The 72,089-nt window shown below is 35.2% G+C and overlaps 6 protein-coding genes across 7 annotated transcripts in view; 5 read left to right on the forward strand and 1 right to left on the reverse strand.

Moving 5' to 3' along the window:
* Positions 1-3,617: 3,617 nt before the first annotated feature.
* Positions 3,618-7,310, forward strand: LOC130806891 (uncharacterized). The gene is made up of 6 exons (XM_057672117.1): positions 3,618-4,605; positions 5,441-5,603; positions 5,876-6,052; positions 6,136-6,219; positions 6,480-6,558; positions 6,640-7,310. The coding sequence occupies exons 1-6, from the start codon at positions 4,238-4,240 to the stop codon at positions 7,080-7,082; spliced, it is 1,314 nt and encodes a 437-aa protein (XP_057528100.1). The 5' UTR covers positions 3,618-4,237; the 3' UTR covers positions 7,083-7,310.
* An 8,489-nt stretch (positions 7,311-15,799) lies between these two features.
* Positions 15,800-17,791, forward strand: LOC130805448 (uncharacterized). The gene is made up of 4 exons (XM_057670221.1): positions 15,800-16,466; positions 16,587-16,792; positions 16,894-17,114; positions 17,608-17,791. The coding sequence occupies exons 1-4, from the start codon at positions 15,800-15,802 to the stop codon at positions 17,789-17,791; spliced, it is 1,278 nt and encodes a 425-aa protein (XP_057526204.1).
* Positions 17,792-21,119: 3,328 nt separating this feature from the next.
* On the forward strand, positions 21,120-23,957 carry LOC130805449 (uncharacterized). The gene is made up of 6 exons (XM_057670222.1): positions 21,120-22,059; positions 22,142-22,325; positions 22,779-22,871; positions 23,103-23,206; positions 23,284-23,668; positions 23,870-23,957. Exons 1-6 carry the CDS (start codon positions 21,384-21,386, stop codon positions 23,955-23,957), a joined length of 1,530 nt encoding a protein of 509 aa, XP_057526205.1. The 5' UTR covers positions 21,120-21,383.
* Positions 23,958-24,058: 101 nt separating this feature from the next.
* On the reverse strand, positions 24,059-25,106 carry LOC130805450 (protein MAIN-LIKE 1-like). Its single transcript, XM_057670223.1, has 4 exons — positions 24,798-25,106; positions 24,485-24,710; positions 24,273-24,340; positions 24,059-24,214 (listed from the first exon to the last, which is right to left on the reverse strand). Exons 1-4 carry the CDS (start codon positions 25,104-25,106, stop codon positions 24,059-24,061), a joined length of 759 nt encoding a protein of 252 aa, XP_057526206.1.
* Positions 25,107-29,802: 4,696 nt separating this feature from the next.
* LOC130805451 (uncharacterized) lies at positions 29,803-31,515 on the forward strand. The gene is made up of 4 exons (XM_057670225.1): positions 29,803-30,141; positions 30,229-30,561; positions 30,670-31,017; positions 31,288-31,515. Exons 1-4 carry the CDS (start codon positions 29,803-29,805, stop codon positions 31,513-31,515), a joined length of 1,248 nt encoding a protein of 415 aa, XP_057526208.1.
* A 30,154-nt stretch (positions 31,516-61,669) lies between these two features.
* LOC130805129 (U3 small nucleolar RNA-associated protein 21 homolog) overlaps positions 61,670-72,089 on the forward strand; it is a 19,982-nt gene continuing 9,562 nt past the window's right edge. The window contains exons 1-9 of one of the 2 annotated variants that reach the window (XM_057669786.1): positions 61,670-61,861; positions 62,157-62,188; positions 62,371-62,508; positions 62,598-62,625; positions 63,105-63,205; positions 65,047-65,250; positions 65,443-65,686; positions 67,699-67,874; positions 70,211-70,293. In XM_057669786.1, the coding sequence (XP_057525769.1) occupies positions 62,383-62,508; positions 62,598-62,625; positions 63,105-63,205; positions 65,047-65,250; positions 65,443-65,686; positions 67,699-67,874; positions 70,211-70,293 (962 nt within the window). In that variant the 5' untranslated portion in view covers positions 61,670-61,861; positions 62,157-62,188; positions 62,371-62,382. The remainder of the gene's footprint in view (positions 61,862-62,156; positions 62,189-62,370; positions 62,509-62,597; positions 62,626-63,104; positions 63,206-65,046; positions 65,251-65,442; positions 65,687-67,698; positions 67,875-70,210; positions 70,294-72,089) is intronic. The other variant, XM_057669785.1, reaches the window with a different exon arrangement.

Here is a 72,089-nt window from a genome sequence, read left to right on the forward strand (position 1 = left end):
GCTCAAACGAGCATAAACAGACAGTAGTTGACTAGTTTCTCATCTTTTCTTCCAACGCATACGGTGGTTCAGTCTACGACGTTTTCATCCATTGCTTCAAGCCAACACAACAACACCTTATGTCGCTCTACTCCCTCTTTTACACCAAATTCTCTTCTTTTCACTTCATGACTTCCCTCAAAATTTTGAATAAATCAACTTTAGGGCTGAATGTAAATGTTTAGGGGCAAAAAAAATTAAAGCAAGAAAATAAAGTTGATAAATGAGAAATTAATGGATTGTAGAGGTAGAAGAATGGTTGCAAAGTAATGAAAAATAAAGGAAGATCTCAATTTTATGGGGTAAATATTTATCCTAGGGGAGGGTGAAGAATGTATTACCTTCATAATAGAGGACATTATCTTCTTTTTTCTTCATTATTTTTATTTCATGCTTATTTTACCTTCTTCACAACTATCTCAACTACTTCAAATGTATCTCTATTTATTTTTAATTCATTAGTTATAACTTTATTTTCCCCCTTAAATATTTATACTCAATCCAAACAGGCTCTTAAAGTGACTAATTACTTTTTTCATGAGTGTTTTGGAACGTGTTATGACGTCTGTTCAAATAAAACTCGGTAAAAAAGTCGTTACTGTTAAAGATTACTAAATTCATCAAAAGTTAGTTATCCGATTAGATAAAGTTTTTTATCACCTTTGCTTAATGAGTCTATTACATTTTATATATTTTAGTTTACTTGTTTTAGTTGCGAGTAAATTGGAAAATGACTAATAAAAGTCAAGTAGATAAAAAAAATGTAAAAATGAGATGAAGAAAGAAAATATGAGCTCATATTTTATAGATATTTGCCTGACAAATTGAAGGTTAAATATAGCGAATTGAGTAAAAAAATTGTTACTCCTCTGTCTACTCAATTTACCCCATTTTTCATTTTAGTCAGTCCTATTAAATTTGTCTTATTTTTATTTATTTTTTTGATCCTAATACTTCTACTTTCTATTTTATCTTTCTTATTTATAAATACTTGACCACTTTAACTTAGTATACCTATTTTTTTTGTCTCAAATTCTATGTATTAAAACAATCATAATTAGATTGTTGAATCCTTTCTCACTTCAATATTTACCTTTGTCCTTGCACTATACACAAGTTATTTTTGAATCACAGGGTAAACTAAGAAAATGAGAACGTCAAGTTAGATTTAATCTCAACTTCTTGCCTACAAATGATAATACTTGCTCCAACTAAAACAACCTTATACTCACACATCAGATGTTATCGTGTCACAGTCAATATAAATATTTTATTGTTTTGTCCACCATTTTTTATTTGAGTGTACTTTCATATGGAGGTTTGTAAAAAATGCTCCCTGTGTCATTTCCTATGTGTTTCATTACAATTTGACACACATACTAATATATTTATTCACACTATAATATCTCTTGTTTAGTATAGTTAAAATTATAAAAAAATTGATATTAATTATCTTTGAATGCAGACAAATTAAAATTATGCTTATTGCTTAACTATGTTTTTATTAATACATTGAGAGTAAATATAAGTTAGAGTGAAATATAAGTTAAGAGTGTTTGATAGATATTGTCAAAAAAAAAATATAGGACACATAGACTGGGCTAGACATGTGCAATGGGTCAGATAAGGAACGACCAAGCCGGGCTAAAATTAAAAATGGTTTTAAATGGGTCAGCCACTCTTGGTCCAACCTGTCTATGTTTTTGTGCTTCTAAATTTGCATTGAGATAAGTATGTTAGATTGAGTAAAATGTTTTATAACTTAATTACTTGTTTTTGTCAATTATAAATAGGCTATTAACAATTATAAATATATAGTAATGTATCATAATTTAGAAAATTAAATAATAATACAGCATGTCTTGCAATTGACCGCCTTACCATGAGAACAATAGCTCAATCGACCCAATTGTAATTTTTTACAATACGCTATCGGTAACACAAAAACTTAGGTGAGATCGTCTCACTTGTGAGACGCGTCTTATTGAGCCGGCTCAATTATATATTTTTTTTACCAATTTACAAATTAAAATGTTAATTTCAAGAGTTAAAAAGACCAATTTAAAGACTTAAAAGATCAATTTCAAGGATTTGAAATTGACATTTTAAGTCATGGAATTTGACAGTTTTAAGATTTAAAAGGTCAATTTCAATACTTAAAAAGCCAATTTTAAGACTTCAAAGACCAATTACAAGCATTAAATTTTCATTTTAACTTTGAAATATGATGACTCAAACATTAAAGTAGATATTAAAAACTTTGAAATTGATCTTTTAAGTCTTAAAATTGGAGTTTTAAGTCTTGTAATTGTCGTTTTAAATCTTAAAATTAGTATGTCATAATATTTTAAAAAAATTCTTGGGCCTGGACCAGTTGCACGGCTAAGGCCGTCTCATAGAAGACTAACTGTATCAGTTATTGATAATTTAAGGTTATTATTGATACCTTTACGGTCAATATTGTTTTCTTTTAAAAGCTATAAGTGATCTTTGAATTGATCACTTTATATGAAATTGATTACTTTAAGGTCTTAATTGACCACTTAAACATCGAAATTGTAGAATTTGAAAAAATTGATCAATTTAAGGTTATAAAACTTCTAAGTAAAAATTGATCACTTTAACGCCATAATTATCTCTTCTAGGTCAAAATTAAAAATTTTTATTTCCATTTTAGGTTTACTTTAAATTGAATTGAGCATTTTATTGTCAGAACTGATACTTTTATGATCAAAATTTAATCAGTTGTGATTTTTTGCGATAATAACAAGGCATATATGGAAGTCATTTATAGGAGTTACTCTTGTCAGAGACCGTTTATTGATGAGTCGACAACAAAATAAAGAGTTTATATGCTAATAATTGTATTAGTTGAGCTATTTAGCTCATATGTGTTGAACGTCTCATAGGGAAACAGTCTCACACAACAATTTGTGCGTTCATAGTGTGTTTTATTTTTCACAAATTCTTGTGAGAGACAAAGAGACCATCTCTAATTGGATTGGTCTAACCATTATATATTTTTTAAAATATTGTAAGTAGGCAATAATAATAATGTAAGTAGTCATTTAAGATATTGAAAGTAGGTATCAAAGATACGTAATTAAGCATTAAGGATAATGTAAGTATGCATTAAGAATACGGTAAATAGGTATTAATCTCTAATGGGTTGGGCTTGAGAAATCAAAAAGACGGTCTCTCAAGACTAGCTGTTTATTTTTGCAAGTAATAACCCGTTTAAAACACAATCCATGTACAACTACTGTTGAGAGACGTAAATCAAGTCTAACCCATTAAAGATTAATGCCTATTTACCATATTATTAATGCCTACTTATGTTATTTTTAATGCTTACTTACCGTATTCTTAATGTCTACTTTCAATATCTTAAATGTCTACTTACATAATTCTTAATGCCTACTTATAATATTTTAAAATATATAATACGTCGATCTATTTAAAGATGATCTATCAATAAGACCGTCTCTTACGAAAATTTGATCCATGCAAGACTCCATCGGTTTAAAATCGGGGTTACTATTTACCCGACCGTCCAAAAGTTCAATTTTCAAACAAACGTGAATAATACCAACCAAAAAAGTCTCCCCCACACAGCCTCTGGTCTCATCCTCAACCGCGGATTTCTGTATTGTTCCACACACTTTATATATATCTTCAACACTTCACCATTTCCATATATACTAACTCAAGCTTGTAAGCAGCACATCTTTCATTGGTATTTTTTTTGGCTTTTCAAATAATTTATTTATTCTTGTTTGGTGGATCCTTTATTCTTCACTTAAATTACACCATTAAATTTAATCATTAAACGCTTCAACCTTCCAATTCCATTTTGTCAGATTCTTTTTTGTGTATGGTTGTACTAAGAATTTATAAGAATATAAAGTTAATTCTATACCAAACAAGATTTCTTCTGGTTCTTCTTTAGGTCTTCTACTGTGTCATACTTATCTCCATTTTTTTCTCTCTCCTTACCACAATTCGTTAAATTTTTGAGCTTGGGGGAAATTTTTTATTGATTTTTAGTTCTGGGTTTTGGATTATTTGATTAAACAATCCAACCCCATGAATAAATTCCCCAATTTTATAATTTTGAGGGGAAATTGGGTGATAAAGTTGTGATCTTTGTTGAAAATAATTTCTGAATTTTGCTTAATTTATTGGGAATTGGGTTGAAATGGGATTAATTGAAGCAATTTGGGGAATATTTGATCTGCCCACATCAATTAGAAGTGGATTAATGGTGGATATTATGTTTTTTATTGCTCCAATTTGGACTGCTTTTCTGGTCGGTCTTATAATTGGATGGGTATGGAGACCAAGGTGGTGGGAAAGTTTGGACAAAAACAAGTTTGAATCTTTAATGTCCAAATTTGTGGAATTTTTATCTCCTTCTTCTCCGTCAAAAGTGCTTCCTTCTATTCAAAGCTTCACTCCTTTTACCATGAAATTCTCAAATTCTAAAGGAGAATCAATTGGTGAGGATATTAGTTCAAATAATGAGATATTGGCTTTGAAACCCACTTTTGTTGACTCCAATTTCAGGTAATTTGAATTGAATTGTAATCAAGTTAGTTCAAATATTTCTAGTTTTGCTTAATACTAATTTGTGAGTTGTAGAATTGTGTGTTATTGACGAGGGTAGCTCTTGAATTAAATTTTTATTGCTGTTGTAGACTTGTAGTTGCTTAAACAAGAAGTTTATTTGTGCTTTCTATTTGTAGTGTTTGTAGGGATCAACTCAATTAGAAGTTTAAGCTAATGGCTAAAATCATATGTATGTTATATACTCTCACACAGCTCACACGAAATTCATAAATTCTTACATGAGACCGGTCTTACCGTGAGACATGCCTCATAGGTTAATAGGTTAAATAGCCCAGTAATAGATGTTTCTAACTTATATGGGCTTCTTGTTTTGAGATCGTCTCACGGTGAGACGGTCTCACTGGCTGCACGAAATTTTTCAATCTAGTAGGGTGGATGTAACATTGGCTCTTTAACCATAATCTTCATTGCTCCAATTATAATGAGGAGTGAATAAATATCAGACCTTTTATTATGTTGACTTCTAATATCATGTTAAGGAACCAACTCAGCTTTAGCTAATGGTTGAAGCTTAGTGTAATGTTATATACTTTGATAGTGGTCTTGGTTATCTTAGTGGAAAATAGTGGGGTTTTTGGTTATTATTAGTTTGTTGAAATTGTTTTAAGTTTTGTATAAAATTGTAAGTTCTTGGTTGTATAATTTGAGGACTTAATGGGAGGTTTCTCTTGAGATGATTGTTTGTTTACCATGTGTCCATGTTAAGTTGTTCAATTCATCTTTTGTGTTGTTGGGTATGAATATTAAAGATGGAGTTTTGGTTCTTGTTTAGGTCATCACAGATAAAAGGCAAGGAAAATCCTGCTGTGGATAATGATGATATGGTGCATCTTTTTAAGCTTGTTGAGGAGAAAGATGGAGGTCCTTCGTGGATACAAATGATGGATCGCTCCACCCCAACCATGAACTATCGAGCTTGGCGGAGAGACCCCGAGGTAAAGAGTACCCCCCAAACTCGAAATTTCTTGCTTTTTTACTTGATGTAGTTGATGAGTGTCACATGATTCATTAATCTCCTCACGAATAGCGAATCGAAAAAGGCAAATTATGGTCGATTTTGGGCTATTCTTGGGCAAACTTGAGCAAATCACGAATTCAAAAACGAATTAACTAGCGAATTATGTTACAGTGAGTTAACCGAGGGTTTCAGCTGTTGATTACTTGATTTGTATTAAGACATTGTAAATTAACGCTTTTTTTTTTCTAGACCGGTCCACCTCAGTATCGTAGTAGTACAATTTTTGAAGATGCAACACCCGAGATGGTAAGAGACTTCTTTTGGGATGATAAATTTCGACCATCGTTTGACCCCATGCTCATAAATTCTAAAACACTTGAAGAGTCTCGTACTACTGGAACCATGGTAGTGCAATGGGTTCGCAAGGTAAAAAACTTCCTTGTAAAGCATTGTGGAGGATCAACTCCATCTAATGGCATGTAACTGACTTTTGCTGGTTGTCTATGCAGTTTCCGTTCTTCTGCAGTGACCGAGAGTACATAATTGGCCGTAGGATATGGGAGTGTGAAAGAACATTTTACTGCGTGACAAAGGTATAGACTATAAAGCTTGACATCCCAATATGTGATATTGTGATGTAAAAGATCGTATTCCGATTGACCCTTGATTGGTTAACTAGCACATAAGTTTACAAGTCTTTTAAACCCTAAGATCATAATTCTATGAGCGACATAAAATAAAGCGGAATTTATTATATCGAAAAGTACCACCTTTTTTTTGGATCTTCACATGATCATTATTTGAAGCTCTATGTGAACGCCGCCATAATTTCGTGTTTCTTTTTTCTCATCAGGGAATACCTAATTCCGTGCCTCGAAAGGACAAGCCGAGACGCGTGGATCTGTATTATTCAAGTTGGTGTATTCGCCCAGGTAGGTTTCGTATTTTGTACTTCCTACTTGTCTATCTTGTGAAAAATAAGGGTTCTGAGATCGTTGTTATTGTTAAACCAGCGGAATCTAGGAGAACGGGTGAGATGACAGCAGTTGAAGTGCTCCTTTTTCATCACGAAGACATGGGTATTCCATGGGAAATAGCTAAACTTGGTGTACGACAAGGGATGTGGGGAGCCGTCAAAAAAATCGACCCTGGTCTACGAATTTACCAGAAAGCAAGAGCTGGCGATGCACCCCTCTCACCCCAAGCCGAAATGGCCCATATCACCACGAAAGTAGACTCACAATATTTGACAGCTTTGTTGAACGGGGATGATCAGTCTGTGACCGAAGTTTCAACGCCCCAAGAGAAGCAGCAAGGAGGGATGAACGTCTCAAAGCTCCTCATATTTGGCGGGGCAGCTGCCCTTGCTTGTAGTCTCGACAAAGGGCTTCTAACAAAAGCCGTTATCTTTGGAGTTGCACGAAGACTTGGAAGAATGGGCGGTAAATTTAACTAATTTGAGGCGCCCTAATTGAGGTAGATTCGACATTCCTGTATCATGTAGTCGTAAATAACCTTTGTGTCACCTACGCAGGAAGGCGATCCCAGTCACCCGTCCATCCCTTCTCCCCCCCTTAAATAATAAATTCAGAAACAAAGAAGTTTTGCATGTGTAACCAGTAGCTTGAAGCTACAAACATTGTACTTGATGAAAGTAAAATATCAAATTGTATATTTTCAGAAATTTGCTATCTTTTTCTTCTTCATACTGTGATTTTGCATAGCCAATCTTTTTCTAATTCTATCTCCATACCGTCATGGCGTTATATCTCCTTGCGTACTTTATTAGAATATGGTGGGTAGAACATTCATCGGTGTACTAAACCAGCTAGGCTATCATTTTTCTGTGTTATATGTTACTAAATTTAATATTAATAAGTTTTGAATAAATTAACCCCAGTCATAATCTAGCTAGATGTATTTAAGTCTAGGCTGCAATTTTATATTTTCTTTTGTGTATTAGTTTATGAATTTTTCAGTCTGTTATGTCTATATGGTCATTTTTTGAATAAATTCTTGTATGAGACGGTCTCACCGTAAGACATGTCTTATTCTTGGGTTAAATAGCTCAATAATAGAAACTTTTAGCTTATAAACTTCTTATTTTAGATCGTCTCACCGTGAGACGGTCTCATATAAGACGGGGTCTCATATAAGACGGGCTAGGGTTTTATAAGCAATATCACACTTTTTGGTTGATTCCTTTGATTTTAAGCACTGTGGTTTTGTCTCATGAGAAAACAAATACTCGCTCACTTTCTATTTAATTTTCCATAAGGAACATTTTGACATTCTATACCGAATGTTTATGGAAATTAAGTATATATTATTTTATTAAATAATAAAATTAAGAGTGAAAAAGTAGGATCATAAACATTAATAAATATATATAATGTAAAGTTAATGAAAAGTAATGGGATTGCAAATATTTAAAAATATTAAAATAAAATTAATAGAAAACATATTATCCTTATAAGTATTACCAAAAATTGATAGTAATATTTTCTCACAAATATTTTACAATTAGTTGTAAGTATTTTAAGTAAAAGTATTATACAAATGTTAAAATATAGTTAGTGAAAAGTATATAGAGATTATAAGTGTTAAAAAATATTAAAATCGGGATTATTAATGTTAATTATGTCAGAAAAATAAGGTAAAAAAAAAGAAAAATTTTTTTAGAAAAACAACAGATAAAATATTTAAAATAAAAAAAGTAGAAACATCAAATAGTAGTACCAAACAAACAAACTAGAATTGACTATCGGAGTATAGTGTGAGACGGAGACTGATTAGTTAAGGTATGAATTCAGTATTTGAAAGCTAGAATTGAATTGTTGGGAGTTGGGGAAATGATATTGTCAGAAAATCTGAATGAATGGTTGTCGACATGCTATGCTGATGTAAGTGCATAGGGAGTAGATTCTTTCAATTTGTTGAAGATAGGAGGATCTGTGTTTCTCTGAATTAGGTTCACTCTTTTTTCACTTCAAATTTCCTCTTGATTTAAATTATTTTACGGTCTTAAAATTTAGCATTTTTATGAATTATAGTCTCAATATTTATTTTTTACGAATTACAGTCACCAAAGTATTAAAGTTTACAAGTTCAGGCCAAAAACACAAAATTTCAACTACTTCACCTAAAATTCCGACCACCAAAATGGTCGGAATTCTGTATTTTGGCCTGAACATGTATACTTTGATAGCTGTAATTCACAAAAAATAAAATATTGAGGCTGTGATTCGCAAAAATACTAAACTTTAAGACTGTAATTTGCAAATTATTTTTCTTTAAATTATCTCATTTCTAGTCAATTATAACAAACTTGAATCCAATTAAGATATACTCTCACTACCAATACATGTATATAAATGTAATCATATAATAATTTGAAAGGAAAGGCACTCTCACTCACCAAAAATCACAATATAAAGTTGAATAAGTGTTTATGATGTGTCTTAATTGTAGGGACTAAGTATACAAGTATATGATTAATAACAATAATCAACAATCAAATAAAGAGACAAGAATTTAAGGTGGTTTATCAATCTTGGGCTACACTTACCGTTCTATCCTAAGATAATATTATTGTGTTTTAACACTATGTTTAATTTTGATAGCAAATTAGGAGAGAAAAGAAAGGAAGGGGAGGGCAAAGAAAAGAAGGGAAAGGAAAGGGAAGGAAAGAGAGGGAAAAGACTCCCTTATTTGTTTAAGAAGGAAGGGAAGGGAAAGGAAAGAAAGATTATTTTCCTTTTAAATCTTTTCTCTTATGAAGAGATTTTAATGTTAACAAAATTAAAGGATTTAATCCCTCCAAACATCTTCCTTTCAAACCCCTCTCCCTCCCTTTTTGCTGTCTAGACAAGGGGATTTTCATCCCTTTAAATCCTTTCCTTTCTTTTCCCTCTGTTTCCTTCAAACCAAACAAGGCCTAAAGGAGGAATACAAACTTAAAGAAATCACCACTAAAAGTTATGTGTAGGATGAGAGGAGCTAATTAGGGAGAATACTTAAGCAATATGGAGTTCTATAAATGAGACTTAGACATACTTTTTAACCTAGGGTATGTACGAGTATTTATAGAGGAAGTAGGGGAAATAATGGAAAGCAACACCACTAAACAGAAAAACGAGGTAGCAATGATCAAAGAGTGTAGCAGGTGGCCTGTTCGAACGAGCATGTGCTGGGCTAGCACTTTTGTTTTGATTTCTTGTCTCTTCCACACGTCTTATGGTCCCTCAATACTTTTACACCTTGTCCTCCCTCTGAATGGGATACACTACAAGGCCAAGCCTGACACTCCAAGCATACACACAACCTATATGAATACATTATACGAAGTACAATGTGAATGTGACTTTTCCTCAACCAATCTCAATCTAGTACTTGGTGCTCTTCTTGCTTACACTAACATACTTGATTAATGCTCTTAATTATGTCCTAATTACTCAAATCGCCAATAATCTTAACATAATATTTATATTTTCAATAATTAAAGAGAATAATTAATGCCTATACAATATATAATATTATTTTTTTAAAATTAAAAAATGACTTATCAATTTAATATCTAATTGTTTCACTTATATAACGCACTTGAAAAACAAATACAAAACATATAATAATATTTTATAAAAAATATTTTTATAAAAAGTTTAGACAATAAAGATAAACTTTATCTTTAAATTTGAGTGCTTCATGTAGGAATTAATTATAAGAATTTAGGTTTGAGGATTAAGCTTGAATCATTCAATTTTCTTATTGTCAAAGTAGAGAAAAAACACTGCCATAAATACAAAGAAAGAAGCTAAAATTATAGAAACAAAATAACATAATGTCTTAATTTTCTAAAAAACCAAATTCATAATATTCTGGAATAAAATCAAAAATAAAATCAAAATATTTTGTTTCCTTATTTCCTATACTTCTCCTTAAGTTTAGTCTCGGGATGACCGAAACCAAACTTGCCTTCAAAGTTTCTTGTAGCCTAGAACGAGAAAGCTAACTCCCCCTGAGAACCAATCCAGGATTATCTAAGTAGTACTAACCGCCACTTTTAGTACCATGACAAATGATCTTCTGGGTGTAGGCATCCTGCACAACACAACCATGGGCGGTTATGAGAACAGTACAGTTAAGTTCCTTTCTAAGCTGGCTAATGAATAATAATTTGTATGGAAAATTTGGAATCACAAGGCCATCGTTTAATTTAAGACACGATGAAATGGCAATGGGGCCTTCACGATCCACACAGACAATATCATCATTAGCAATTTTAATATGAGTATGGGTGGTGGGGTCAATAGATAAAATATCACAAGAATCAAAGGTTATAGTATGGGTTGCCCCGCAATCAAAAATCCAAGAGTTTAAATAATTGTGATTAGATTTAATTATTTTGGGGCGTGACTTTAAATGGGTTGTAACATTTGTCTTTTTAGAGACACAAATTCTCATGAAAGACGGTCTCTCAAAGAGACCATCTTTCATGGGCCAGCCCATATCATATAATTTTAAAAAAATAAAGGTTGGGTTTTCATTAAAAATTAAAATTGTGAGTTTTAAAAAATTACCTCATTATTTGTGCATTAATTATGTCAATCATCTTATTCATTCATTAACCTCTTCCCCTTTATTCTTCCTATTCCATCTTCAAGCTTTCTCTTCTCATATTTTCTCAAAATTCAGACCAACCATTACGTGTTGAATTAAAAAGTTTGATTAATTTTTTCATATTTTCATATTCTCTGTTCTTCTTCGTTCACAGGTAAATAATAAGTTTGATCCATTTATTTGTTGATTCATTTTTTTCGTTTTTTAAAGGTATTTTTGACATATTTATCATTGTTCTTGTAATTATTTTTTTCGTTTAGAGACCGACCTATTTTCTCTTTGATGTAAGTTGACATTAAGTTGATGTAAGTTGGCAATTAATCTAACGTAAATTTGGGATTATGTTTATTGTAAGTTAACATTATATATGTTATAGGTTGACATTATAACTGTTATAAGTTGGCATCAGTCTGATGTAAGTTGATATTAATTCTTATATGAGTGGGTTTTAAGTTTGATGTTTTTAGGTCTAATATAAATTAACATTGAGTCTGATGTTAGTTGACATTAAGTTGATGTAAGTTGCCATTTGGTCTAATGTAAGTTGGCTTTATATCTATTGTAAGTTGGTATTGGGTTTGATATAAGTTAGTATTCAATATGATGTAAATTGGATGTAATCTGATATAAATAGTTATTAGGTCTGAATTTATTAATAGATTTGGGTTAGTACTCTCATCTCCCACAACATAGACCCATGTACAAAACTTATTAATAGCATTCATGAATTTATTTTTCTGTTTTTATTGCCCCTATTAATTACCCCCAATCCCCAAAGAAAGTAAAAGCCCAGCGGGCAGCACCTGCAGCAGCGAGTAGAGCCAGTGAATGTCGAAGCCTTTCCCAAAGACCCAAACCCTCTATCGGCTATGTGAGACTATGACCGGCAACCGGCGTCCACCGCAGCACCACTCCACTTTCCGGCTACCGCGCTGCACATCACTATCTTTTGTTGGACCATTTATGATTTCACTTGTTTAAGGTTATTTTTTTCTTTTTACTTTACAATTTTTTGTCATTTAATCTTAATGTTGAAATTAATCAAATTAATTTGAAGTAATCCATTTCTAATGTTGGAATGATGATGAAATTTTTCATATTAATTTTTTATTTGCAATTACATAATTAGGATTGTTAATTTTAGGGTTTTTTAAATTGGGTAAGTTACTTAATTTATTGGCATAAATTGGATTTTTGAATTTAAATTTGATGTTGAAATTAGAATTATCAATAGACAATAATGATTAATAATATATATGGTAATGAATCATTACTAATGTAAATTATGTAATGATTCATGGTTGTTGTGTATTGTAGAGTTGCAAATGGATAGATATTTCAAAAAACTTGCTTTCGAATCACATTTTCTTTCTAATTCAAGGTCCAAAAATTCACTAGTGATTGTAATTTTTTCATTATTGACTTCACTTCTTTTTTTGGATCCACCACTGATCAAACTTAATGCCAATTTACATCATACCTAATACCAATTTACATCAGACTTATTGCGTGCTTACATCAAACTTAACGCCAACTTACATCATACTTAATGCCAACTTACAGAGAATGATGTATTTTTAGTTGACAAAGAATGTTTAAGTTGGTTTTGAGTCCGACGTAAGTTGCCATAAAGTTTGAATGAAGTTGACATTTAGTCAGCTGTAGTTAGTATGAAGTCTGATATAAGTAGATATTAATTCTGATGTAATTTGACATTAAGTCTAACTTAAGGTTGCACTAACCATAATATAAGTTGAGATTAATTATGCTTTTAGTTGGTATTAATTATTCAATTTAATGTGTTATCAAATATTCATAAAAAAGTCTTTAAAAAGTCAATATGAATAATATATTATATAAATTGACATATAATATGATGTATGTTGGGATTATATATAACATAAGTTGACATTAAAAATAATGTAAGTTGGCTTAAAAATCAGTTATCAAATAGTTATAAAGAAGTTTTTTTTATAGACGTGATTGAGGGTAAATTCAAGATGAAATTATATTCGAATCTTAATATTTACTTTTCATTGATAATATGAAAGTTTTTTTTTATTGAGATTAGAGCATAATAATTACCTAGGTAGTTTCCAAAAAGAGTGGTTAATGATGTTCATTGAAATATGTGGAAGGTGTTTTTTGAAACTCACAAACTGTTGTTGGGATTTTAATTTTTTTTTGTTTTTAAATTAGACTGACAACATATATGGGCTAGGCTTGAGGACCGTCTCTCAAGAGACTAGCTATTTTAGAGAATAACGATGAAAAAAAATTTGGGAAAGTGGGGTAATTGAGCTCCTAGGTCATCTGGATTGGAGCACATGGGTGGGGATTGGTAATTTCAGATTGTTAGAGCATCAATGATGATGATCTCTTTTTGGGTCATATGTCCAAACAAGGGAAAAAATAATAAAAATGGTGATCTTTTATTAGGTGGATTGGGGAATAGATCACCAAAGAAGGTCTTCACGTGACCCGTTCAAGTGAACGGTCACTCATTTTTTTTCAAAAACATTGCCATGTGTCGCGTTCGTATTGGTCCATGAAAACCAGCAGCTCCCCCCTGCATTCCCTGGCACGCGTGTCATCTACCAAACCCACATGGTTGCTTTTGATTAATTGCCAAAAAATAGTCGTTAATGTAATTAACGGCTATTTTCGGATTTAATTAATTTTTTTTAAAAAAAAAATTATACCAACGGTCATATTTTTTCGAGATCTGTAAAATGAGACTCATATTGATATTTTTTGACATAATTTTATATTTACATATTTTCTTCTTATTTTCCTACTTTTTTTTTGTTAAAAAATACCAAAATAATCATTTTAATAATCCCAAAAAAAATATGGATTCAAATAACCCAAATTATGGAAGAAATCCAAGTAAAAAAAAAAATCAAGAAAAAAATCTTCTAACAATCAAAGTGCTCAAATTCATTATCAAAATCCTCCATTCAATCCTCCATTTTCTCAAAATACTCCAAATTCTTCTTACTATATTCTCAAAATATCCCAAATTCATCTTATTATGTTCCTCAAAATACCCAAAATTCTCAAACTATGCTTCACCACCATCATCAATCTCACAATGTCAGCTCTAATATTGATAACTATTCAACTCCGATAAGGGGTGAAAGTTTAGACGAAAATGAGATGGAGTATGATGATGATGATGATGATGAAAATGAAGGAAATGATTAAGATGATCAATATGGTGAAGATGGAGGAAATTTTGTTCATCATGTTGATGCTAGTCTCTAGACCCAACCATCATTTCAAGATCTACTTTTACAATTTGGTTCACCACCGAGCTTCACTCAATTGGTTCAACCATCTCAACAACATCCTAATGATGAAGCCCCTATACCTTCAAAGAAAAGTTGGGATTTGATTGAAGATATTGCTCTCATATGTTCAGTCATGAACACAAGTACAGATCCAATTGTGAGCACCAACCCAAAGATAAGAGTGAGGTGGCAAAAAGTTAAGGAAGCTTATGAAGTAGCGAGGATGGAATGACCCCATTTGATCCCACGAAGAACCGCCGACATGCTTAAATTTTGTTGGGGTAGAGTTGCTCCAGCATGTTTGAAGTGGTCTGGAAGTTATGACGAGGCTCTTAGGAGGAAGAAAAGTGGCACGAGAGACGAAGATGTGCTTAAAGAAGCGCATTTAATCCATCAAAGAAAACACGGTAACTTTAACTTGATTGAGCAATGGAAAATTTTAGGAAAATATAACAAGTGGAAGCAAGTGGTAAAAAGTAATCAAGAAAAACGATTGGATCAACAACCAACCGATGGTGTTAGTAGTGAAAGTAGTGGGAAAAGATCAAGGACGGAAGAAGATTCTGAAACACCAACAAGTGAAACTCAAGGAGGATCATCCACTCGCCCCGAGGGTGTGAAGAAGGGAAAGGCTCGCATGACTGAAAATGGTTGCAGATCAATCAATTCAAGCTTTGAGTGCATTTGGAGTGATTCTTCGACTTAATTCAGAAATTATGAAGGAGAAGACAGAACTTCAAAAACAAAAAGAAGCCCGAAAACAATAACAGCTTCAATTGGAAGAATATCGAATGAATTAGGAGATCTATCAATAAGCAAAAAAGGAAACTCTTCAGCCATGGGAAGCTGATATGATGGTTCAACTTGGACAATACTTTTAGAATTACAATCTTCAGTAGATGGTTTAGTTATGTAATGTCTTAATTATGTATTGTTTTTAATGATGGTTTAATTATGTAATGATTTAAAAAGAAGTTTTAACTATGTAAGGTTTTCATGCATTAGTCTTCTCATTTTCATCACCTTTTGGTATGCATTAGTCTTTTCCTTTCCATTACCTTTTGGCATGCATTAGTCTTCTCATTTTCATAACCTTTTGGCATGCATTAGTCTTCTCATTTCCATCACCTTTTGGCATGCATTAGTCTTTTTCTTTCCATCACCTTTTGGCATGCATGAGTCTTCTCATTTTCATCACCTTTTGGCATGCATAATATTATATATATGCACATCCACATTCAATTGGATGTACAACTTCAAAATGAGTTTTTCTAAGTTTAATTTTGCCTCATCCACTTCAAGTTCTTCATCTTCTGATGAACAGAATGAACTAATAAATAATATGGTTGATGATGCCTTTCAATACGCTATTCCTCCTATTGTTTCAACACTACAACCAAGGGTGAGAACCAAAAAAAAATATCGAATTCAAAGAGACCATTCAAAATGTCATTCCCAACTATTTAATGACTATTTTGCTGAAAATCCTACAAATTCTTCTCGATTGTTTCGACGTAAGTTTAGGATGACGAAACATGTATTTTTACAGATAATGGAAGCTGTCTCCAACAACGATCCATGGTTCACTACCAACATTGATGCAACTGGTAGAAAAGGTCTAAGTGCTTTACAAAAGTGTACTGCAGCTCTTCGTATGCTAGCATACGTGGTGGCTGCTGATCAGGTTGATGAGTACCTCCGAATTAGCGAAAGCACAGCACGAAAAGTACTCACTCATTTCACAAAGGGAATAATCAACCAATTTGGGCAACATTATTTGAGAAAACCAACACCACAAGATTTGACGAGATTATTGGCCTTTAGTGAAGAACGAGGATTCCCTGGCATGATTGGTAGTGTTGATTGCATGCATTGGGAGTGGAAGAATTGCCCAGCAGCATGGAGAGGGCAATATCAAGGCCGAGCTGGTATTGCAACATTAATTCTTGAAGTTGTCGCTGATCATCACTTATGGATATAGCATGCCTTTTTTGGGATGTCAGGTTCATATAATGATCTCAACGTGCTAAATTAATCACCTCTTTTAGTTGATTTGTTTGAAGGATGGGCACCACCTGTCAATTTCACGGTGAATGGAAATCAATACGGCATGGCTTACTATCTCACTAATGGCATTTATCCTAAATGGGCTACTTTTATTCAGTCTATTACTGATCCACAAACAGCAAAAGCAAGGTTATTTGCCCAACATCAAGAAGCAGCAAGAAAGGATGTGGAGCAAGCATTTGGGATTGCAAGCTCGATTTGCAATAATTAGAAAGCCCTCACTTACTTTGGATGAAGGACGAATCTCTTATATAATTACTTCTTGTATAATTATGCATAATATGATAGTGGAAAGATGAAAGAGATACATATACACACTATGTTGATGGTAGAGAGTTCATGGGAGATCGCCCAAAAGGTCCATCGGAAGGTACAAGTGGATTAAATGATGACTTTGAGTATTACACAGATAGAATTGCTGATATCAACCGTTACTTGGCAAATAAGGATGATGTTGAAGATCGACAAACACATTTATCTTTAAAAGCTGACTTGGTTGAAAATATCTGGCAAAAGTTTGGAGGGAACCGCAATTAATGTATCATTTAAAATTTTAGTTTTTTAATTTGTGTGTTTATTTTATGTATGCGCATTGTAATCTTTATTTGAAATTAACGAATTTTCCTTACTTATTATTAATGTCTATATTTATATTTATTAAGAAAATATTAGTTTTATTAAAAGAATAATTTTTTTTAATTATAAAATAATAGATCTATTTTAATCAAATAAAGAATTATATTAACTTTGTACATGAAAATATTATTATAAAAAAAATAAAGATAAATGTTAGATAAATTAAGGGAGATAAATTATGGTGGGATAGAAAAAAAAGTAAGAAAGAGAGGATAATAACCTTTTAAAAGAGGTTATTGTTAATAAAATTAGGTTGAAAGATGAACTTTTAGAAGAGAGAAAAGTTATGAAATAATAAGATGACTTTTTTTGGGTCATGAGTAAGGATGCTCTAAGTTTTTTCAATTGTTGTCTCTCTATATACAGGTGTATTTTGGTAAGTTTATGCTTCCCCCTTTCCCCATTATCTCCTCCCTTCTCTGTTGCGTTCTGCTCCCTCTCCCTTTTTTCACGTCTTTTTTCTGAACCTGTTGCGACACTCCTAAAGGGGTTGGCCACACTGCCGGTTAACTGGTGCCTCGGTGGCGGTCACCCAGAGCTGGTGAACTGATATTTCTTTTGGTTTTGGTGTGTCGACTTTGGTGATGGTTTGAGATGTCTGATTCATAGGTTGCAATTTTTGATTCTTGATATTTGATGTCGATTGTTGGACTTTTTATGGGTTCTTAAGTAAGTTTTGGTATCTGATTTTTAGACTTTTATTTAAGGGTTCTTGATTGTGGGTTTTAGGGGAGTGGGTTATGACGGGTACTGGGTTTTGTTGGTGGTAGCAGTAAAAGCTGCTGTGACACACCCATAAAAGCCCATGATGACATATCTTGTCCGTTTTCATCTTTAGTTTCTTCTGGATCTGATGTTGCTGCAGGTTGTAGGAGGGTTTGTGGCGAGTTGAGCCTTGCCGCCGGTTTGGGTAATCGGTACCACTTGGTGGGTGGTGGTGGTGGTGGTGGTGATGGGGGTGGTGGGGTTGGTGATGGATTTTTGAGTTGTTGAATTAGTTGGAGGAGATGATCCCCAGTGACAATTTGGTTGTTTGGGTTTGAATTTTCAGTTTGGTCGGTCATTTTTGTGTTTCTTTTTGTGTTAGTCTGTAGTAAATCTCATGGCTCTGATACCATGTAGGAATTAATTATAAAAATTTAAGTTTGAGGTTTAAGTTTGAATCGTTCAATTTTCTTATCCTCAAAGTAGAAGAAAAATATCCCTATAAATACAAAGATAGAAACTAAAACTATAGAAACAAAATAACATAATATTTTAATTTCCTAAAAAACTAAATTCATAATATTCTAGAATAAAATAAAAATAAAATCAAAATATTTTGTTTTCTTATTTCTTACACTTCACACACTAATAATATAAATGTGGACAAAAAAGTATTCATATATTACTAGTAATTTAAGTAGCCAATAGGAAAATATGAGTATATATATTACAAATAAAAGTAAATCCAAATCAATGCATATTATATATAAATCATCTCAACAAATCTAATGCAATATAAAAACAAAACTATAATACATTAATAGTAAAATATCCTCCAAACATTCATCTAAATTGGTCAAAATGATAATTTTATGTAGAGATCATCTCAATGAAATTAGCTGCGGAATAAAAATTTTGGAGGCCCTATTTATTTTTACAGTGTCTTTTAAAATACGGCATTTTATTAAATTAAAAGATAAAAAAAATTTTCACTTTAAGAAACATAATTCAAAACGAAATATATTGTAATATTATATTACTTTAAATATAAAAAAGTTTTATAAAAAATCATTTAAAAAGTGTTATTTGGAATCGAACCTAAATAACACCGTTAATATTCGAGGGCCCTAAACGGTCCACTACTCTGAATACCTTTAAAACCGGACCTTTATTATAAATAAAAATAAATATGAACTTCACTTTTGATGGTGGATAAAACAGCTTGCAATTTAGTATAGTACATTACCTTGAAATCATCCTACAATATTAAACAATGCTCATTATTCTTTACCATCACCGAACAAATTAAAATAACCATTTGGCCTTTGTTCGTTAATTACCATCAACAAATTATGCATGTATATTATATTTAGTGCAATTTTGTAAGGTACTACTATACTACTCTCTCCATTCCTTAAAGAATTTTTCACAATTCATTTCGGGTGTTTCATTTGTTATTTAAATAAAATATCTTTCCTTTATATCATAAATTTTAGACAAAAATAATTTTATTCATACTCATTTTAATATTTTAATAATGCTTATGGTCCTCACATATTTTCCACTAACTTCACTTTGATATTTTTATATTTCTTATGGTGCCCACATGTTTCTTACTAACTTTATAAAAATATTACTTATGCAAATTTCATTAAGAAACGAATGGAGTAATATTTTGTAAAACTCTGGTATACATATTTTGTAAAGTAATTCTATAGTACTTTGTAAAACTTTGGATAATGAGATTTCCAATAAAGTTAATAATAATCCAATAGTTAATAATAATGTAAAACTCTTAGGTTTACTTAATTATTTCATTGTGAAATTTCACATAAAATATTAGCAAAATGTTACTAAACGTTAATTTCGAAGCTTTAAGGTTGTTGTACACTTATTCATGCGACTCACAATGGAATTTGAAATGGTGAATTGCATAAATAGACATACAACAGCCTTAAAGCTTCAAAATTAACGTTTGCTAACGTTTTTATGTGCAAAAACGTCACGGTGGAACAATTACGTAAACCTCAGGGTTACCGCATGAATTTTGTAAAAGTTTTGATTATTACGTGGAAAACCCAAAACCTCAGGATTACCACATGAATTTCCATATTAATAGTGAATATTTTCAAACTGAGATTCCAAAATCATACTATATTTATTTTATTATAAATGCTATATTTGACTTTTTATGTAATTTAATTTGTTATATTCATTATTTATGTATTAAATTATTCACATCTAAATTATAAAAAATTAATATTATTTTCAAACATGATTTTACTTGACTATATTTTGTTACATTAACTGCAATATACAAAATAAATTTAAAGGATTAACACTTAACGGTGTCAATAATTGTAAAGTATTTTGAAATGAAGGATGTAATATCACTAGTGTAATGACATCATCTAACCATTTTGGAGGGGAAATTTTTTAGGGAATTATTATTTGTCGCCACCTTTTTCATTTTATTGCCACCCCCCTTCTAACAAAATTACCATATTACCCCTAGATTAAAAAAAATTACAAAAATGCCACTTAAGTTAAAAAATGTTTAAGAAATGTAAATGACACTTAATAACATTGTTATCGCTTAATAACATTATTATCGGAATTATATATATATTGAATTTTCAGAGGCTTTATGGTAGTATATTCGAATTCAAACACGATACCTTCTCTCTAAAAACTCTCTAAAAACAATACGTAAAGTTAAACAAGCTAGAACTCTAGATCGAACATCAATGGCATACCAAGACGTGCATGATAACGATCCGGTAAGTAATTAATCGATTCGATTTTTGCAAAAAAAAAAAAAAAATAGGAACGAAGTCGCACAAACCAGTCGCACGATTTGTGCGACTGCTTCAAATTTTTTTTTTATTTTTTTTTGTATTTGAATATAATAAAAAATAAATAAATAAATAGAAGTCGCACAAAACGTGCGACTGTGCGTTGCACGTTTTGTGCGACTTCTATTTTTTTTTTTTAACTTCGAATTATAAAATTTATTTTGTTTAATTAAATTATTTTATTTTAATCTATTGTTGTGCTATAATAATGGTATTTTATTATAATTATTTTGTAGAAATAATTATTTTTTAAGTTATTATTATTTTGATATATTATGATAATGTTATTATAATTATTATTTGCAGGACTTAGAAAATTTAGGAGATAATATAGATTATTCTGATAGATTTGTTACCGATAGAGAATTTGATTCTGTAGATGATTTACATACTTGGGCTAATGAGATAGCACTAACAATTGGATTTCAATTTACACGTGCTTCATATAAAAAAAAAGAAGGGCGTTCTAGAGTGAGTCTGTACTTAAGATGTCACCGTTACGATAAAAGAAGTGTTGATTTGCATAACTTAGACAATGCTCCCCGACCAGGTTCCAAAAGTAGGGGTTGTGGGTGTAAATTTATGATTTTAGGAACTAGTCGTAACCCAAAGGAAAGACCTTGGACGGTTAGAGTGTTTCCTGGTGAAAAAGGAATACATAACCACCCGTTCTTCATGTACATAGATGGTCAAATAAGAGTAAATAGGATGACTGTGGATATCAGGCAGCACATACGAGATCTAAGTGCAACTGGCATGCAACCAGCATTTATAATGTCTTCAATTAGAAGAAATTTTCCTCGTTTTTATGCTAGTATGAATCAAATTTACAATGAGAGACAGTCAATCAGGAGAGAAGAGATGGATGGTAGGACTCCTCTTCAACACTGTCTGTATATGGCCACGGAGCATAATTATGTAGTTTGGAGGGACTTGGATAGTGAGGATCAGTTGACTAGATTATTGATTGCGAATCCAACTTCTATCCAGATGCTACGTTCGTGGCCCCATGTTGTGTTGATAGACACAACGTACAAAACGAATAAGCAAAAGTGGCCCCTTTGCGAAATCATTGGAATGACGCCAACGAATCATAATTTCTTGGTTGCATTATGTTTGATGCGAGATGAGGCGGCTGTGTCTTATTCTTGGGTGTTGGAGAGGTTGAGGGATATTTACGGGACAGTCCAGACGCCGGATGTAATCGTAACGGATCGGGATGAGGGTTTGTCTGCAGCTATTCATGCTGTCTTTCCAGGTAAACATGTTTTAATTATTAATTATCGTCGATCTATGTATTATATATTTCTGAATTAATTTTAAATTTATGTTTAATGCAGATGTACGACATCTATTATGCGTATGGCATATTGGCAATGACGTGGAGAACATGGTCGATAAATTGTGTGGCGGCAAGAAAAATCAACAGGGCCAGTTATTCAGGCAAACAAAATGGAACCCCTTAGTTAACAGTATGACGATCGCCGATTTTGAAAACAGATGGGAAGGGATTGTGTCCACTTGGTCGACTAGGAACCGGAGAGTCGTGCGATATTTGGCAGGAACATGGATTCCTCACAAAGAGAAATTTGTGCGTGCGTGGACGAATGATTGTTTGCACTTGGGTAACCAGACTACCAGTAGAGTTGAAAGTCAACACTCTTCCTTCAAGTACTACTTGGGTAGCGGTAATAGCTCATTCGATACGCTGTTTAAAAGGGCGCACGCACAAATTACAAATCAACAATCAAAAATAAGACAAGCTCTTGAGGAATCTAAGAATTCCATTTCAAGGACGTCGCGACTAAATTTTCTACGACCGTTGTATCGTCATGTTTCTATATATGCCTTGGAACTATTGATGATGGAGCACAACCGGATGTTAACCCTGGGCAGTTGTCTTTTAGAAAAATGCGGTTGTGTCATTCAAAAAACCCACGGATTACCATGCGCGTGTTACTGTTACTTGTCTATCAGGTCTAATGGTGCTTTGTACTTGGACGATATACATCCGTTTCGGAAAACGTTAAAGTATTTAGATGCAGAAGAAGACGCCAACGAAGAAGTACGGCACGCAAACGCCAATGATAAAGAGTACTTTCAATCGTTGGTGGATGAAGTTTTAAAATCCGACCCCTCAGTACTACGACGCGTCTCTCAGGTACTTGAACATGAGCTACACCCCGATGGTGACGACATACCTGAGCCCGAAGCAAGTCCACCGAGGAAAGGAAGACCAATGACAAGCAGAACCTTGAGGAGAAACAAAAGTGCGTTTGAGTACAATAGATCGTCCTGAAGGGGTCGCGGATCAAGATCATCATCACGCGGGAGATCCAGTGGTAGATCAAGCAGCCGGTCGCATCAATCGTCAGTTGGAATTAACTTCAGTTTCAACTTATCAGGTACCTTTATATCTTTTCATTTAATCTTATATGTTTTATATCAATATTGGCGTAATGATATATTGTTATTTTTTCAGATGGTGCAGCAGGTCGTGATTTTTCACTTTTTCCGTGGCCAGATCACATTCCATTTATTCTTCCGCCATATCTGTTTGATTGGATTGATGTTATAGGTGACGGTAATTGTGGATTTAGAGCTATTGCCGCCACAGAGTTAGGGGGTGAGGAAGCATGGCCTCTGTTACGACGTGCAATGAGTTTGGAAATGGAAACGCATAGAGAACAATATGCACGCTTATATTTATCAGCTGATTCGGTGGAGGAAGCTATATTCAGAGTTGGTGCCCACAATAAAGGACCTGCTCCGTACGCTCACTGGTTGGAAGTGACAACACTGTATTCTGCAGCAACATTTTTAAACATAGCAATTGTGTATTATGGCTCTGCGGATGGTCATCCAATGTACAATTGTTTAGTGCTTCCTTTAAGAAGAACAGGGGGAACGCATGGCGTAAATAAACTTATACATATTCTTTGGGTAAACGGGAATCATTATGTTCAGCTTTTAATGAACGATGATTCATCTCCACTGCCGCCAGTCCAACAAAATTGGAGAGCAGCTAACAATTCATGTGCAGATTTAGAAAGACAATATCGTAATAGGATATCACTTTGGAGTAGAATGTGCAACATACAACGACAACAGCATAATAACACCGCCGAAGACGCGGTGAATTTAGATTCTCCATAGTGTTTATATAAAATTCAATTGTTCAAACGATTAAAAAGTTGTTCATACATAAAGATTAAATACAACAATTGTTCATGCATTACAAAACAGGTAAATGTCTATTAGGGGCTGCGCCCTCTACACTCTTGCCATTCGGAAAACAACTCTCTAAGATCCTCTAAATACATATCAGCAGCATCTCTTTCCCGAGGCGTCATTTGAGCAATAGCTGGCATCCTGAGCAATGGTGCAAGTCGAGTTGGAAATTCAGCAGCAAACTGTAAAACCAGACAATTGCAAAGTCAATACATGTTATGAAACATAAAAATAAAATACATAATTAGGAACACTAACATATTCGACTCTGTTATCCGCAGCACCAAACGCAGCAGCAGGTCCTTCACCTGGGATGAGAAAACAGTGGGAAGACACTCTAAACCAGTCCACGTAATCCGGGGCAGCCTCTGATGGAACCGATGCGCGACGCAGTGCCTGCTCCACTACGCGGGCACACTAAGGGAACCTACTCCACATCTCCGTAAACATACAAGAAGAAGCGAATGTAACTGAGTAGGAGCCCTGTGCTAGTCGCAGAGCTTGGGTAGGTCTCAGCGGAGCCGAGGGAATCTCCTGTGCAAAACCGAGCTGCCTCACTGTCCTCTCAGGCAAATAGACCTCCACGATATCGAAACAGGTGATACCACCGATATAGGAGGTACGTGGGTGCTCGTTCAATAAAGACCTATCATAAGTCAAGTACGGAGTCCACTCCACCTGCTCACAATGAATATAATACATAATCAACATAACATCTCTGCCCTTGACAAGTTAAACAATTAAGTTTGAAGTCATGTACAAAACCTGTGCCTCTGTCATGGCATCCAGTATGCTCCTACAGTCTATCAGTCTGCTCAGCTCGCGGATTGGCTTCGGCGGGGACCACATCTCTGCCCTTGTCTTGTTCGGCATGTCAGCTTGACGCGGATGGGGGCGGAAGGCTGGGAAGTACTCGTAAATCCATGTCTGCAACAGTGTCAGGCAACCAGCAATAGTCTTGCACCCAGTCCTTGTCGCCATACCCAGTTGGCGATACATGTGAGCAAGCGTCACTGCACCCCAAGCAATGTCAGCCTGATCAGCGGTAACAGTAACAACAGGGTGAGGACGCATCCCGACTCTAGTCTTATCCACGAGCAACGTGGAACCTACTATAGCCATGTAGTAGGCGGTACGTTGAGTATCCATAGACTGAGAACGGTGGCATAGCTGCAACAGTGCACCAACATTAATGCTGCCGCTTGTGAAGTGCCCCTTCGCACGCAGCTCCGACAATGGCATACCAAAAAGGCCGGCCAGGCCAAGCTGCCATTCATTATCAGACGGTTGCACGGGAAGTGAACCGTCAATGCCAATTCCCAAGATGCGTTGCACGTCGTGCAACATTATGGTCATCTCCCCCCACGGCATGTGGAAGGTGTTGGTGTCAGGCTGCCACCTTTCCACAAATGCCGTAATGAGAGCACTGTCGATGTGCTGGTGCATTATATACGGCAGACGACCAAGGGGAGTACCAGGTAACACCCTGTACAATTCATCAGACATGTCCTGAAGTCTAATGATTGAATCCAACGTTTTCTTCCGAGCACGACATTCCAAAATCGGAGGGGTGCGCTCCGATCCCTCAAATATAGCCTTTGCTACGTGCCCACCGTAGCTGGGTATTAAAGTAGTATCAACAGGGCCCCCGGGCTGGGCTGATGTGATTAACCAGTCCGTGTCCGCGGACTGCGATCGCCTCCTCCCCCGTGGAGCCGCATCCTCAGCCTAGCTTACTCCTGCCTGATCAGAAGTGCCACTCGAGCCCTGCCCTCTAATCTTGAACTTAACAGCATGGCCTCTTACGATCGTCCAATCAATAGGATGACATGCAGACTCATGCTGACCAAGAGACTCTTCCCGACTAAGAGACTCGTCGTAATCAGTATCATCGTCACCTGAGCCGACCGTATGACTATGTAGGCTACTTTGGCGCTCAAAGCGACTACGCACTTGCTCTAAGGTACTTGAACGTTGGGCCTGACTATGTATGGCCGCTTGTTCTTGCCTTGCTCGCCTTGCAGATCCCGTAACCCCCCTCTCATGGGGATCACCTCTCAGTAAAGTAGGCCTAGATCTATTGCCGCTTAATAAACCTCTAAAAAACCCTTTTCCTTTACCTTGATTTCCAGCCATTTACTAGAATTTTCATAATTTAAATTAAGACAACATTTTAAATTACTTAAAATCAAATAAATTAAAAACAAGCAACACGTAAAATATTTCACATTTACAAACAATTAAACAATTATTATATTCATAAATATTTAAACAACTCAAATTTAATAAATTAATTACACTAAACAAATTCATTACAATAAAAAAAAAAAAAAATTGAAAAACCGGTCGCACGAACCGGTCGCACAAAATGTGCGACTGTACAGTCGCACATTTTGTGCGACCGGTTTCAATTTTTTTTTTTCTTTTTCGAATACGTAAATCAATAACTACTTCTTACAATAACATTATCATAATACATATTATTACAACATTAACTAACAACAAACTCTTTCAAAAATTTAAAAAAAAAAAAAAAAAAAAAAAAAAATGGATTCGGCACAGTCGCACAAAACGTGCGCCTGTACAGTCGCACGTTTTGTGCGACTGTGCCGAATCCATTTCTTTTTTTTTTTTTTCCTTCGATTGATTTAAAAAAAAACTTACCTCGAATTTTTGTTGACGATTTCGATTCCAAAGTTTTAGCTCCGCTTAATTTTATGTGAAGAATTTGATTTTATGGAAGTGATGAAAGTGTTATTGAGTGGATTTGAAGTGTTTTTATAGAAGTTATAAGCTTAGTGGCATTTTCGTAATTTAAATTTCAGGGGTAAAGTCGTAATTTCATTCGAGGGGGGGTGGCGATAAAATGAAAATGGTAGCGACAAATAAGAAATGGGATTTTTTATCACAACGTCACACATAGCATTATGGGAGAGAATAATATGACAAGCGTTTTCCTTTAGAAATATTTAACTAAATATGTATGTGTTGTACAATTTTATCTATTTTTCTGACATGTTTTTATAAGAATGATTTGTCTATATAATGAAAGTAAAGAAAAAGAAATTCCTACTTTGATGCTCATTAAAATTTTTTTGTCAAACTAGCGTTCATGTAAGTAAGGTTTGAAACTAAGTTATTTTATTTTTTGTTTGGAACTTTCAAATCTCAATGTGAGCTAAAATAATTGTTGGAATTTTTTTTTTGAGGAATTGAAGATTATTTGAAAATATCTTCGATTTGTAATAAAAAATTAAAAATCCCTTCTCTTGATATTCTTATAGGTAGTTACAAATACTTGATGCATTTGAGACTGGATCGATCTGAGTAAACTAACAATAAAAAATAAAGAAGAAAAGTTATAATGAACATTTGGATATAATATTATTGTTGGACATTGATTTATTTTTAGAAAAATTTGTTAATAACAATTTTAACAATGTCTCATCAATTCAAAATAATTCTTAGTATTGGTTAACTCAAAATTATCTTTTCAAAATGCTCTCGATTGTTATAGTAGAAAAATAATTTGGATTATTTTGAGAATATAACTCCATTAATATAGATTATTTTGAGTTAATTACTACTATGAATTGTTTAAAGTAGATAAATAATAATTGATATTTTTGTCAAATTTCCTTGTTTTTATTTAGAACAACTTTTTTTTTTATAAAATAAATAAATATATGAATTGGTTAACATCGTCCTAAATATTTTATGATGCGTAACAAAGGCTGGATATGGACTTTGTGACGCAAAGATTAATGTTGTTCCACAACTTCAATCAATGACACACTCACAATCCCCAATCAATCCCCAAACAGACGCTCAGGCACACAAAACATACAAAGAAAAGACTTCTTGTTTTTCTGATGGTGGTGACTGATGAACGCTGCCACCCTTGTATGATCTTCCTACGATAAGCCCAATGCAAGGACTTCCAGGCCTTGATTGCAAGGTGCCCTTAGGATTCAAAACCACTCCGTAGTTTATCTTCCCTCCGGCCAGAAGTTGCTCCACAACCTCCGTGAAGAAGTTTGCAAACAAACTTCAAACTCAGAAAATCCTTTTCTGAAAATACTTCAAGTATTATTGAGATCAAAACAATATTCATCGTGTTATTACAATGAGGGCCTAAGGACATATTTTTATTTTTTTATTTTGAATAAAAGACAAATGATTAATACCTAGAGTATACAAATACAAGATTTATGTACTAATTTTAGCTAACAAAATTAAATATTATATTATTATGTATAAAGTGTCACAACTATTAATAATACATTTTACAATAAACCATAAATAATATTAAAATATCTAAAAGATATTTTATAAAAATTCGAAAGGAAAGATATACTTTTTCTATATAAAAAATAAGTACTGTCATGGTACTGTTTTTTAATTAATTTATTTATTTAATAATTAGTATCATATTACCAAAATACCCTTTGACTTTTTCCGTTGACCTTGACTTTCGGTCAATGGGCTTTTTGTTGAATGTCCCATCCTCCTTGGATGGCCCATGAGCTACTCCCTTCCAGATGCCCTAATTTCCTTCCAGAATAATAAACCACCTGTTTGACTCAACTTCCCACTCACCCACATTCTTTGATAATCCTTCTTCCAAGGTAGATAACTGCCCACTATCTTCCACTTTCCTTCATAACCACCAGCTGCTGCCCATTACTCCCATGATCTTCCACCTTCCCTCTCTGAAGTAACTTCCTCCTTCAAACATTATAAATAGGGACAACCATCAGAGGGGAGAGGACATCTGAAACAGCTTTCCTAGTATCCTTGCTTACACTACTTCCTTAGCCTTCCCAACCACTAGCACTAGCACTAGCAATCCCAATCCCGACCTTCCTTCTTGCATTCATTCTACAATCTGTCATTCATTAATTTCCGATTTACGTTCTGACTTGAGCGTCGGAGGGGTTTTCCGGGAGATCACCCCCCGGACAAGGCTAACGTGTTGTGTTGCAGGAATTCGGGTCGCTTCCTCTCATAAGTCGCTTCTCTTGATCACACTTCTACTTATCTCCAGGTATTTCAAGTGTATCCCACTTCCCCGTCTCCTCACCGAAACAGTTTGGCGCCGTCTGTGGGGAAAGTACAAGAAGTCATAGCTCCCAAGAAGAACCCGACTCAAACCGCCACCGTGCATAGCACAGATACAGACACTTCAGCGGGTCACGCTAATAATCCGGCCGTGACTCGCCGTGATCTGGACATGCTAGCGCGAAATCTCACGGCCGCGTTCTCTGAACAACTCCGCGCCGTCATAAACAATACCTCTACTCAACAACGAGTACTGGAAGACATGGCGAACCAAATAAAGAACTTAGAGGAACGAATCGAGCCCCGTCAAGAGATACCAAAATCTCATGAATCTCAAGATGGGAACTCGAGGACTTCCCATTCCAGTAGACGCAATAAAAATAGGCGGGAAAGGTCCAGAACTTACCCGCACCATTGCAAGACAGATACACGAGATGGCAAATCCAAAACCGCCACTCCAGACGCCCGAACCTTCATAGAGAGCAAAAAGCGAGAGACGTCTGAGAGCGTCCAATCCCTGTTAGATAAAAGAAGGGAGGAAAGGAAGAAGGCACAACTCGCCGGGTCTAGCCGTCCCCTCACTCCCACCTCCATGCCGCGGAATGAGGTCGACAAGAGTGTCCTTCCTGAAGAGCCCATATCATTAGTCTCTCCCCTGGCCAGGGAGATACTGAATACTCCCAATCCTAGGAAAATAAAGGTACCGAACATGGCTGCTTTCGATGGCACGTCATGCCCGCAGGAGCACCTGACGGCGTATAAGAATCTTATGTTGTTGTATACCACCAACTCATCGTTATGGTGTAAGTTCTTTCCAACTACCCTTACAGGAGTAGCTTTAACGTGGTACATCTCCCTTCCCGGAGGAAGCATCCACAACTTTGCCCAGCTAGAGGGCAAGTTCTTGGGCCACTTTATAGCCTCAAGAAGGCAGGAGAAATCAAACTTCCACCTGCTTAGTGTCACTCAATTGGAAGGAGAGTCCATATCCTCATATCTTAAGAAGTTCCATGAGGCAGTGCTGGAAGTGACTGATCTGGAGGAGTCGGTTGCCCTAAACGCCCTAATCAACGGAATGAAGGCCCAACGGCTGAAGTTCCAGTTGGTTGAAAGTCAAGTAAAGACGTATGCAGAGGCCATGAAACAATGCCAAAGTTATGTCACGGCGTCAGAGATATGTCAAGCACATGATCCGAAAAGGCGAAAATTTGAGAAAAAAGATGTCGGGCCCCCCCATCAATCCTCACGAAGGAGGGAGGAGCATTCTTCGAGGAGAGAGAAGAATTACATGCCGCGTCATCCTACGCCGCCGTCTGATATGGGACCTCCACGAGCCCGACACGTATATGTTACAGAAGGAGAAACTAGGACGCGGAATCTGGGAGATGGAGGGAACGACCCCATGTTCAATCGAAACAGGAGGGACATCTTCTTCACTGTTCGAGATCAGTTGTCAGCTCCACCTCCAGTTACCACCCCCTCTGATAGGCGCAACTATAATCTGTGGTGTGATTATCACAAAGAGCACGGCCATACTCTGGCACAATGCCGCGAACTAAAGCGCATCTTGCATCAGTTGGCTAACGAGGGAAAACTGTCCAGGTTCCTCAACAGGAGAGATTATGATGCTGGAAGAGAAGGGGAAAGGAGGCCATGGCAACAGAAACGCCGATCCCCCAAGAGGAACGAAGCCAGACGCGAAAGTTCCGACACTCAAGGAACTATCAACATGATTTTTGGGGGATACACTGAGGAATATCCCACTATCCGCGCGGCAAAAAACAGCGTCCACACTTTGCTGAAAGGACCTCCCATGGCCGCATCTAAGGGACCGGTCATGAAGTTCGATGCCACGACCTCCCAACCGCTGCAACAACCCCATACCGATCCCCTGGTGGTCACTCTTAAAATCGGGCAAATGAAAGTCAGACGGGTGCTGGTAGATACGGGAAGCACGGCTGATCTTATTACAATGGAGTGCTTGAGAAAGATGAAGTTCGAGGAAAAGCACTTGCAACCCCTAGACAAACCACTGATTGGGTTTGGAGGGAGTCAAGTCATTCCGTTGGGCACGATCATTCTCCCCGTACGGGTAGGGGAGAGAAGTGAAAGCCGGACCATGCCCATACGGTTCACAGTGGTAGATCTCAACTTCCCCTACAATGCTATCATGGGGCTCCCACTCATTAATAAGATCAAGGCAGCAATCTTTCCCCATCAACTCTTGCTGCAATTCGAGACAGATAATGGACAAGTTGGCATTCTCAAGGGAGACCAAGTGACGGCTCGCCAATGCCTCGTCAACACCCTGAAGCGCGGGTCCTCCGAGACACCTGCAAAAAGAAAAAGGGAAGACAATGTCCCAGCTGTCATGAGCGTGTACAAGGAAAATCTCAGCACACATAGTGGCCACCATTGCTGAGTTCCGCGACGTCTTTGCTTTTTGCACGGAAGAAATGCCTGGCATCCCTACCAGTGTCGCGTATCATAAACTTGACATCAAACCAGGCTATAAACCCATAAAACAAAAGCTACGACATCAAGGAAGAGAGCGGACTGAGGCCGCCAAGGAGGAAGTCGAGAAGTTGTTGAGAGCCGGATTTATTAAAGAATGCAAATACTCTGAGTGGCTATCCAACGTTGTCCTGGTGAAAAAACCGAATGGCAAGTGGAGGATGTGCGTCGACTTCACGGACCTGAATAAGGCGTGCCCTAAAGACGATTACCCACTTCCAAAGATAGATCATCTGGTGGATTCTACAGCAGGCCATGCATTATTAAGCTTCATGGATACCAATGCCGGCTATCATCAGATTCCGTTGGCAATTGAAGACCAACCTTACACGGCCTTCATTACCAGCATGGGAGTCTATTGCTACAAGGTTATGCCCTTCGGATTAAAAAACGCGGGGGCAACTTATCAAAGGATGGTCAACAAGGTCTTCCAATCTCAGATTGGACGGAATTTAGAAGTATATGTAGATGACATGATCACAAAAAGCAAACAAGCAAGTCAGCACGCCGCAGACTTACGAGAGACGTTCCTTACCCTTCGAAAGCACCAAATGAAACTCAATCCTGACAAGTGTGTGTTTGGAGTTACCGGAGGGAAGTGCCTTGGCTTCCTGGTAAACGAGCGAGGCATTGAAGCAAATCCTGATAAGATCCGGGCTATACAGAACATGAGATCCCCCACCTCAGTAAAAGAAGTACAAAAGCTCACGGGGTGCGTGGCTGCTCTTGGAAGATTCCTTTCCAAGTCCGCGGATAAATGTTCACCCTTCTTTAAAACAATAAAACAACAGAAGTTCGAGTGGACAGCAGAAGCAGAAGAGTCCTTCCGCCAACTTAAAGATCACCTGTCCACCTTGCCAAAACTAGTTTCGCCCATCAAAGGGGAGAAGCTTGTCCTATATGTCTCTGTCTCCGAATATTCGTTATCCGGAGTACTAGTAGCGGAAAGGGAAAAGAAACAGCTTCCTATATACTATATAAGTCATGCATTCCGTGGCTCGGAGGGAAACTACGGTGAGGTCGAAAAAGTCATATTCGCAATCGTCATGGCAAGCAGGAAATTGAAGCCCTACTTTCAATCCCACCAAGTCATCGTCCGGACTGATCAACCTTTGAAAAAGATTCTGGAAGGGAAAAACAAGTCAAGCCGCGTCACAGATTGGGCAAACCAGCTGGCGGATTTCGGCATCGAATATGAGCCTCGAACGGCAATCAAAGCCCAAGCTCTGGCTGACTTCATTGCTGAAAGCACTCTCCCCTATCATCCTGAACCCAATCAGGAATGGAAGTTGTATGTAGATGGGTCCTCTACCCAATCAGCAAGTGGGGCTGGACTCCTCATTGTGTCTTCCGCCGGGGTCCGTATAGAAAGGGCGGTCAGGTTCGAGTTCGCAGCATCCAACAACGAGGCCGAATATGAAGCATTATTGATGGGACTGAGAATTTGCTACGAAACGGGAGCCAAAAAATTGTCCGCTTTCTCTGACTCCCAATTGATTGTTGGACAAGTGAACGGGGAATTCGAAGCTAAAGATGACAGCATGAAAATGTACCTGCAGCAAGTAAAGGAATTTGTTCAAAAATTCGACAAGTTCACTTTGGAGCACATTCCAAGATCCCAGAACGCCAAAGCTGATTCCCTGGCAAAGCTTGCCAGCTCAGCAGAAACATCCGCGGCTCGAGACATAATCTGGGAAGTGCTTCCTAACCCCAGCATCAACTTCATGGTCGATACCATCGACAAATCAGAAACATGGATGGAGCCATACATCGAATATTTGCGGAATCAGACGCTTCCCCAAGATGAATGTCAGGCCAAAATGCTCCGGAAGAAAGCCAGATGGTTCGAACTCCACGAAGGAACGCTCTACAAGAAGTCATATACACACCCCCTCCTGAAATGCGTATCCCCTGAAGAAGGAAACTATATCCTCCGCGAAATACACGAAGGTGGATGCGGTATACACCAAGGAGTACGGACTGTCATTGGGAAAGTCCTTAGAAGTGGATATTATTGGCCCTCACTCCGAGAAGACGCGGAGTATTTGATCAAAAGATGTCCTGAATGTCAGTACCACTCAAAGATAGGAAGGAAGCCATCTAACTACTTGACCGTCATGCAAGCTGTCCTGCCTTTCGACAAGTGGGGCATGGACCTCCTTGGCCCCTTCCCTCCGGCAAAAGGGCAACGCAGATTCATCATTGTGGCCATTGATTATTTCACAAAATATGTAGAAGCGGAAGCCCTTAGCTCAATCACGGACAAACAAGTCTGTCAGTTTATATGGAGGAATATCATCACAAGGTACGGCATCCCCCGGGTGATCATAACAGATAATGGAAGGCAGTTCGTCAGCAAGAACACCATCGAGTACTGCGACAAGTTTAACATCCAAATCAGATTCAGTTCAGTATCCAGGCCGCAAACTAATGGTCAAGTAGAGTCCGCGAACAAAGAGATCCTGAATGGCATTAAGAAGAAGATAGAGGGGGTCAAAGGTAATTGGGATGAAGAACTACCAGGCATCTTATGGGCAAGTCGAACAACCATCAAAGACGCAACGGGGCATACACCTTTCTCTTTAGTATACGGATCTGAAGCCGTGCTCCCAGTTGAAATAGGCGTACCCTCTACAAGGGTCACCTACTACTCACACGACGAAAATGAGGAAGGAAAAAGAGCAAACTTAGATCTGCTGCCAGAGACAAGAGGAAACGCACTGCTGAGATCAATAGCACAAAAACAAAAGATGATCCGTAGCTTCAATCGCCACGTCAAAACCAGACGCATTCAAATTGGTGATTTAGTCCTCCGAAAAATAGAAGCTACGGGAAAGATCGTGGAGAAAGGAAAGTTAGGGGCCAACTGGGACGGACCTTTCAGAGTCACCCACGTCGTCAAACCAGGAACCTTCGAACTAGAAGACATGAAAGGGAAAAAACTACCCCGACCATGGAATGGAGACCATTTGAAAAAATTCTTCATTTAATAAAATTTGCAAGGGGCAATCAACAAGCATCAGCATAAACAGCCTCATCAGGGACAGACTCATCAGTACCAATCCGCAACTACAGTCATTCCGCAACATACAGCCTCATCAGGGACAGACTCATCAGTACCAATCCGCAACTACAGTCATTCCGCAACATAATTGCGTTGTAATTCAAAATTACTTCAATCATCGCTTGTATCCTTAACAATCATTAATAAACAGGTTTTATTTTCAGATTATCCGGCTCTTATGTTCGCAAATGTTTGGTAAAATTCTTTTGCAAATCTTATTAAATCAGTAATATCCATAAGTCGGACCCTTGAGAGGGGTCCCATTATCAAATTATTTTGTCACTAACGAACTTGTGATACCTATAAGTCGGACCCTTAGGATAGGGTTCCAAGACCAAAAATCACTTGAAGTATCTGACATCCGTTCGTAACATCGATAAGTCGGACCCCCAGTTTGGGGTCCCTAGAGTTCAAAATATTCTAAGTTTTCACAATGATGTTTCCCAACCGGGACATCGATAAGTCGGACCCCCAGTTTGGGGTCCCTAGAGTTCAAAATATTCTAAGTTTTCACAATGATGTTTCCCAACCGGGACATCGATAAGTCGGACCCCCAGTTTGGGGTCCCTAGAGTTCAAAATATTCTAAGTTTTCACAATGATGTTTCCCAACCGGGACATCGATAAGTCGGACCCCCAATTTGGGGTCCCTAGAGTTCAAAATATTCTAAGTTTTCACAATGATGTTTCCCAACCGGGACATCGATAAGTCGGACCCCCAGTTTGGGGACCCTAAAATTCAAAATATTCCAAATGATGTTTCCCAACCGGGACATCGATAAGTCGAACCCCCAGTTTGGGGTCCCTGAGTTCAAAAGAAGGTCCCAAGTCTCCCACTAAGGTAACCCGCAAACGGGACATTGACAAGTCGGACCCCCTTACTGGGGTCTAAAAAGCTGAAAATATTCCAAGTACAAATTTCCTTGATGTCGCCTGCGCGTGACATCGAAAAGTCACGTCCTCAAAGTAATATTCCGCGGCCTCAGAAGAGAGAAGCCACGGCTCAACGAATAAAAGCATAGATACCACGAATAAACTCCATAATCAAGGATATGCACATCAAAATATTCAAAATACAGAGTTGAATGTTTGCAAAAATCAAATTACAAAATTGCAAGACTATACATCTTCCAAAAAAGCCTCGACGTCTTGATCCGGCAGCAGAGGAGGCTCGATCCTTCCCTCTTCAAGACTGGGAGTGAAGCTTACATAATCTTCAACGTTAAACGGCTCCACCCCGATCTCGGACAGCTCTCGGGACAAGCCCTGGAGGTTCCTACCTTCGTCTATAATAAGATTCGATAGATCAAGGCACAAAACCTCCAGGTTGGAGAGCGTTAAGTTTTCCGGGACATCTGACGCCGGAGGAGAGGAGAGAGCCAGCTGATCCAAGTCGAGACATAAAGCCTCCCTCTCAGCCTCAGCATCCATCCTTTCGGACCAGGCTCTCCTTTCATCCGCATCCCAAGCAGCGTCGACCAGTACCGCCGACTCCCCGTCCAAGACAGGAGCAAGGTTGGACAAGGCTTCACTTCCCTTCTGATCAGCAGTTTGCTGAAGGGAGGTGAAATCCATGCCCAACTCTGCGGCAGCCAAACGATACTTTTCGTCACTAATCAGGGTTCCGGCTCTCACCATCTCCGCCGTCAGATCTCCAAGAAACTTCGACGCTTCCGGCTCATCCGAAAGAAGCCAATCTCGAGCCATCCGGGCCTTCCTGGTTAAGCACAATTTATACACCTTAGCCGCGGATAGGATCATCTTGAAGTGGGCAGAATCAGTCGATACTTGCTGCATAAGTTGCTGGTTCTGATGAACGAGCTTGGCATGGGTATCCATCAGCAAGCCGACTTCATGGCCGAGGCTCGCAGACCTGGTGGAAGCAGCATCTAAATTCTCGACGGTCTGGTCCAGCTGCTTCCTTGCCCTTTCCCGCCATTGTTCGGTCCTGACCAAGCGCTCTTTCAGCTCAGAACACTTGGCCAGTTTCTCTTTTAGGCCCGGCAAGTCCTCCCGCAATTTTGATAATTCGTCATTCAGCTCCTCACAGCGGGAGGTAAGGGCGGCCATGGTTTCCTGGTCTGCGGCACTTTGACGGTTTGCGTCGAGCTCAAAAGCCAACCGTATGAACGCCTGCAAAGGAACGGCAACTAAGGAAATCCGGAAACCAAGTAATCACACCACTAAGTATAAAAAATCATTACCTCTGCCGCCGAAGCTTGTGCCTGACGCACCCTATCACGGGGGGGCATGGATTCTAGTAGGTCGACGTCCACCTTGCTGATTAAGTTGGACGTCGCCCTGTTAAAACGAACAATTAAGCCCTTATGCCCCAACTCCGGAAAAGGTGTCTCGTGCCGAAAAGGGGAAACTTCCCGACGACGATAAACCTCAGCGAACTGCGATGAGGGAGCCGCGGAAGACTCCCCCACCTTCTCCTTCCCCTTGTTCGAAGCTGGCTGTGGAGAGTTCGAAGGGGGCGACGCCTCCTCATCAACCGACCTTATGCAGAGAGGTACGGCCGTAGGGATCTTACCCATAGAAGGCCTCTTGGCCGTGCCCTCCTTGTGGGAAGAAGAATCCCGCTTCCTCTTCTTCTTCCCACTCTTTTTCATCCCCCTTGTCTGTGGAGGAATCACCCTCTCAGATTCATCGGGGATGTGAATTTGTTTTCTCTCTTCGAGAAGTCGGAGAGCCTCTTGCTCTGAGGGCACGTCCTCCAGACCCTTCTCTACAGTCGCCGAGTCCTACAAAAGAAAAAGTTAGGAAGAATCAACAGAAACCTTTCATAACGAAGAATTTTGTGAAGTTATACCTTCGGAGGAAGGGGAAGAGGCTTATCCTCGGGTCGCTGGATGGCCCCTTGAGCAAGTCTTAGAACGCTGAATTTCTTCATCAGCTCCGGACTCTTTGCTCGAAGATTCTCCTTGGCTATCCCTGTAAAAATCGCGAGTTAGAAACAGTTAAACATGTCATAAGAAAAGGAAGAAACCCGGCAATTCTTACTCCGATCGATAGCCAAGCTGATGCCGAATGATGAGAGGAGGTTCTCGTTCTCCAACTCAGGGCGACCGGGTATCCAATTAAGTTGGACGTTCATTGGTTTCCTTCCCAATTGAACGTCCATCTTTGCGTATTCAATGATCACCGCGTCACTAAAAGAACACTGCGGGATCCCATTATTAAAACCCGCGAGGTTGGGTTTAATATCAAAAGAGGTCTTGATATTCCATCCCTCTGAGTTATATAAAAATGCAAATTTCGTCCTATACCCCTTCTGGTTATCGGGGAGGTCTTGGACTATCTTCAGTCCTCGACGGTGTGCAAAAGTAATCCAGCCACAGCCGTATGATTGCGAATTACATAGGCGGGCTCTGAATATATATCTAAAAGCTGTGAGTGTTGGTGGCACGGCCAAAACTTTGCATAGGATCAAAAAGGCCACCATACAACCCCAGGCGTTTGGGTATAACTCGGGCACTGAAATGTTCAAAAACTCTAACACCTCCCTAAAAAACGGGTGAAGAGGAAATCTGAGCCCTAATTCAAAAGAAGGAAAGTATACAGCTATACAATGTGGGGGAGGAAACCTAACGGTGTCATAATTCCCCGGGGTAATAATGTTTATATTATCCTTCAAACCCCATTTTTGAGAGATGGCCTCCCGGCGGTTGTCTAGATCTCTTTTGGTCTGTAAATCAATGAAGTAGTTTAGGGGCCCGCCGTTTGGAATGTAGAATGGAGGAGGAACTGGCGCTGCACTCTCCCTTCCAGAAGACTCGGCTGATCCTTCAAGGTTTTCCATATCTACATACAATAACCCTTCTAGGTCAGGATTTATTCGCGGCAAGTAATTTGGAAAGAAAGCAGCGCTCACTTCCCAAGGAGCAGTTTTCATAATCTCCGGAGGGTATATAGGGGATACAGACGACTCATCCCCATCTTTTATTGGTTCATAATGGGGGATAATTCTCACCGAACTACTTTCATCCGAGTCATTCATTGGTAACCCCTTTTTATTAAGACGCCTACGTACTATCAAAGGAGTTTCCGGCAAGTTAGTAGGGTTGGTGTCTGAGTTAGCTATAGTCTCTTGAGTAGTCGCGACATCCATGTTAATAATAAAGTAGTAGTCGAAACTTGTAGAGGATAGAGACTAAATTCATAAACAAATTCAAAGTTCTAGGCTAACATTCAAGAACAGTTCGAAGAATAACTTGAAGAAATTCAAAAAATCTGGGAAAAGTTTGAATACCTTAAAGAAATTTGAAGATTTGTCAGAAACTTGATGAAGATCTGTCAGAAACCTTGAAGATCTTCGAAGGATTTGTCAGAAGTTTGAAGGAGGGATGAAAATAGTCCGAGCGTTTCTCTCTACTTTCTTTCTTGCAATTTGAAGATTTGAGGGAGTTAATGAAGATTAGGTGAAATGGAACTATTCCAACTACCCTATTTATAGCAGCAATAAATGCTTCACTTGGGACTTGAGCACTCGAACGAAAGGGTGGAATTCCGGAGGAAAGCTGGAAGGTCGAAAAGTCGGACCCCCAATTAGAGAGGAACGTCATAAATTTGTTTGAGTGTCAAAGCCATCCAACCGGTGGGTCGACAAGTCAGACCCCCAGGGAGGGGTGGAGCAGATAATTATTCAAGACCTTTAGCACTCGAATATGTCCGGAGAGTCGATAAGTCGGACCCTAAACTGAACCTCCAGAAAGGAAAATCATTTTAAGTATAGAGATTACCCATTCAACCGTCCGACTTATGGACACGGCGGGTGAAATGTGATGGAAGGAAATATGAAAATATCTCAAGGGCGAAGGAAATCCGTGTGGTCGATAAGTCGGACCCCCAAATGACCCTAGTCCAGGTGAAAAATTCTAAGTATAGAAACTCTCATGTATGACCGTGGGATTGAAGATGCGAGTTATGGGGCTCATTCCGTATCATGCTAGAATAAAGGGGGCTGCTTTGACGGAATACTGAACATTTTTTCACAAATATCAAAGAAATCCGTATGGTCGATAAGTCGGACCCCCAGGTGGTCCTTCTCTTTCTCAAAATATTCCAAGTGTTGAAGAGGGATTCTCGTGCTGAACTTGCGAATGAAGACGCAAACTATTAATTTGCGGCATAGTTCAACCATAGGTGTAGAAATATCTTGAGGAGAACGCTATGCCGCGTCCTCACTAAGGAATCTTATCATAAATACCCTCGGCGTTACACGGCATCAATTCAAAACAGACAGTTGATTTAATCCGCACAGTCGATAAGTCGGACCCTCCTTGGGTGTTTTGTTGAAAACCTGATTTCTACGATATCAGTGAAGCAAGGGCCGAGATATGATGTCGCGGAATCAAGATCCCACATTCACTATTTCGCTGTTGTATTATAACACGTCTGGGGCTACTCCGCGGCGTACTTCAAGCCGCGGCTTCATATGCCTGTTTGACCCAGATTCAATACGCTCTCACCTAATAAGCTTAAAAAGGTCGTATCTTTTTCATTACAACTCGGAATTCAGCACAAGGACTGTCGATTCAAAGCTTGCAAGCTCAATTTTCAAGATCCATGAGGAGATTCGCCAGGTCGGGTATATGTTTTACCTCATGGGGCTTTTGAATGTTCTCTACGATCATTAAATCAAGCTCCAATGGGCACCTGTTTTTTCCGCATAAAGGAGGATGTTTCTAGTCGTTGTGGCTCTCCCCTTACATCACCCTTCATGCGTGGGGCTAAATGTCATGGTACTGTTTTTTAATTAATTTATTTATTTAATAATTAGTATCATATTACCAAAATACCCTTTGACCTTTTCCGTTGACCTTGACTTTCGGTCAATGGGCTTTTTGTTGAATGTCCCATCCTCCTTGGATGGCCCATGAGCTACTCCCTTCCAGATGCCCTAATTTCCTTCCAGAATAATAAACCACCTGTTTGACTCAACTTCCCACTCACCCACATTCTTTGATAATCCTTCTTCCAAGGTAGATAACTGCCCACTATCTTCCACTTTCCTTCATAACCACCAGCTGCTGCCCATTACTCCCATGATCTTCCACCTTCCCTCTCTGAAGTAACTTCCTCCTTCAAACATTATAAATAGGGACAACCATCAGAGGGGAGAGGACATCTGAAACAGCTTTCCTAGTATCCTTGCTTACACTACTTCCTTAGCCTTCCCAACCACTAGCACTAGCACTAGCAATCCCAATCCCGACCTTCCTTCTTCCATTCATTCTACAATCTGTCATTCATTAATTTCCGATTTACGTTCTGACTTGAGCGTCGGAGGGGTTTTCCGGGAGATCACCCCCCGGACAAGGCTAACGTGTTGTGTTGCAGGAATTCGGGTCGCTTCCTCTCATAAGTCGCTTCTCTTGATCACACTTCTACTTATCTCCAGGTATTTCAAGTGTATCCCACTTCCCCGTCTCCTCACCGAAACAAGTACTTTACACATAAATAGTCAAAATCTAAATCAAGACAAAAAAATTGAATAAAGCAGTCTTAAATCCTAACCAATTTGTGTATACATAATTAGTATAACCAAAAAAAACAATCAAAACACTCCTATAAAGAACTGTTTTTATGGAATATGGTATACGCCTGGACGGTGTTGATGAATGAGGATAATTATGATATGATAATAATATGGTTGTCAATTATGAGTTTTTAAAGAAAATGGTTATACGAATATTCAATCATTTTCCTTTTTGATAAACAATTACGTTCATTTTATTTGCTTTATGAGCAAGTCCACTTAAAAGTTAATAACTTACAAATAATTTTCTCAATTTTCAAAAAAATAAATTGCAAATAATTTGAACGTTATTCCCGTCCTATGAGATTGCTACTTCAATTTCTTTGAATATGTATTTTATTTGGTTAATCATAAAAAATTACAATTGCTAAAAATTTGAATTTTCAAGAGAATTTGTATTAAAATTCCACGTCGTACTCCTAAGGCATTGGGTTATCCACATGGTAACCAAAATTTTTTAAAAATCCACGCGGTAACCTTGAAGTTTATTAAATCCTTTCTCCGTGACCTTTTTACACGGACAACGTTTGAAAACGTTAATTACAAAACTTAAATCTTGATATATGCCTATTTATTCATTTTATTAGATCAAATTTTATCATTTTTCATAATTTGCTAGTAGAAGAGAATTGACAAAAACTTTAAATTTGGGCGGAAAAATGAGATTTGGAGGAAATATGGTAGAGTTAAGGTTTATGTTTTGGGGGAAATTTATGAAAATTTGATCTGGTAAAACGAATAAATAGGCATGCAACTAGGTTTAAGCTTTGTAATTAACGTTTCAGACATTTTCTGTGTAAATAAGTCACGGAAAAAAAATTTAGTAAACTTCAGGATTAATAGTTATCGCAAAGCTTTGATTACCAAGTGAAAAATCTAATAGATCAGAGCTACCACATAAAATTTCCCTTCATTAAATAAGGTCTATCAAAAATTAACTAAAAAACAATTCATAAAAATTAGAAATTCCAATAAAATTTACTTCAATCAAACAACCTATAAATATATTTGGTTCTTATTTCTCAACTAAATTGAAAGGGTCGAGGTCTGGAGGGAGTTAGTAAAGTAGTGCCAAAATCAAGTTCAAGATAATTAAATAAACAAAAACCATATAGACCAAAATCAAATTAGGGTTTTTCACTCAAAAAAAAAAATCAAATTAGTGTTTTCTTCGGAAATAATTGTCAAACTAATTAGATAAAATCATTTAAAGTTGAAAATCAATAAGGAACAATAGTCTCGACAAAAATGAACACCATCGAATCCCATCGCAAATCGAGGATCCTTTACCATCATCGGCATCTTACTCTGCGAAAGTTTTCTTAGTTTCTTCACAGGTAATTGGTAAAACATCAACATTGCTATTATCTTTCTTCAATTCATCAACGGAGTTGCTAATAACACTGCAAGAAGTGTTTGATGATGATGAAGAAGGGTTTTTGAGAGGAGAGAAATTGACGAGTTTCTTACCGTATAACAATTCAGCGCACATCGGATCCAGAAGGCTGAAAATAAACATCGTTGTTGAAGATAATATTGTGAGAGTATTAAAGAAACCCAATCCTTAAAGTTCGCCACCCCTTTTCATTTTTTCGCCACCCCCTCCCCCCTAAAATTACGTATTTACCCCTGTAGTTTAAAAAATTACAAAAATGCCACTCCTTATAAATTTCTTATTTATAATAATAATAATAATAATAACAACAATAATAAAATTAAATAATAATAATAAATAAAATTAATAATAATAATAATAATAATAATAATAATAATCACAACAATAATAAAATTAAATAATAATAATTATTATTCAAAAAAAAAAAAAAAAAAAGTTGAGTCGCCCAAAATTGAGCGACTGAACCATGGTCGAGTCGCCCAGATCTGGGCGACTGGACCATGGTCGAGTCGCCCAAAATTGGGCGACTGAACCATGGTCCAGTCGCCCAATTTTGGGCGACTCAATTTTTTTTTTTTTTTTTTTTTTTGGAAAATAATAATAATAGTAATAATAATAATAATAATAATAATAATAATAATAATTTATAAATTAATGTGGTCTATTAGCTTAGTTGGTTAGAGCGTTGTACTAATAACGTGAAGGTCACAGGTTCGAGACTTGAACAAGCCATTATTTGATAATTATTAATTTTTTGTTATAAATATGATAAAAAAATTAATAATTATTAAATAATGGCTTATGCAGGTCTCGAACCTGTGACCTTCACATTAATAGTACAACGCTCTAACCAACTCAACTAATAAACCACATTAATCTATAAATTATTATTATTAGTATTAATATTATTAATACTATTATTATTATTATTATTTTCCAAAAAAGAAAAAAAAAATTGAGTCGCCCAATTTTGGGCTACTCAATTTTTTTTTTTTTTTTTGAATAATAATTATTATTATTTAATTTTATTATTGTTTTTATTATTATTATTATTATTATTATTATTATTATTATAAATAAAAAATTTAAAATGAGTGGCAAAATTGTAATTTTTAAAAAATCAGGGGCAAATTCGTAATTTCATTTGAAGGGGGTGGCGAAAAAATAAAAAGGGTGGCGAAGTTTAGCAACACCCTTAAAGAAATTGCAGATTCAGAAAGGTTTTTGAGAGGAGAGAATTTTGAATTTTGTTCATGTATGGGAGATTTGAATTGACAGAAGATAAGTACACAGGGCTTTTTTATAGGGGAAGCGTAGTCTGGAAAAGCGGAGGAGATGGCAACTCTCGAAGAAAATACTCCTATATTGGGATTTTGAAAACAAAAAGGTAGGAAACGTATAACGTGACTTACCGACCAAGAAAATCAGCCATCTCTCATGCACAACTAGAGGTGTTCATTCGGGTGATCGGGTCGGTTTTAGACGGGTGTCATTCGGTTCAGTTGTATTTCGAATCGGTTATTTTTCGGATGCGTGTTACGGTGGGTCACACTCGGGTCAGGTCGATTAGTTACGGTTTGGTTGAAGATCAGTTATTTGAGTTATCGGGTTAGCATCGATTCGGTGTCGGTTGAAGTTCGTGTTGGGTAGTCAATCGATCTCGGACTGTCATCGGTTAATAATTGGTTCGGTTTTACTGGATACAGATCGGGTTCGGTAATTATTTTACTGTAGAATTCGATTACGAATTACTAATTACTATAGATCGAGTCAATATTAGATTAAGTTGTTAGACATTTTTTAATTGATGATAAGATTCCCCTTAGTTAAGGCAAAAAAGTTAAAATGCAAATCAGTTAGTGATTATTACTTTGTTAGTTTTTACTTGTTTGACTGTAAATTAAAATTAAAGTTTAATCATTTTTTATCTAATTTGATTACAAATAGTTAAATAAACATTGACCATTGATCATTAACTCTATATATATGAAACCATGTATGTATAAAATTTAATTTATTAAAATTTCTATTACTTTATTAGATTAACTAATAAGATGATTGAATATGAGTTGATCATACCTCTATGTTAAAAATTGGTTCAGGTTTACAGCATTTCGATTAAAAATTCGTTCGGGTTAAGTCGGTATTAGCCGGATCAAGTTCGGGCATGATTCGGGTTGAGTATGACTCGAGTCAGTCACTATTATGTTTGGGTAATCTCGGTTAACGGTTATATGTCGATTATAAAAATCGGTTGCAGTTCGGGTTCGATTTTACGATTTTCGGTCGTAAATCGGTTCAGGCGCAACTTCGGTTCGAATAATGTGGGTTCGATAAACCTATAAAAGAAACATATTTTCAGGTCGGTTAGCTTTCGGTTTCAGTTTGGATTTTCAGGTTGGGTCACATTTAAACAGCTCTAGGCCCAACTCAATTAACTTTAATGCCCATTTACTGTATTCTTAGTGCCTACCTTTATATTATTGATACTACTTACAATATACTTAATGCCCACACAAAAAATACTTAAAATGTCTACTTACAATATTCTTAATGTCTACCGAGAATCTTTGCCTACTAGCCTACTTAGCATTTCTGTAATGCCTACTTACAATATCTTTAATGTCTACTTACAATATACTTAACGCCACCAAGTAAGTACTTTATTACTTACAATATTGTAAATGTCTAATTTCAATACTCTTAATGCCTACCGAGAAACTTACTCTATATGTTCCTTTTTCGACCAGCTCAATTAGAAATGATCTCTCAAAAAGACCGTTTCTCACAAGAATTTGTGCAAGAAAATAAAATAAGATAGGGAGAAGTGTTAATGGGCTGGATATGCGCCTGGTCGGACATTTACAAAAATAGACTGGACTGGATACGGACTTTAAACATGTGATATGTGCACGATGGGTCGGGCTCCAAAACTAAATAGTGTCAAAGGCCAATGGTGGAACAGTCCTATATTTTAGGATCCCATAATTTAGTCACAAAAGCTTGGCTTAGATCGTTAATTTGAACCGGCGCAATTCGCACATGTAACGCAAGCTTTCTCTTGTTTTTTATTTTTTGGGCATTTTTCAATTTTGACCTTAAAAGTATTAATTTTAACTTAATGTAAACCTCAAAAAGATCAATTAAAATAAAAATTTTCAATTTTGACCTATAAGTGATCAGTTTTGATGTAAAACTGATCAATTTGTACCAAAACATGAATCTATTTTCACAATTTCATAATGGAATTAATATAATGGTATTATTCTATCATTTTATAGATGATGAAACAACAAATTAATGGTCAATACACTATCAATAATAGTATTAAAACATTGCCCAATACAAGTAGTCTTATTCAATGCAACATGATGGTTCTAATGGAATATACGAATGTTTTAATGGAACATAAGAGTATTTGTACTCTTTAATCATTGATCAATAATAGTGTTTCCTCGACAGTAGTTCATACTGAACTTAGAAATGAAGTTATAGGTATAGTGTTTGCTTGCCCTTAATGTGAAGGCGGAGGAAGTGTCGATCTCGAGTTATGTTTTACCAAAAATTTGATGAATGCTCTTGGAAATGATCAAGAGTGCATGACTGCTTTGTTATAAACATTTCAATTTTGATCTAAAAAAAATGATCAATTCAAATAGATCAAGTAAAGAGCGCATATTGAGGACAACTATTTTTGGATTGATTGGGCTATCCGTCTCATACTAAGACGGTCGCATCCAAGACCAGTTGTAATTTAGTACCCCAAATATCTCATTGGGCAACGGTTTTAGTGACACAAACTCTTATATAGGACAATCTTACTGTGAGACATGCCTCATATTTGAGTTAAATAGCTCGATAAAAGACGTCTCCTAAACCACTACGTGTTTAAGTGATTGCAGTAACAAAGATTCTAGAACTATTAAGTAGCTGAAAAAATCCACTTTTTGCACTGTAGTTTAAATCAGTTTATGCACAACAATTATTTTTGCAGTCTACTGATTGATATCTTTCTGACTTTGGAGGCTTCCTTGTTAATATCCTCCTCTAATATGCTCCCCCTAGGCATGGCCACGGTCCGGGTTGGTCCGGTTCCGTTCCGGTTCCATCCGGTTCCATTTGGAACCTGTCGCGAACGGTTCCGGTTCCGGTTCCGGGCGGTTCCAAACGGTTCCTTAGCGGTTCATGAGGCGGTTCCGGCGGTTCCAACTCACGGGACGGGCGGGTCGGACCATCGGTTCCATTTTAATTTTTTCTTTAAATTTTTGTATAATAAAAAAATACTATAATATCGCGGACGTACCTTTGATGATTACTTGATTATTAGCGAAATTCATTGCATGTCAAGTTGTCATCGTTATTGAAATATTTACTAAAATGAATGGAAAAAAATTAATTAATAAGAAACGAATCAATGATAATGTCGATAAAGATGATTAATAAAAAAAGAGGGAGAAAATGGACTTGAACCTAGTACCCAAATGAATACTAAGCTGCCTACGTATCCCGAAGGAATCAAAGCCCACGTAGTTCTTTGTCATACCTTTTATTTATAGTTGTTGAGTGTTGATTCATCGTTGTCGCTTGTCGCCTGTCGGATTGATCCTATTCGTCTTCGTCATCATCATGTGGTTGATATTGATTAGATGCTTCCGCTGACTCTCCTCCTGACGATGATGAAGTTGTATCCATCATCATCCATGGATCATCATCGTCGTCTTGATCATCATCGTTCCTTAGTCCTTGTGTTCGTATCTCCGCTTGGTCCCAATCTTTCTTGCAAACACATATTTGAATACTATGTGGAGCAAGACGAGATCGCTTTTCATCCAGAACTCTTCTACCTGCACTAAAAGCAGACTCCGACGCAATAGTGGACGCGGGAATTGCAAGGATATCCTTTGCAATTCTCGATAAAATGGGAAATTTAAAAGATTTTTCTTTCCACCACTCCAAAATATTATAGACACTTGGGTCTATTTCAAAGTGGTGTTTTAGATAACTATCTAGTTCTAAAAATGTGGTCGAGGAAGAAGAAGATCCTACAAAACTATCATCTTGCGTCATTATGTTAGCAATTACTGAATTATAGAAAGAGGGACGAGCCGAAACGCTAGCACGCCTAGACATATCGCGTTTCGGGTTATATACACTAGCGTAAAATTCATACAGTTCAGCTAAATATTTTTTACATGTTCCGACATAATAAGCTACATCGGAAGACGGGCGATCTAACGCTTGATAATAAAATCCTATTACTTTGGTTAGGACCTCGGTTTTAAAACGTGGGTCCAAAATGGTTGCGATTCCATAAATGTAAGGAAAATCGGTAAAATATGATTTCCATTTTTCCATCATTTCAGCAAGAATCGGCCTTAATTGTGGGTTAGTATCTTCTTGTGTATGTTTAAGCAGGTGATAAAAAATAGTAATACATTCACTTATTACTAAGTGAACGTTCGGTTCATAAACATAAGAAAAAATCTTAGTCGCGTGGTCATACGCTTCTAATATGTTATGTACACCTATTGCTAATTCCCAAGTTTCATCAGCTATGAAACTATCTGTACACTCACTATATAGTTGTGTTATTACTGGGCGATAAGCAATCGCCTTTCTTAATAAATCGTTCGTTGACCCCCAACGTGTAGGAGTATCTAATGACCAATACACTTTTTTAAGTTGGTATTGGTCACATAATTGTTTATATCTTCTTTTAATCTTTCCGATCCTAAGCCATTTTACTATATCCCTAATTGGTTCTAATAATTCACTTAATTGTTTTACACCTACTTGACAAGATAAGTTAACTATGTGCGCACAACAACGTATGTGTAATAAGCTACCCCCAAGGATTAAACTAAAGGCGGGTTCGTTAAATAAAAGTTCTATACATTTTATGTTTGCGGTTGCATTATCTGTTGAACAACAAAATATTTTATCTAATAAGTTCCATTCCCTACATATCTCTATTAATCTATATTTTATGTTTTCGCCGGTGTGTCTTTCTGGCATAGTCTCAAAAGCAATTATTCTTTTTTGAATAATCCAATTTCGATCTATCCAGTGTGCTGTTACACACATATAAGATTCTAAATGTGGGGGAGCAGACCATATGTCAGTTGTTATGCTAACCCTACCATTAAACGATTTAAACATTTCAACTAGGTCATAGCGCATTGATTCGTATAATTTAATTGTTCGTCTTTTAAGAGTGTTCCTAGGGATTGCTCTAAATTGTGGTTGCAATTGTTGTCTAGTGAGACGCTCATATGCCCTACTTTCACCGTGGTTAAAAGGCAATTCATCGCAAATTACATACCTAGAAAATTCATCAATCATGTCATTACGATTATATCTAAAAGGCATACCTGTGTTGGGAATGTCCCATTGTGTCTGTCGGCTTCCACTTGTGGTCCCGCTGCCGCTTGATGCATGAGTTTCTTTTGTGATTCCATGCTTCTTTGCCAAATGTTTGTTAAAAGATCCCGTTCCACCACCTAACACGTATTCACAAAACACAATAAATAAATGTTTATAAAATATGAATATATAATGTATGAATGTATTATGTATGTATAAAAAACTTAAAAAGTATTTACCTCTGGCGAAATTGTATGAAACTAAGGGCTTTACTCCTTGACTTTCACAAATTTGACAAGTGCATAGGAACATATCTGGATTCTCAGTTGGTTCTTTTGTGAAATACGACCACACATGTGAAACAGCTCTACCACTAGAAGGTGGCATTGCCGGAAAAGGTTGTCTTACTGGTTCATCTTCATCTAAATAAATAATTTAAAATTATAAAACTATAATTAAATAAATAAATAATTTAAAGTTTAATTAATTTGAAGAATAAAATTATAAAACTAACCGATAGTTTGGAAATTGACTCGTTTACCACGAGCTTGTCTTTGTTGTTGTTGTTCTCCTTGTTCTTCATCTGATCTTGTTGATGACTGTCGAGATATATGTACCCCAATTGGGGTCGTTGGTTCTTCTTCTTGTTCTTCTTCTTCTTCAATTTGTATATCTTTTTCCACTTCTTCTGCATATTGATGTAACTCCGGGTCGTACCCTTCCGGATAATTAGGTTCATAATTATAATTACTAATGGAGGGTGTTGTTGATACCGACGGAGTAGAAGTGGCCTTTCTTTTGGAGGAACTGGAACCTCCTAATGATTTTGCCACTTTAGTAACTTTTTTTGTGGCTTTTTTCAAAAATGAAGACATGATTGATAGTATAGAAGTAAAAATAGAAATATAGAATTAAGAAATAAATAAATGATTAATTATGTAACTAACTAAATTAAAAAATAATTAGAAGACTAATTATGTAATTAAGAGAATAATTGCGTAATTAAAGAATTAAGTAGAGAGAGTAGGAGAAGAGATGAGTTGTGAATGAAAATGATTGAAAGTGATGAGTATTTATAGGATGGATTCCAACGGCTCTCTAACGGCTAGTTTGGCTCAACGGTTCCATGGAACCGGTGGGCCGGTTCAACCGGACCGGTCCCGGTTCCATGGAACCGTTGAGCCGGTTCAACCGGACCGGTCCCGGTTCCGGTTCCAGAACCGGTTCCATGGAACCGTTGGACCGGTTCTCCCGGACCGGATCCGGTTCCAACCCGCGGGTGTTTTGGCCCGGTTCACGACGGTTTTTTCCGGCGGTTTCACGGTTCCGGCGACTTTTTTCCGGCGGTTTCACGGTTTCGCGGTTCGGGGCGGTTCGGAACCTGTCGCAAACGGTTCCGGTTCCGGTTCCGGTTCCAAGCGGTTCGGGACCGGTTCGGTTCCGGGTAACCCGCCCCGTGGCCATGCCTAGCTCCCCCTATCAAACTTCACCGTACCCCTTTATTTAATTTTAATATTAATTTAATTAAATATTAATTTATATATTTATAATTGAGATGAGTAGAGGATGGGAGATGAATTGAAAAAAAAAAAATTTTGAATAAAATTAAAAAAAGGAAATAAATTTACTTTTAAAAAAGAAAATGAATACAAAGTTAGTAAGATAAACTTAAAATGAAATAAATGCGGTGTAGTGTTAAGAATTTAAGGTTGTGAGGTGGCCACTTAAAATGACATGCCCCATCTGTAAAATTTTTGCTTAAAAAATGGTTGTGACTTGCGGGGTGCACAAAAAATTTAAAATTGTACACTCGTTTGGCTAAAGACATTTTAGGAGAACTAAAAAGTGTTACACTAATATAAAAGGATACAATGTAGAGGAATGAGAAATTAAATATCAGCAGTAAAAATAAGAGAGGAATATTGTTTGTATTAAAGAAATGTAGTAGTGAGGTGAACATTGCAAAAAACAATATTAAAACGAAGACGAAATACATGTTACATGAAGAAAAATAAAGGATGTAGGAAAGTTATAAACCAAGTTGGACTCGAAAGAAGCGGATAAATATTTTTGGGGTGTTTGGTATAAGCTTTTTAATACTAAGTAAGGAATTTAATTACCATTACTCCATATATTTGTTTGGTATGATATTAGGTTAACCCAATTCTTTTCTCGAGGGTAATGGATACCCTTACTTTGTTACCATCTATTTATGTCAAGTAACAAATTCTCTTTCTATGATCAATTAAGTGTATCCCTTATATTTTCATACCAAACAACATATAACTACAACCCATACTCTTACCCTTACTCCTCTTTTTCATTTTTCTTTCTATTACATTTTATATTCCCATACCATAACCCCTTAATTTGTATGATGGCTACAAAATAAAAACCGATTGGAAATATTTTAAATTTTAAAGGGTGAAGTATGTCATGCATAAACATTACATAAGAGTATTTACAGAGTTAATAGTTATCAAGACGATAGACATGAGACATCTTAATGGAATGTGTGACAAAAAATAGTAACCTATGTATGAGATGAACAAATACAATATATGGGAAAAAAAAGTAAAAAAAGGTTGTGGATTTTTTTTTATAAAAAAAAGAAAAAAAAAGTTGTGGATCTTGAATCTTAATAGTATTATTACTAGATAGTGCCCGTGCGATGTACGATTTTATTAAATTCTCTGACATATTTGTATAAACTAAGATTTTATATAATCATTTAATAAATAAAATTCAAAAAGATTTTATAAATAATTGATAAAAAAATACATAATTTTCTAATATATTAAATAATATGACCTAAAAAAATTTAGTTATATAATTAATATTGTAGTCATAATCAGTAAGTAGTAAAGTTAAAGGAATAAATATTAGTCATAATAACAATGACATCGTCATTGAGTTTTAGAGGGAAACTTTTTCTTGAGGTTGTGACACGTAAGCAATTTTAAAAAGTGATAATGTTATCGGTGTTTTATTTTAGTAATAATTTTAGATTAAGACTTGAAAATGTATAGGGTCAATTAAATTGACTTGATTTAGCAATCTTACGATGTGAACACAAATAAAATGTTATTGTTCTAGAAGATAAACAATCACTAACTATATACATACAAAAAAGATGCGCAAGATTGTTATTGTGTGTGTAAAATATTAGTTATAAGTAATTTTGACAGAGGAAAGAGTAAATCAAATTCAATTTGGGAGAAAATGCAAGATTAGGTGAAAATCTAAAAGCTCTAGAGGGAAGAATCTGGAAAGATTGAGGAGAACGTAGACAAATATCAAGGAAGATAGTGCATGGAATGTTCACATAAGGTTATGAGGAAAAATTTCTACGTTTGAATTAATACAAAGTAGTGTGACACGTGTTGAGAAACGAAGTGAGAGACGCCACCTAAAATAGGAGAAAAGTCACTAAGAATAGAGAGAAAAGGATGACACGTCAAAAGAGAACGACATGAGCATGCAATGGAATTTTGGGAATTGATGAAATCAGAGGGGATATTCTATGCACACAATGATAGACTATAAATACTCCACAAGGGACACATAAATGAGAGAATGAATTTTCTACTGTTTAAAGAAATACAAAGAACGCTAGGTAATTCATTACAAAGGATTATTACAATTGAATTTCAAGGACCCGCGTTAATTTTTAGAAGAGCATTGAAAGATAACTCTAATACAAGAGAATTTATTACAATTACTTTCTAAGTACTCACATTGATCTTCAAAATACAATTTGTGAGATTTAAAGAACATTCTTATTAATCATCTTTTCATAAAGACCTTACGTCAAAATAAGCCCTAAATAGTAATTTACCTTGTAGCCACTATGCTTTTAGAAGGACCTATTAGGCAAATTGTGTTGATCAAATACTGACTTGGGCGTCGGAGTGAGTCCTCGGAAAAACATTTCGGGCCCTGCTAATCCCTTGTTGTTTCTTACAGGAGCAAGCATTTTCAGAAGTGATTTTATAGTATAATTTGGCAAGATATCAAAGACAGATTTCCACATCACCAGCATTAATCCTTGATTACTCTAAATTAGGAGATTAAATTCATAATTAATGTTCCAAAAAAATACAAGAACAGTTATAAATAATGTGAAATTAAAATTATGATCAAAACATGAAGGTATGAGAGAAGGTGATAGTGATATACCACATGAGAAGATGAACGTGCAGTTTCCAAAACTAGTTTAGTTTTATTCTACGACTATCTTCTATGCAAGATATTCAATTGATGCGACGATAAGTGGAGCAGTATAAGATAAATATAAGGATTTGCACATGATTTGTACAATTGTACTTATTAGAGGAGTATAATAAAGTACCAAAGAAGCATTTTGATGGGTTGTATATGCCTTGAAAGTATATCATTGTACTCCAAGATATGTATAATGAATTGTAAAATAGGACATGTGGAGTAACGATTTAAGATTTTCTAATCATGATTCAACTATTTATAAGGATTTTCTTGAGCCATTTTTTATTTGCCATCATCCTCGATGAGATAACAAGATCTATATTATAGTGGAGATATTATATGAAGTATGATTTCGTGTAGGCGACTTAAATTTAGAGGTGCAATCAAAATAAATTATGCAATTAAGGTGTTGAAATTTGAAGCAAATAACAAAAACAAGAAAGAATTAAAGAAAAGATCATTTTATTACTGTGTGTCTTAATCAACAACATACATTAATCAGAAAACAGAATACAAGCCTATATATAAGGCTATGAAATAACTAACTACACTATCTGACCAAGGGTTAGTTATAACAAACTAAAATCCTAACTAACTAATAAAAGGGAGCTGATATAGCACGTGATGGCAGCTTCATATGTGTAACAGCTGTTGAGCTTGCAACTTACTATTGTAACTATAGCTACTGATGAATCAATTGAGCTTCTACTGGTGAAAACTTGAGCTTAACATCCTGCACTTGTCATCTTTCACATCTAACCATGGTCTGCACCATCATAAGGTGTTGAATTTAATCTCATTGCCTTGGCCTCCTCTTTTTTCAACCTACCTTATAAGAAAGAAACTTTTATATATATATATATATGTATATATATATATATATACATACAAATTAAACACCATTATGTAAATTTCATCTTAATGATTAAAAATGTCAAACACTAATCTTTTAACACAATCTTATATTAGTAGGGCAGACAACCCTATAACGGAACAAGAAAGTTCTGTGTCCCGTGCTCATCCAAAAAATTAGAAAAATAACCTTTTAATATTTATTGTTAGGGGCACTTTCTAATTTCTGACTCTTTTTTCCGTCGCTTCTTCATCTGTCATCGTCATCAAAGCCTTTACCATTCTTCATCCTTCACGTTCGTGCACCAGTTTTATTAATGGCATCATCATATAACCGAGACAGCTTCTAGAAAGATCCATGCACTTTCCGAACACCCTATGCTACAATCTCGAGAATTCTTCCTAGACTTTCTCCCCACCGTTTGACACTCGGATCCATGGCCTATTCATATCGTTTGCTTACCATTAGGGGGTGTTCAATAGGTTGGATTGGATACGAGCCCTTCAAACTTAATATGGGCTTTGAATAGGCCGGGCTTTGAAAGTCCACCGACCAAACTCGGCCCGTTTTTATTACTACTAATTATTTCAATGTTAATTAGGGGTGTTTAAAACCGAATACCGGAAATTCGGATACCCGGTTTTTTGGACAGTGAAAATCATTATCCGTTTTCGGTCCGAAATACGGATATTCGAAATTCGGATATCCAATTTAATTTGGAATTATAGATAATTTTTCCTTTTTTTTTGTTGAAAGCTTGGGTATATGTTGCAGATTCAGGAAAAATTTCAATCTCGCGTTTACAATCAACTACATCAGACAATGCTATTTGAAAACTACATTAAATCGAAAGCCCCTTGGTAGAAGGTTGTATGAAACAATAATGTGAAAGAAGGTATACATAAATGTTATATCTCTTATATGATGATTGTATAGTTTTTCGAGTACTGTGACTATTACATTATAATTTTGAGAAATTCTATATGGTAGCTTCGAACTTTTATGAAACGCCAATGGTAGCACTTTCGAAAGATTTTTCCACATAGTAGCATCCAGTTTATGCCTTATCTAACTGTCGTAGCATTTTCAGTTACATTCTTGTCAATCTCCGTTTAATTCGCCCTAAACCATTTTTATGCTCCAAATGTTTAATTCACCATTTCACCGTTTAATTCATCGATACTCTCAAATGTTTAGGGCAAATTATAAAGACAAAAACCAACACTTAATAAGGGTAGAAACGTCAAAATGGTGAATTAAACGGAAATTGACAAAAATTTAATGGAAAATGCTAATACAATTAGATAAGGCATAAACTGGATGCTACCATGTGGAAAAATCTCACAAAAGTGCAACCACTGGCGTTTCATGAAAGTTCGATGCTACCACGTGGAATTTCCCTATAATTTTCATGCCTTTATTGTTAAATATTTAGAGTATGTAGACCTAGAATATATTTAAATATAAATATATAAATAAATAAATAAATATATATATATATATATATATATATATATATATATATATATATATATATATATATATATATATATATATATATATATATATATATATATATATACATATATATATATATATATACATATATATATATATATACATATATATATATATATATATACATATATATATATATATACATATATATACATATATATATATATATATACATATATATATATATATATATATATATATATATATATATATATATATACACACGTAATATTTACGTATAGTAGTGGGACTAATATACAATATATTATATGTCCAAATAAATACCTCAAAGTAAAACGCAAAATCCAAAACAATGGAAAACTTCGAGTTGTCGTAGGACAGGCGACGACTCATCCAAAAGTTCTAAACTCTCAAATTGAGACGGGATGTTAGACACCAACTCAAACATAAGAAGGAAGACTTAAGTCTTGGTGGTTGAGTCTAGCATTAGAGCCCAAGAAGGGCAAAAGGATTCCAACCCCAATATTGGATCGGTGAACATCGTAGAGGGAAAATCCTTTCATGGTGAGAAGCGCAAGAAGACTTACAAGGGGAGTTCTAGCAAATCCAAAGCTGTTGACAACGGGTGTTGGAAATGTGAAAAGCCCGGACATCTAAAGAAGAATTGTTTTATTTTTAAGAACAAACAAAAGAAGGCTAAGGGACAAGCTTCAACAAGCAGGGACCTTTCTACTAGAGGTGATTATTCCATATTAAGTAAACTATCTAATTTTGATGTTTGTTTAATGAATACTAACATTAGTACTGTGCAGGATGATCCAAAGTCTTGTTACATCGATTTAGGGGCTACGAGACATGTGTGTGGCGCGCAACAAAAATTTGTTCAAGACCTTACATAAGGTTGTTGATGGAGAATCTCTATACATAGGGAACAATTCTTCAATCAAAGTCCATGGCAAAGGGCAAGTTGAACTTTTGTTTACTTCTGAAAATCTCTTAGTTTAAAGGGATGTTTATTATGCTCCCAAAATTAGCAGGAACCTTGTCTCGGGTTCTATGTTGAATCGATTATTAGGCTACAAATTAGTATTTGAAGCTGATAGATGTATTATCTCAAAAGGAAACTTGTTTATAGGACGTGCTTATTTGTAATGTAAATTATTTAAGTATTGTATGTAAAAATGTTGTATGTAATGTTGAAACTTCTTCTAGTAATACATGTGATTATTTACATTATCCATGGCATATTAGATTAGGACATGTTAATTTTGAAAAAGTTTCTTTTGTGTCAAAGCATGATTTGATACTTAATTGTCCACCACAAGTACATAATTGTAAGACATGCATGCTTAATAAAATCACTAGATCACCATTTAAGAGTGTAGTAAGAAAATCTGAATAAGGCTCAAGCTAGGATGAAATCCTAGGCTAACAAACATAGAACATATAAAGTTTTTGTTGAAGGGGGGTGGGTTTGGTTGAAGCTCCAACCCTATAGGCAATCCACTGTGTACAGAAAGCCAAATCAAAAGCTCAACATGAAGTACTTTGGCCCATTCAAAGTCCTTGCACCAATTGGCAAAGTGGCTTATAAACTGCAACTTCCAAGCACTGCCTAGATTCACAATGTTTTTCATGTCTCTTAATTAAAACGGTTTTATGGAAAACTCCCTCATGCCTTTCACATTCTTGAGTGGTTGCAAGGATGGACCCGAGGGGAATCTCATGAGAGAACACCAACTCAGATTGTGCATAAAAGGATCACCAAACAGGACAACAGGGCAAAAACTCAGTATTTGGTGTACTAGGCTCATAGTCCCTTGGAAGATGCCTCTTGGATGGATGCAGATGAGTTCATAAAGGCTTTTCCTTCTTTTCAAATCCAAATAGTGGTTTTCCTATTTTGGCGGGAAAGTTAGTTATTTAGCTATTTTGTTTTGTTAGTTAGATTCTATTGTAATGCCTTTATAAATAGGCTTATAATTGTTGTTATTTGGCAATTAATGAATAATACTTTCCCTTCTTCCTCTCTTCTCTTATATCCTTCCCTCTCAATTCCAAGAACACATTGAAGTAAATGTCCTAAGCTAGGACAACCACAGTAGGATCTGCCTAGACCCTATCACCGTCAGCAAGCCCGGGCGCCCATCAGAAAGTCGGGGCGTTACCGTCAAAAAGTCCAGGCGCCGCCGTTGACCTTCGGTCAATCCTCTTCTTCTTCTTCTTCTTCTTCTTCTTCTCTTCTCTTTTCTTTTTGTTGTGCTCGCCTCTTCTCTGTGTTCTCTTCTCTTTAGTCTTCTCATCTTATTTCTTTGTATGCTTTTATTTCGACCTCCTTTTGTCCTTGTATTTCTCCTTTTCTTTTATGGTTGATGAATTTCTTTTTTTAGTTCTGCAATTCGCACTTAATCGATTTTTTTTATGCTTTTGTTTTTGTGCTTGTGTTATTTTATTTTGTTTCAAATGACTAACATGTTCCATGTTTTCTGTGCTTTTAATTTCTTCTTTTTCTTTTATCTCTTTTATATGTGATTCTAATGACTAATATGTTTTTTTTTCTTTAATAATTTTGAAGATGGTGAAAATGCTTTTAGGAAGATGATTTTGATTTAGATTTTTAATGTTTGTTATTTTGTTTATGTGTGTCATTAAAAATTTCAACCATAAGAACTATTGTTTGCTTTCTTTACTTTAATCTTTTGTTTTAGGTTTTATTTCGTTTATTAACTCAAGACTATATTGTCGACTTATCCGGTAATCGTATGACTTTATATATATATATCTTACTTATATGTTATTATAATATGAATTTTATTTTTTTTAATTTTTAAATGAAGTATGTTTTTTAAATTGAATTTTGAGCTATTTAGTGAAATTTTGTGCCTGGCATAAAAAGCTCGTTTCTTCACCTTGCGTCCGCTCGTCGGGAAAAAAGGCAATTTGCACCTCGGTTCACCTTGCGCCTTTGAATACTAAGAGTATAACTAAATGTTTTGTTTGATTTTTCAAATTATGTTTGTCGTCATACTCATATTCAAATAATCTTTCCCTAGTTTTTGATTTTTCAGAAGTTTCAATTTTAGGTATTTTGATTATGCTCGTATTTAGTTCGATTAAATTTTTTGTTGTGAAGTTTTAAGGGTTTTGCCCTTTTAGGGTTTATTCTTGTTTTAGTGTTGGTTTAATAAGGACATTTGTCTTGTGTATAATATTATTAGTATTTAGGTTTTTAATTAATAGTTTGAGTCAGTGGTATCCACATTGTCTTCCTCCCAAAAAGACAGAAACTTAAGGTAGAAAATTTTTTGTGCTAATTTTCCATGTTCAATTAAGTTTCTAGAATCTTTTTTGATGACATGAGAAAAGGGGCTTCAATATGTGCTGAAACTAGAGATGACAATGAATTCTGGATCCGGCTCGAATTCGTGGTTCCGCATCTGTTTTCACAAATCTAGGTTCTAAAATTTTAGACCCGTCAGATCTGGATTCGTTTTAAAATGCTAGATTTGGATCTGGGTCTCAAAAAATACCCAGACCCGTGGATCTTTGGACCCGTTTTTTATAATACCCTATAGAATTATGAGTTGTAATCTGATTAATTAGTTATAAACCTAAACTACCCAAGCCAAAGCCCAATCTAATTTACTAATAACAAATTCTTAATTAAGACCGTCTCACCATGAGACGGCCTTAAAATAGATGGACTGGCCCAATTTAAATTGTAAGAAAAATAAAAAAGTAGTTTATATTTGTTTTAAAAAAGGAAAAGTGTCAAAAAGTACTCAATAAAATTTTTTTCCTAAAATGTACTTGATAAAAAAAGTTTTGTCAAAAACTACCTAATAAAATTTTTCATTTTCCAAAGAGTACCAATTAACGTATTCCTTCAGTTGATTGTCAAATATAACGGTTGACTGGTCAAAATCGAAAATTCTTCTTTCTCATTTTTAATTTTTTTCCAATTCAATTTTATCATTGTCTTCTTCCTCTACTTTTTCCTCAAAATCGAAATTAAATTAAAAAAGAAATTGAAGATAAGGAAGAAACTAAAGGAAAACATTACTTGGTACTATTTGGAAAAAAAAAAATTTTACTACATATTTTTTGGCAAAACTTTTTTATTTGGCACTTTTTGAACAAAATTTTTTTCATTAAATACTTTTTAACAATCATCTTAAAAAAATGTAAAAAAGCAAAAAGTAGTTTATATCAATGCGAGGAAACTGTACATGTGCTTCAATTCTAACTTCTTCATGAAACCTCCTCCTTCCACTCTTCTTCCTGATCTCCCTTAATGTCTTGTTATTGACTTATATGACTTGAGATTGTCCATTTTCTTTTTCTTTATTAAGCCATCTTTTGAAGCTATCTGATTAAATCATCAATCAAACTAAAAACCCAAACAAAGTCAATTTTTTTTACAGAACATAAGAGTAATTTAAAAAATGGCTGATGAAAATTATGTCAATGGTGAGTGTTATAATCGACAATTCTAATCTCTCTAGAAAGATCAAATTTGGGGTCTGGAAAAGCAGAAGTTCGAGAAGATGATGTAGCAGTTGTCATTTAATGATTGGTTTTCATATTTTTTTTGGTTGTATTTTTGTTTTTGCTTGCTTTATGAAATTAAGAACATTTTGTATTTTTTTGATGATTAAATTTAGTTTTATGAAATGTAGCATTTTTGATAGTTGTTTGAAGAATATTTCTTTCAATTTGTTTTTTTTTTCTTTAGAATTATCAAATTTTATTATAAATCAAATGGAATCTTGCATCTTTACCCTTAATTTCTTATTAAAATTAGTGTTACAATCTGGTAGCTTTTTTGTTTGACATAAAAGGTTTTCATTGTGATTTGGGTGTTTAATTTAGCCTTTTTTTTAAGGTAAGTCAGTTACTTTAGTTATAAGTAATCATTTTAAGGTTATCACATACAACCTTAAAACCAGTATATATAAGCTGTAGGTAATTAATTTAACAATGTAAGTCATCACTTTAAGGTGATAAATCATCACTTGAAGGCTATAAGTAATCACATTAAGGTCGTCACATAAAACCCTAAAATGAATAGTTATAAGCAATAGAAAATCACTTTTAACAATATAAGTCATCACTTTAGAGTTAGTGATAACTCATCCCTTTAAAGTTATAAGTAGTCACTTTTAGGTGATCTATCACATGCAACTTTAAATTGAGAACTTATAAACAGTAGGTAATCAATTTAACAATGTAAGTTATTACTTTAAGATGATAAATCATTACCTTAGGGCTATAAGTAATCACTTTAAGGTACATATAACCTTAAAATGAGTACTTATAAGTAGTAGACAATCAATTTAACAATACAAGTCCTCAGTTTAAGATATTAAGTCATCACTTAGGCTATACGTAATTATTTTAAGATTATCGCATACAACCTAAAAATGAGTACTTATAAATCGTAGATATTTAATTTTACAATGTAAGTCATAAAATTTAAGAATATAAATTAATACTTTGAAAATGTTAGAGATAGATTTGTTTGATATTATAAATCATTACTTTTAGATTATAAATGATCACTTTAAGACTCTAAATAATCAATTTAAAAATATAAGTGATATCTTTAGAGTTATGACTAGCAACTTTTAAATGGTTAGTTATAGTAGTATAAGTAATCACAGTATTAAAAAATGAGAGAAGAAAAAGATGGTATGAAATATTGGCTTAGGTGGATGCAATTCCATAATTTTCAACATTGGCTTAGTGGCTTCTAATGCTGATTATCAAAAGTGGTGGGAAGTGGGGTCTATGAACAATGCTCTTTTATTTTATCAAAAACCAATTAATGATGTGGGTTATAAAAAAATGAGGATTACCAAGTATGTTAGGTTCACATTTCAATTTAATTAATTAATTATTTTTTAAAATTATTTAATTAGGATTGCTTGTATGGATCCGTCTTACAGTGGAATGGTATCATACAAGTAATCACTTTATAATTTTTAAATAATTATTTTTATAGTTTTTAGAGTGATTAATTATAAATTTAAAATCATCAATTATAATCTTAAAGCAATCAATTAAAAAAATAAACTAAACTTAAAATGATCACTTACCATCTTAAATAATTAATTAAAAAAATAGACTAAGGCGATCTCGTACAAGTGTAGCTGTAACTCAAAAGTTCAACGTTCAAACCCTAGCTAATTCCCTATTTCCCCACTCGACTCCTGCGGCATACGACCCACCTCCCCATTCCACCACTCCTCCCAGCGGCGCACCCTCCCCATTCCCCCACTCTCTTCCTGCGGCTCCAGTGCACCACCGGCAATCAGCTTACTCGACTATAGGTACGAACTTATGCTTTGTTTTTGATCAGATTGTTATTCGATTATAACAAAAATAATTCCTAATTTGGTACTTTTAGAATATATTTTGTTATATGATTTAAGAGATTGTTCTGTAATTGTATATTTTGTTATGTGTTTTGCATTTGGTTTTCAGGAGAATTTGTTTATGGGATTTAATACAGGGAATTATTAATGTTTGTAGACTTGTTTTTGGGATTTAACAGTAGGAATATTAGTTATGTCATTGTTAGTTTGACGATTGAGGATTGAATGAACTGTTGGTGTACTTGTGTAGGCTATGTTTTGTAAGAAAGACAGAAACTAAAGGTAGAAAATTTCTTGTGCTAATTTTCCATGTTTAATTAAGTTTCCCGAATTTATTTTTTGATGACATGAGAAAAAGAGGCTTCAATATGTGCTGAAACTCTAGCCTAAGTTCTACATAATCCCTAATTTTATTTTTCATTAATTTTTGATATTTTTTGAAAATTTTAATTTCCAATGTGTAGGTTCTTGAAAATATGGGCATTTTTGAAGCCTTTAGAGCAATTGGCTACATTACAAGTTCAATACCTTTCTCTGTTCAAAAACTTGGCACTGAAACTTTCGTCACTGTTAGTGTTGGAAAAGCTTGGCAAATCTACAATGTACATTTTCTCTCCTTTCCTTTTGTATCTTGTTTTCATTGTCGAAACAACTAAAGTATGCATTTTGTTTTCTTGGTTTTGGTGGACAGTGTGCTAAGCTTAACTTGGTACTTGTTGGTAAGTTGACATCTTTTCTATCAGCTGTTTTGCTTTTGTGAATTTTATTTAGTTGTGGAGAATGTGCTGGAGTTGCCTTATCCATGATGTTTATTTTTTTATATTAGTATTTTTTATATAATTTTTAGATGGTGTCTTTGATACTCTAGTGATGTAGTCGAAGATTTATATTTTCTTGTTAAAGATTATATTGGATTATAGTAAAATGACTTTTCAAATCACGTGCAAATATTTCTTTGAATCCACATATGATCTTTGCTATAAAAGGTCAATCATAGCCAATCTCTTTGTTTTCACAACAGTAAATTGCATACATATGCTCCTTAAACTTGGTCTTGGTTGGAGCATAGGTGGGTGTTACTAATGACATTAGGGTGAAGAATGTTGTATCTTTAATGCTCTATTTCATTACCATCATGTAGTTTAGTTCTCGTTGGCTTTTTTCATATGCTTTACTGATCTGTATGTCATTAATGAAGGTCCTCAACTCCCCAAGAAAATTCGGGCTTTAGCTTCTTATCGTGATTATACCTTTGCAGCATATGGGAACAAAATTGCAGTATTCAAACGTGCTCATCAGGTTATTGATTATAGGCTATTCATTTTGTTTGTTTCTTTCCGTTATATGTATTGCAAGTTAAAACTCCCATTGATAAATTTGAACATGTTTTTCCTACTATTTTTTTGACTAATGATTATGAGCCACTCTGATCTTGAAACACACATTGTCTCTTTCTTAGACTGTATTTGAATATTAGATCTCCCATAGATTGTGCTCAAGGCTGTAGCCTTACACAAACCTCGTACTTTGATTAATTATAAGTTTTGAAACTTTTGGTCGATGGAGCTGCATATGTTTCAATTGTAAATTTTTGATGTACTTAATTTGTTTATATTGATTTTTAGAAGATAAATGACAAAATACTAAGGAAAGTACTTTGGTGGGTTATGTTAAGGGAAGTCACATCACTTGTATATAAACGTATAATTTAAGATATGTGTGAGGAAGTACAAACCTATTGTAGGACATGCGGAAGCAACTCAGGAATTCTCAATCACAATTGATTTACATCAAGCTTCCACTTTGAGAGCTTCTTTGTAATTCTAGTCTAGATAACAATGAAACCATGTTGCTTGTTGTTCTTAATGATATCATATTAGTTGAAGATACCAGAGATCAATGCTAAGCAGAGATGTGGAGAAAAAATTTTAAACTAAGTTGGACTAAGACATAGTACATAGATAATTGCCGGCCATATCATAGGTTTTGTAAAGTTAGATACAAAGACGCTAATTCCAAGTGAATGTTTAAGTATCTTGGATCACTTTTTATATTTAACAAGATTTACAATGTAGGTTTTGTGGATAAAAAAGAGAGTTGTGACTAAACTATTATGTAACTCAGGGAGTGCGGAGTGCCACTAAGGTCAAAGGGTAAATTCTACCACATTACTATTTGATCATTGTAAGAAGATAGGGGTAGCTCAATTTTGTTTATTAAGGTGTGTGGTTATACCTTAATGCTATGTTTGGGAAGAATGATTTCATTTGGAAATCTAGAATCAACTCAAATTTAGTATAGCCTAATTATAAAGAAAATTTGAATTTGTATTTAAGTCGATTTTACCATTGTTTTAAATGTAGTTAAAGTTGAAAAGTAGAGAATGACTTTCCAAACCTTGTCATTTTCAAATTCTCCATTTATGATTTTATAATTAAAATTTACAATTTGAAATGAATTACTTGTTCCCAAATACATCCTAGAGGATAAGATTCGATATGAAGACATAAGGAGTGTTGATGTCTAATAGAGGCATTATGAGAGGAAACTTTTTTACTTTGTTCTATATTGAAGGCAATATGAGAAGAAACTTTTTACTTTGTTCAGATCATGTTCAAAGATAGCCCAAAACTTTGAAGAGAGTAGTAGAAGAGAAAGGCCGAAAACGACCTAATAGTAGAAATGAAGAATGACATGAGGGATTGAATTTACTGGAGCTTATGTAATACATAAGGAGGAGTGGAAAAGTATGTGTGATCAATAAATTTTACTTTCTAAGTTTTTGGTTTGTAGTAAATGGGGGGAAAGTTGTACAATATTTGTTGTCGACAATCTTAAGGGTTGATTGTTTTAGTTCATGACTTCATGTAATATGTTAGGATTAAGGCTTTAACATTGCTATTGTTGTTGCATGAGAACAATGAAGTAAATCTAAAGCTCTTTGAAAAGCATTTCACCTTGTTTACTTTTGATTATTTTCTAGTTGGGGTGATGGGATGATATCATTATTTTTAGTTGCGGTTTCATGGTTGCTGTCTTGATGTTTAGTTTAATTTATATGTCAGGAGTTACCGGTTGGACGAATTGCAATATTTAATATCATTTTGCTGTTGTGATGAAAGCTATTGTTAATTGAACAGGTTACAACTTGGAGTTCACATAGAGCAAAGATCAAGCTATTGTATTTATTTGGTGACCACATTTTGAGTGTCGACGTTGATGGACATATGTTTATATGGGCATTTAAAGGAATTGAGCAAAATTTAGAGCCCATTAGCCATATTGTGTTGGATGACAGATTTTTACCCACTTGTATTGTGCATCCAGATACTTACTTGAACAAGGTGAAAAGATTTTGTCATTATTGTTTTTCTTTGATTGTGTCTACAACCTTATCTTATCAAAATATTATTACCACACATTTAATTGTAAGGAGAATTATGCGTACAAACTTTTTGTTCCTGTGATTAGTATGGTAGGAAGGCTTCTAAAGGTTTTTTTTTATTTTTTTTATTTTGATTTTTTATTTGGTCTAGGTTATTTTGGGGGGCCAGAAAGGCAATTTGCAGCTTTGGAATGTTAACACAAAGAAAAAGCTTTATGATTTCAAGGGTTGGAATTCTCCCATTTCTTGCTGTGTCCCGTCTCCAGCACTAGATGTTGTTGCTGTAGGTTGTGCCGATGGGAAAATCCATGTCCATAATATGCGTTATGATGAAGAGCTTGTCACATTTACACATTCAATGCGTGGTGCTGTGACTGCTTTATCTTTTAGCACAGGTTAGATTTTTGAATATTTTTTATGTTTTATGAGTCTCGCTTAAGGAGTATTCTTTACATTAAGGAAATTTTTTCTAGGTATAGCTAGGTAAAAGCAACATATTTGCATGACTTTGCTTTAGAGTCTTCTTCTGTTATTTGAAGTCTTGAATTTTTCTTTTGTTTTTTTTACATTTAGCTAAAGGTTTCTTAGGCTTCGTAAATCACAAGGATATACAAAAGCTGTTCTTACATGATGAGAATTAATATTCTGGTTGTCGCCATAATTTTTACACTTGTTTAACTGTGTAGCTTGTGTGCTTTTGTATAGATGTATGTAGCGTAAATATGTCATGTAATAATGGTGCTTTAGAGTCTTCTTCTGTTATTTACATTTAGCTAAAGGTTGCCTAGGCCACGTAAAACAAGGATATGCATAAGCTTTTGTACATGATGATCATTAATATTATGGTTATCTTCGTAATTTTTACACTGGTTAAACTGTGTAGCTTTTGCGCTTTTGTACAGATGTCTGTACTGGGAACATGTACGTAATGAACTACACTTTACATATATTTTTGTTTTTAGGTATGGTAGCTATTACTTTTTCCATAGAGATTGCAATTTTGGCCCGGTGTTGCATGAGAGGTACACCATGGCTATCATGGTGCACTTTTTAGCCTTCGACACATGTTGCCTGAACTGATGAATTGAAAATCATACCTTCAATCCTTAGTAGAGTTCTTGAATATAAGTTACCGTTAAATCATACTTAATAATCTTAGTTTTTGAAAGAAATAAGAATACCTCAAAATGACCAACAAACGATTTCTGTTGTATTCATGCCATAGTGCAAAAAGGCGGTAACATGGTGATGTGGTAACAAGGATAATGGGGTTTCATACCGTCAAATTTCAGCCTAAACAATGAAATATCTCTCTATAATGCGAGTTTTTTTACGCTTTTATGATGCGGGTAATATCGGCCTCAGTAAATTTGAAAACCTTTACGATAGTCTTGTTTTTGCACAGTGATCCATACATCCACCATTTGATATGGTACATATCCGTTTTACTATGTATCTTAAGATTTGATTTGGGTTTTTTGTGGAAGGATGTTTGCATGATTAAATGGTCTTGATTAAATTCCTTGTTTCCGTCTCGAAGTGATTGCATTATTCTATTCTCTTGTCATGCACGAAGAAGTTCCATATTTATTAATTTTACTTGATAGAGGTGTTCTAGAATTATTGATTTGCGATGTTATTAGAAAAGCTGAAAAGATATGGCATTATGGCAATAAAGAGTTATATTTTTGTTGAATAGAAAATACTTGAGAAAATGTAGTATCTGTTACTCCTGCTAAGTTCCTGGAACTTGCACAAATGGCCAGCCTAAGCTCTAATTTACTTCATTAAAAACAATTACTTGTGCACCAGCACAATTCTTGTAGAATTACTTCTTGTCATGTGCATTTGCAAATAGTCCCTTCTCTAATCTTGTGCATTTCATGGTTCTAGTTTGACGTCACCTCATAATAACATTTTCTTTACATTTGAGTTACAATAAACCTGAGTTTAGTTATTAGGAACTCGGCGTCTTTTGTAGTAGGACTATTCGATAGTTATGCAAATATTAGATATATTCAACTGATGTGGTTTCCATTTTCCTTCAAAGTGTTGAAAGTGTGGCTGCTTAACTGGCTGTAAGCTAGTTGGTCAACTGTTCACATACACTAGGTGATTAAGACTGCCTATATGTGTTGTCAGTGTTTGTTTCTTATTTTACTTCGTCAAGCAAAGTATTTTTTTGACTATAGAGGTTGGAAGAATCTGCCATAGCTATATACTACTATTTGGGATCAGGTTTCATAAGGTTAATCGGAAGAAACTTGTTTGCTCTGCTAATTCGTGGGAATATGAGGGGAATTGAAAATCTTTTACACGTTATTTACTACTGTTAAATATTATGAAATTCCTTGTTCAATTATTTTTTCTTTTTCTCCCATTTAGCTAAGCTAAGTCTTTATTTCAGATGGGCAACCTCTGTTAGCATCTGGAGGTACTTCTGGTGTCATTAGTATATGGAATCTTGAGAAAAGAAGGCTGCAATCAGTTATAAGAGAGGCTCATGACAGTGCAATTATTTCACTTCACTTCTTTGCAAACGAGCCTGTTCTTATGAGTGCATCAGCAGACAACTCTATTAAAGTAAGCAATTCTCTTAGTTTTTGGCTATTATTACTTTTCATTTTGATGTGCATGTGTTCTCACCTTTATTGTATTCCTTTCAAATCCTTATCAGCTTGACATAGATGCAAAATTTACATGTGAACTCAATGAGGCATGAAAAAATTGAGCTTTGTAATGACATGAAATCCATGTAGAGTTTTAGAGATCTACGAGCTGTTCTAAGGAACATAGAATTTTGTTCCTTGAAAATTGTTTTACTTTTACCTTGATGTACTTATGTTATTGACCTGTTGCAGTTATGTGAACATTTTTAGACTCTGCTAAAACATTTTGGATAAAGTCAGTTGCTTTTAATGGAATGGATTTTTATGTATGCTAATCTCCTGTGATCTTGCTTTTGGTTTTTCTTCATTGAAAAAGGTTTTTTAAGCTCTCGCCTTTAGGAATGTTTTAGAATATGGGAAAATAAGCTCTCGCCTTCTGCCTAATGAACCTTGTACTCTGCCTTATGGCCCTGCTTAATTTTTTAAGCATATTTTCATTTGAATGAATTTTGGACTCTAATTTGTTTTTGACTTAAAGCCTTGTATGCTTAAATAGTTTCCTCTTCACATGTTATTTGATTTTTCATTATGTAACTCATATTAACTAGGTGGTCAAATTGCTATAACTTTAAGCAGTGGTCCGCCTATTGGATTTAGAAGTAGTTTTTTTTTCTAACAGTTAGACTGTGATAGATCGATAGCTACTGAAGTTACCATTTCAGGACGACATTGATCCTTCTGTGCTAGCTTAGTTTTTCCTAACCTTTTTATCTACCTTTACGGAACATGTCAAACTTGATGACCGGAAACGATCTCTATCCAACACAATGTTTAACCTTTAGTTCGTTCCCCCATTTTCTGTACCTTCTTTGCCGAAGTACTTTGCAATATGGTGTCAGTTTCTATCCATGATGCCCTTTATTTGACTACTACATGGAACTTTACATTTGTAAAGTGGGTTCCTGGTTGGAAATTGGGATGGAATATGGCATCTGTGACATGTGGGTATTCTATAACAGAATTAAATCAACTTAGTAGTTAAGAATTTTTCTATTTCTATTACTTTCTTTGTCTACATGAAAATTGCACAACTTTTACGAAGTTGTTATAGTAATTTGTAGTTGGAGGATAAGGGAAAACACAAGTAGTTGGAGAAATGAGTGTATGAGATGAAGGAAGAGAACAAGTTTGTGGATGGAATTAAAATAGAGCATGATAATTGCCAAAAAAGGAAATCATGCAAAGTAATCAGGACAAATTTAAATAGAAATAGGTAAAATTTTATTGGGACAAAGGGAGTATTGGAGAAAAACAGAAGTGTATTTTTGAAATTAGTAGCTTATTTCCCGTTTGTTCTTGGTATTTTGGTTTGCACGGTCTTTGTAAAACACTTGGATCATTATTATCTCTCATTATATGTTATGAATTTTAAAAAGTTTTTATGAAAAAATATTTTGCGACAATTGGTCAATGGTACTTTTATAATACTCCCATCGTACCTATAATGTTTTGGGTGAAATTTAGTGGAAAGGGGAATTGAATTGGAGAATAAGACAAAAAACAAGTGGATGATTGAAATGAACGGTTAAGATGGAGATAGATAATAAATTTGTGAAGGAGATTAAAAGAAAGAAAGTGGGACAATTGCCAAAAAGGAAAGAGTGCAAAATGAGTGAGACAAACTAAAATGGAAAGTAGTGGGATAGTGGGAGGATTATTCATTATATTTTCAAGATATTAATGGTCAAAGTTTTTTAAGTTTGACCATAACAGTCAAAAACCATAACATAGGAACTGAGGTTGTAGAATTCGAAATTAGTTGAGAAAAATTTGCTCTAATATCTACTTTGGAGTGGGTAGTCTAGATAGCAAGAGTTGCACATGCTCGTTATGCTTTGTAGTTCATTTTTCATATTAAGAATATTTTATTTTAATTACCTTTTAAAAATTGGCATTTTGCCACTTATGTTTTTGGTTGAAGTCATGGATTAATTTGGCTACAATGTTTTTAATTGCCATACTTGGGCAATTAATGGTTTTACATTGATGCTATGCTTGCTGTTTGATGCTGAATTTAACTATCAGAATTGGGCTAGAAGTCAGGCAGGGCTAATGAACTTTTTAAATTTTAAATGAAGGTCAAAGTTTTTTTAGTAGTTATTTGCTACTCTTAATGTGTGTGTACGCGTGCATGTGTCTGCGCATGCTATAGTGGCAGAATTTAAAAAGTTTTCCCTGAATTTTTAGCAAATTAGCTGTTTCCTTATTTACTTTGTTATTCTTCTTTAAACTTTTTTTGTTATTTGCTAGATGTGGATATTCGACACTACTGATGGGGACCCACGGCTTTTACGGTTCCGGAATGGTCATAGTGCACCTCCTCTTTGTATAAGGTAGTATGTTAAAATTCTGTTCATATTTGAATTTACCAGAAAAAGTAGAAAAAATTATAAATTTCTTGGTTCTACAAAACTTCTATTAATGGCTTATTTGTGTAACTTGTTCTTTAGTCCTATCACCATTTTTGTGAGGTGTTGGCAAATTTGAATATACCTCATAGGAGAGTATTGAAATTATCTTTTTTGCTCTTAGGAAAATCACTTAGGAGTTAGGAGATCACTGAATTTGGTCCTTGTACAAAGTAAAACATTAAGTTTTCATATGGTTAAGGAATACTTGATTATGGCACAAGGAACTTAGAAAAAGCATGGCTTGATACATTAAGCAGTTATAGTTCTAAATCTTTTGTGGTGTTTACGAGTTTAGATGCTCACATTTCACAAGCTTCACTGATTTTGTGATGGGAATTTGTGGTCTCCCATTAGACATGTAATCATGGTAATTAGAAATCTTGATTCTGATCTACGATTCTACAACTTTACGATCCAAAGCAGGAAGATGATCCCAAAATCAGGTAGGATCTTATATTCTTAATAATGTTAGGATTGTACGATCCTACCAAGATTAAGAATATGGGTGATAGGATCATAATATGGTTGTACTATCCTACAATTCAACGACTCGATCCTACAAGGATAGTTTCAATCATAAAAAATTCTGATATTCTAGCTTTTAGTTACATATAAATATAAGTTAAAAATATATCGTCATTATTATATTGAAAATTTATGTGCTTACTGACTTGCAGTTCATAAATGATTATAAAAACTATTCTTTTTTATCAATCAAAATATTAAGTCCAATATATCTTTATTTACGGCTCAAAACTTTAAAGATGAACTTTACGAACCAATATGTCCGAAAATCAGTTAGCCTACTTCATATCAAAAATATTGGAAGGATCTTATGATTCAGTGATTCGATTCTACCAATTCCGATCTGACTCGCTTATTGATCTTGGGTAGGTTTCCGATTCTAACAACCGTGCGTGTAATCTTTTCTGGTGAAGATTGAAAAATCTTAGTTATTGGGAAAATTTTAAGTGTCTTTGTTTGAACTTTGAACAAATTGATCATTTTGGAAGAAAAGGAAGTGTTAATAGTAGGAAGTAAACTGATTCTTTATAGTTCTACTATTTTCTAAAGTAATACTCCTTATCCTTGCTCATGACGAAGAAAAGTAAATGTATTAATCTTTTTACAGTGGTATGCCCTTTTACTTTGTTGAAATTGCGGGGTTGCTTGGTATTGTGAGTGTTGGTTTTTTAGTGAAATTGGATGTCATTAATGTTCATTGGTATATGTTTGAGAGAGATGGAGGAGGGGAGAAGATGGTACGTTGTCAATCATTAATCAAATTATTAGAGTTAGGAGGAGTGGTAAGCCATGCAATAAACGAGGGAGGAGTGAGGAATAGGTTTGGAATATGAAACTTTGATTGGGTGTTGGCAATTGCTATGGAGTAAGTGGGATAGCGAAGTTCAAATGTAAAAGAACTATCAAAGAGATTGAATGATTGATTGTATATGAAAATTTTGAATTTTCGAAAATCTGAAACTCAGTATTCTAATATGTATGAAATGTTGAATCCTGAGATCAGATTTCCAATCTATATTTGGTTTCTGGTTGGCTTTATGGAAAACTGGATGTTTTCTAAATGGATCTTCAAATAATGCTTTCAAATTAGAGTCATAAATGTATTTTACAAAAAAATTGACAGAATTGACCTATTAATTACATGCACCAAAAGGTCCCGACTCTAAATATTCTACTAAAAAGTCAAAACTTTA

Source organism: Amaranthus tricolor, chromosome 2 (assembly GCF_026212465.1).
Source record: "Amaranthus tricolor cultivar Red isolate AtriRed21 chromosome 2, ASM2621246v1, whole genome shotgun sequence".
In the NCBI taxonomy this organism is placed as follows: Eukaryota; Viridiplantae; Streptophyta; class Magnoliopsida; order Caryophyllales; family Amaranthaceae; genus Amaranthus; species Amaranthus tricolor.

Bases quoted from the DNA above. Each gene is read 5' to 3' on its own strand.
- LOC130806891 (XM_057672117.1), top strand. From the start codon at position 4,238: ATGGGATTAATTGAAGCAATTTGGGGAATATTTGATCTGCCCACATCA. The intron at 5,604-5,875 runs GTAAAGAGTACC...TTTTTTTTCTAG, and splicing joins CTTGGCGGAGAGACCCCGAG to ACCGGTCCACCTCAGTATCG. The intron at 6,220-6,479 runs GTATAGACTATA...TTTTCTCATCAG, and splicing joins CATTTTACTGCGTGACAAAG to GGAATACCTAATTCCGTGCC.
- LOC130805448 (XM_057670221.1), top strand. From the start codon at position 15,800: ATGAGTTTTTCTAAGTTTAATTTTGCCTCATCCACTTCAAGTTCTTCA. The intron at 16,467-16,586 runs GTATTGCAACAT...CACCTCTTTTAG, and splicing joins GCAATATCAAGGCCGAGCTG to TTGATTTGTTTGAAGGATGG. The intron at 17,115-17,607 runs GCAAAAGTTTGG...CTCTATATACAG, and splicing joins GACTTGGTTGAAAATATCTG to GTGTATTTTGGTAAGTTTAT.
- LOC130805449 (XM_057670222.1), top strand. From the start codon at position 21,384: ATGATTTTAGGAACTAGTCGTAACCCAAAGGAAAGACCTTGGACGGTT. The intron at 22,060-22,141 runs GTAAACATGTTT...TGTTTAATGCAG, and splicing joins TATTCATGCTGTCTTTCCAG to ATGTACGACATCTATTATGC. The intron at 23,669-23,869 runs GTACAATTGTTT...ATATCGTAATAG, and splicing joins TCTGCGGATGGTCATCCAAT to GATATCACTTTGGAGTAGAA.
- LOC130805450 (XM_057670223.1), bottom strand. From the start codon at position 25,106: ATGCGTCCTCACCCTGTTGTTACTGTTACCGCTGATCAGGCTGACATT. The intron at 24,711-24,797 runs GTTTTGTACATG...CATTGTGAGCAG, and splicing joins ATGCCATGACAGAGGCACAG to GTGGAGTGGACTCCGTACTT. The intron at 24,215-24,272 runs GTATTTTATTTT...CTGGTTTTACAG, and splicing joins ATGTTAGTGTTCCTAATTAT to TTTGCTGCTGAATTTCCAAC.
- LOC130805451 (XM_057670225.1), top strand. From the start codon at position 29,803: ATGGCTGCTTTCGATGGCACGTCATGCCCGCAGGAGCACCTGACGGCG. The intron at 30,142-30,228 runs GTTGCCCTAAAC...ACGTATGCAGAG, and splicing joins TGACTGATCTGGAGGAGTCG to GCCATGAAACAATGCCAAAG. The intron at 30,562-30,669 runs GTTACCACCCCC...ATCTTGCATCAG, and splicing joins AGTTGTCAGCTCCACCTCCA to TTGGCTAACGAGGGAAAACT.